The 72,089-nt window shown below is 33.7% G+C and overlaps 4 protein-coding genes and 2 pseudogenes across 7 annotated transcripts; 2 read left to right on the top strand and 4 right to left on the bottom strand.

The window, feature by feature from the left end:
• Positions 1 to 9,260: 9,260 nt before the first annotated feature.
• On the bottom strand, positions 9,261 to 25,229 carry LOC146956942 (uncharacterized). Its single transcript, XM_085732861.1, has 3 exons — positions 23,101 to 25,229; positions 22,599 to 22,962; positions 9,261 to 9,646 (listed from the first exon to the last, which is right to left on the bottom strand). The coding sequence occupies exons 1-3, from the start codon at positions 25,132 to 25,134 to the stop codon at positions 9,450 to 9,452; spliced, it is 2,595 nt and encodes an 864-aa protein (XP_085588987.1). The 5' UTR covers positions 25,135 to 25,229; the 3' UTR covers positions 9,261 to 9,449.
• Positions 25,230 to 25,628: 399 nt separating this feature from the next.
• On the bottom strand, positions 25,629 to 27,625 carry LOC146956943 (uncharacterized; annotated as a pseudogene).
• A 5,368-nt stretch (positions 27,626 to 32,993) lies between these two features.
• Positions 32,994 to 36,454, top strand: LOC146956944 (disease resistance protein RPM1-like; annotated as a pseudogene). The gene is made up of 2 exons (XR_015021552.1): positions 32,994 to 35,757; positions 36,029 to 36,454. The product of XR_015021552.1 is annotated as a disease resistance protein RPM1-like (transcript).
• Positions 36,455 to 37,830: 1,376 nt separating this feature from the next.
• Positions 37,831 to 43,321, bottom strand: RABA5A (RAB GTPase homolog A5A). Of its 2 annotated transcripts, none has more exons than XM_085732885.1 (5): positions 43,171 to 43,321; positions 41,867 to 41,945; positions 39,808 to 39,869; positions 39,244 to 39,682; positions 37,831 to 38,411 (listed from the first exon to the last, which is right to left on the bottom strand). In XM_085732885.1, the coding sequence occupies exons 4-5, from the start codon at positions 39,581 to 39,583 to the stop codon at positions 38,077 to 38,079; spliced, it is 675 nt and encodes a 224-aa protein (XP_085589011.1). In that variant the 5' UTR covers positions 39,584 to 39,682; positions 39,808 to 39,869; positions 41,867 to 41,945; positions 43,171 to 43,321; the 3' UTR covers positions 37,831 to 38,076. The 2 variants fall into 2 exon arrangements, with proteins under 2 accessions (XP_085589011.1, XP_085589003.1); XM_085732877.1 differs by having other exon boundaries at positions 39,808 to 39,900.
• A 2,589-nt stretch (positions 43,322 to 45,910) lies between these two features.
• On the bottom strand, positions 45,911 to 52,746 carry ELF9 (RNA binding (RRM/RBD/RNP motifs) family protein). Its single transcript, XM_085732892.1, has 14 exons — positions 52,639 to 52,746; positions 52,477 to 52,560; positions 52,260 to 52,397; positions 51,660 to 51,880; positions 50,191 to 50,424; positions 49,957 to 50,049; positions 49,841 to 49,879; positions 48,996 to 49,085; positions 48,813 to 48,915; positions 48,584 to 48,670; positions 47,737 to 47,813; positions 47,327 to 47,407; positions 47,037 to 47,128; positions 45,911 to 46,565 (listed from the first exon to the last, which is right to left on the bottom strand). Exons 1-14 carry the CDS (start codon positions 52,685 to 52,687, stop codon positions 46,442 to 46,444), a joined length of 1,512 nt encoding a protein of 503 aa, XP_085589018.1. The 5' UTR covers positions 52,688 to 52,746; the 3' UTR covers positions 45,911 to 46,441.
• Positions 52,747 to 57,268: 4,522 nt separating this feature from the next.
• LOC146956947 (aspartic proteinase 36-like) lies at positions 57,269 to 68,129 on the top strand. Of its 2 annotated transcripts, none has more exons than XM_085732901.1 (10): positions 57,269 to 57,864; positions 59,433 to 59,562; positions 59,692 to 59,939; positions 60,294 to 60,521; positions 62,411 to 62,573; positions 62,646 to 62,719; positions 63,576 to 63,669; positions 64,081 to 64,156; positions 67,301 to 67,372; positions 67,781 to 68,129. In XM_085732901.1, exons 1-10 carry the CDS (start codon positions 57,662 to 57,664, stop codon positions 67,930 to 67,932), a joined length of 1,440 nt encoding a protein of 479 aa, XP_085589027.1. In that variant the 5' UTR covers positions 57,269 to 57,661; the 3' UTR covers positions 67,933 to 68,129. The 2 variants fall into 2 exon arrangements, with proteins under 2 accessions (XP_085589027.1, XP_085589032.1); XM_085732906.1 differs by having other exon boundaries at positions 63,576 to 63,666.
• The last annotated feature ends 3,960 nt before the right edge of the window (positions 68,130 to 72,089 follow it).

Here is a 72,089-nt window from a genome sequence, read left to right on the forward strand (position 1 = left end):
CTTTGATCAACTTGCGTCAAAATATCAAGATGAGCTTCACTAGCAAGTAAGAACAAATTAACACCACTTGGGGGTTCACGGTTTATGTTTCTATTCACCTAAATTTCTCAACCATGCTCGATAATTGCAAAACTTGATAGTGATGTATAGGTTTCGTATAGCCAGGGGCAGAGCCTCTTGCAAGGATGGGTACTTTGGCTATCCAAAATAAGTATTTATCGTGAATGACTTGAGTATATTTTAGTTTACGCTATCTTAATAATTAGTTACTTCAAATAATACATTTACTAAAAAGTAAGAGAAAAAAAAAGTCAGAAAATTATCTCTTGTTTGATAAATTCTCTCTTCTTATTTTTGACACTTTCAATCTCTACAATAGTTATAGATAAAGCTTTTTCAACTATGAAAATTATGAAGACAATACAAAAATAAAATGGATGGCAAGTTTATCTCAAATAACTTACTTATTTACATTGAAAAATACATCGTCAGTTTATTTACTATATAATCAGTTATGAATATATTTGATTTCTTGAAACTTCGTCGAGTCAACTTTGATAAATAGATAATGTTAGTTTTTATATAGCTCATTTATTATTTTGTCTTTATATATTTTTTTTGTGAAACATATTTCGTCTTCACATGGAACACAATAAAAAGGCACGTGTATATGTCTGATTAAACAATTATTTTACACAACGCTTTCAAATTTTTCTGGTAAGTGAACAAGGGAAGAAAACAATGAAGACAATAGTTCCATGACATCTTCATTTAAAATCACTTGTTCACTTGAGTTCCACATTGACAGTTTATTGAGTGTCAAATCAAAATCACTTTTCTTTTCTATTATCCGTAACAAATGGGTGTAAAATCTCAGTTAATGAGGAATAATTATTCTTCATCTTAGTTGAAATGTTTGTTTCTTTTTCCAAGAGTTACTATTGGCGTACACACCAAAAATTATATTTTTATCTAGACAATAAGCAGTACAAAGAGTTGATGATAATCCTAGCATAGTTAAAGTATCATATAGAGATGAACACATTTGTCACAAATCCTTAACAACACCTTGCAAAAACTAATTTACTTCAATTTTTTTAATAATTTCTCTTTTATATTTTAGAGAATATTACTGTTGAACAATGAGACAAGTTCGAATACAAAGAGTCGTTGGAATATCTTGTATGACTTTGTACTTTTTTTATCGTCGTCTCTCTTTTGTTTGATAGTGATATCTTAATATAATGAGTTTTTTTAGAGAATCCCTTCATTGTACTTGAAGATCAATTAGTTGTTGTTCCTTTAGATCTTGATGTGTGATCTTCAGTGCAATATCCAACTGATTGTTTTGATATATTTGTCTATCATTCATCAGGAGAATCGTTTGGTCCGATGAATGAACGTTGACTTTCTTGAAGCTGACGATGCAGAGGTCAGTCATATCCAGATGATGAATTGACACCATTGGCACATAGGAAAAACCCTAATCCTGCTATATAAAAGGAGACCTCTAATAAAACTCTACACTCATTCACTTCTCACCCAAAAAAATACTAAAACATTGACGACCTAGTACATGAGACACAATCTACTAGGTTTGACCTAAAAATCTCAGGCGAGAACAACAGTTATTAGTTGATACCTCCGCTAATTTTAAAGTTCAACAACACCTTACTATATTTTTCTATGGATAATTATATGTTTGTGTGAGTTAAATTTTCAAAGTTTATATTAGTGTTAGAGAAAATCTAGAGACTCAAATATCATATAAAGGTACTTATCTATTACCTACAAATGAGATCCTCATGCGACAATATGATTTTAAATCGGCCTTTTTTAAATATAAATTAAATCTTACCAAGTGGATAAACCTTTGTTTTGTGAACATGTGTAAAGCAACTCTAGGTGAAGAAATGGAAGCCTTATATAGATACAATACATGAGAGCTTGCTGAACTTCCAAAGGATCGAAAAGTCATTACAAACAAACGGGCATGCAAGATCAAACGTGGTGACAACGATCAAGTGTAACAGTATCATGCAAGACTACTGGTAAAAGTATATGCCCATAAAGAAGGTATTGACTTTAATGAGATATTTTATCTGGTTGTTAGACTTACTACTGTCAGAGTAGTATTGACTATGTGTGGTGCATTGTATTTACATCTTGAACAACTAGATGTAAAAACTATTTTTCTCCGCGGAGAACTTGAAGAGGAAATTTATATGCTTTAACTTGAAGGATTCAAAGAAGAAGGAAAAGAAATCTTGGTTTGTAGGTTGACCAATGTGAATATATGCCTTGACAGGAATACTTTGGTTTTGATGATTGACAAAACAAGTTCTAGAAGAATAAAGATGCAAAAAGCGGAAAAGAAGATTCAAACTTCCAAATCTTGGAATTTATTTTTATTTGTTTTAGGACTATTTGTAAGTAGTAGAAAAAGCTCTCATTAAAAATACATCACACACTCACAATGTTTTTCATATAAAGTTATTTTACATAAAAATATTTTTGCATGAAAAGCCATAATTAATTATGTAAATTGCATAATTAATTATTTTCTTAAAAATAGTAATTGGCCATGTTTTTAAAGGCATACTCTTTTATGCATCAAAATTGGTTCAGCATATCATATTTTTATTACCGTTTGCATTACATAAAAGATGATTGTTGACTATTTCATTACATTAATTCAACAGCTTAATGGCAATATTGTTTTTGCATATTTTATTTTAATTGGTCTTAATGGATTCAATATTGCCACTATCTGTTTTCATGATTTCCTTGTAGCCGTGGGACAATTACTAAAGTTTTCATTTGCATGTAACGACTTTCCTATATTTGTCTCAACGACTAATTTTGTTTTAAATGGTCAAACGGCTATTTCTCTCCATGCATCTCATTCTTCATTAAGTATAAAAAGGGTGCATCGGTGTACTTGAAAAACACACCTTGATATAGAAAATATTTGTCATACTCTTTCTTACTCTCATTATTCATACACTTGCTAATATATTTTCTTGAGAGCTCTTTTATACTACATAGTTTATCTTGTAATTCTTGTGCTTCAATTTGTTATATCTACATATTTGGTGTATTATTTTATTGTTGTAATTCTTATTTGTATTGGGTGCGATCCCAAGGTTTCAAGAGAGGTGATATCTCTTGGTTTTAGAGACTCTTCTACAAATGATTGTTTTGTTTTGAGAGTGCTCGTTATTTGTAAAGGTTATCAGCTTATCCTAATTAAAAGCTAGAGCAGTGGAAATCTCAAGGGGCTTTTCCTTGGTGACTAGACTAGGCCTTGTTGTTTTAGGCCGAACTAGTATAAACTTCTTGTGTCTTTTCTCTCATCCCTTTATCTCTTTTACTTTGTTTGTCATTTATTTTATCTCACCATATCTATTTTTATATTTATTTAAACTTTTTATAAGCACTTTATTTTAATTGCTTAAAACATTTTTTTTAAGTGCTTATTTTAAACCGTTTTCTAAAGAACACAATTCACCCCCCTCTTGTGTGTTTGAAGTCACTTGTTCAACAACCAAATCTCTGTACGATCTAAAGTATGCACCCAGATGTTGGTACAAGAGATTTGATTCTTTTGTAATTAGCCTCGATTACAATAGACCAAGTTCAAACCATTCCACATACTACAAAAGGTTTGATGATAATGATGTTATTATTTTGTTATTGTATGTGGACGACAAGTTGGTGGTATGCCCCAACAAATATCAGGTCAAAGAATTGAAGGCACAATTGGTTAGGGAATTCAATATGAAAGACTTAGGACTAGCAAACAAGATCTTAGGGATGCAAATTCACCAAGACAGAAAAGACAGGAAAATTTGTCTTTCTTAAATGATTATCTAAGGAAAGTCTTACGGCGCTTCAACATGCAAGATTGTTATCTAATCTCTACCCTGCTTCCTGTGAATGTTAAGTTATCCTCGAGTATGAGTCCTAGCAATGAAGCAGTGGGGATATAAATGTCTTGAGTACCGTATGCATCGGCGGTGGGAAGCCTTATGTATGTTATTATATGTACAAGAGAAGACATTGAACAAACAGTGGGAGTGGTTAGTCGGTTTATGGAGGATCCTAGCAAAGAGCATCATAATGATGTTAAGAGAATTATGAGGTACGTTAAATGAACCTCAAATGTTGCAATATGTTTCAGAGAATCTGAGTTAACTATCAGGGGATATGAGGTACATTAAAGGAATCTCAGGTATTGCAGATTTAACTGCAATATGATTCGGAGGATCAGATTTAACTGTCATGATTTATGTCGATTCAGATTTTGCAAATGATCATGATAAAAGAAAATCTATGTGTTCACACTTGTAGGAGTAGCAGTAAGTTGGTTATCCAAGGCAGTTACCCAGACTTGCAAGGAAGTTATTTGGATGCAAACGTTAATGGAGGGACTTGGACACAAGGAGCAACAAATTAGTGTGTATTGTGATAGTGAAAGTGCCTTGCACATTTCAAGGAATCCAAATTTCCATTCAAGGACAAATCACATAGGCATTGAATATCATTTGTTTGAGAAGTAGTGGAGGAGGGAAGTGTGGATATGCAGAAGATTCACTCTAATGATAACCTAACAGGTGTGATGACAAAGCCCATCAATATTGATAAGTTTATATGGTATTGATCCTCGATCATATGGCCTATTGAAAGCTTATAAAAGTAAACTTAAGTGGGAGATTGTGAACATGTGTAAAGTCACTCTAGGTGAAAGACAAACATTGTTTCTCTTAATTTTCTTAGTTTTCATTCTAGTTTACTGCACAAAGTTGAAAAGTGAAATAGGTGCAATAAATGGAATAGGTGAAATAGTGAAATTACTCCACTATATATATAGAAGGCATTGTCAATAAAGGGGGCATCCCATCCTAGAACAAAGTAACACAACAACAAGTGTTTTGATTTTGTAGAGTTAAAGATGAAATATATAGAAAATAAATAGTTTTTTTGTTGAAGATCCTCCCGCAAGGTTTTTCCTACTTAGTGTTAGTATTCTCTTATTTACAAAAGTGAGTGTAATTGTATTTTTTGTCTTTAGAATGAGGTCATGTAATTTCTTACATTTAGTGAAGTTCTCTATTATTATCCTTGTGGTTTTTTCTCTCATTTGTTAAGGGGTTTCCATGTAAATATTATATGTTTAATTCCTTTTTTTCGTCTCTTATTTTAATTATATGATAATATTTTGTTACTCTGACCATCAAGTGTAACTATATCTTTATAGTTTCATTAAGTCTCTTTTAGAAAATAAAAATTGTTCACATTAGCTGATTGGATATGACAAGAGTAGGAGGTAATTTATTTCAAAAATATATTACATAATCCGACCCCGCATGGAGGAGTTCATATCCGATATAATTAACACCGGCACTCCATCTAAGCACATGGCTAATCACGTGAATAAAACTTGGTTAGCTCGCCTCAAAATATTAAAGAATGACAAGGTGTGTACTGTTTGATTATACTAATATTGTTTGCTTTTTTTTTGGTGGTGACTAATATTGTTTGATTACCCCTACATATGTGTAGCTCGTTTTGGTACGATAATTAAGAAGTGTGTTATTTAAACAATTATTTATGTGACAACTTATAGGACATTTATGATAGAGAAAAGTGTCACAAAATGGTTGAACAAATATCATATTTTTCTTTAATTTAATATCAATTTGCTGAAAATATTATTTAACTAGGACCGAGGGAAACTCTTTTTTTGTTTTTGTTCCCCATACTAATTTATACTACTTTTTATTTGAAATTTTAAGCGTAAGTTTACCACTAAACTTAAATTGTTCCTCAATATACTTATCTATACATTTACTCAAAGTCTGCAACTTTATGAATCTCTAAAAGAGAAAGATTCACAATAAAACTGATGTGGGTTTAGTGAAACACTTAAAAAGTTTTTGTTTACATGCACATAATCATCATAGAGGTTAGCCTTTATATTTTATTATTTTTATTTTTTATAATAAATAATTGACACAAACACAAATTTGTTGCTACATTGCCTTCTACTTGACACAAAGAAAAGCTCATACAAGGGGAATTGAAAACAAGCCACTTAAAAACAGTAAAGACACTTAAAAACAAGGTAATTTTACCCCTCCTCGATGCTTAGATTAAACATTGTCCTCAATGATTCAAAAACAAAGAAAAAATGGTAGGAACTCACATTATTCAATGTTGCTCATGCAAAGGTGCCTGGAAGATATGAATTATGTTGATTCTGGTACATGTTTGTCATGCGACTCTTCGCTTATTATTCAGCAAAACACAAACAAAAGAAATAACATTAATTTGTGGGTTGCCTCCCACGCATCGTTCCTTTAATGATGTTAATGATGTTATTATTTTGCTATTGTATGTGGACGACATGTTGGTGGTAGGCCCCAACAAATATCGGGTCCACGAATTGAAAGCACAATTGGTTAGGGAATTCAATACGAAAGATTTGAGACTAGCAAACAAGATTTTAGGGATGCAAATTCATAAAAGACAGGAAGATTTGACTTTCTTAAATGAATTATCTAAGGAAAGTCTTGTTGCGCTTCAGCATGCAAGACTGTAATCCAATCTCTACCTTATTTCCCATGATTTTAAATTATCCCCGGGTATGAGTCCTGAAGTGAATAAAATAGTCACAAGGAAGGGGGGGTTTGAATTGTGACCCTTTAAAATTATCCTGCAACTTAAAAAATGATTCTCAAGTGGAAACTTGGAATAGTTAAGTTAATAGCAGACTTCAGAACGTTCTGATGTCTGAGTGCAAAACAGTTTAAAGCAGACTTCAGAATGTTCTGGTGTCTGAGTGCAAAAACAGTTTAACAAAGTAAATGTGTTTGTGTGTGTTTGTGTTTGCAGTAAGTAAAGAGTATAGGGAAGAGAGAATCAACACACAGAAGTTTATAGTGGTTCACCCAATGTGGGTTAGTCCACTCCTCACAATCTTGTGAGAGTTTCCACTATGATGCTTGAGATAACCTCTCAAATCCTGCACCTTACAATTTTGTTCACCTGAACAATTGCATCAACTGTATTCTCTAAGCCTCAGCAGGCTTGCACCTTTTTGCTAAGTTACCCACTTAGACTTTTGCACCTTTTGCTCAAACTAACACTTTAGTACCACTAAAGCTAGATGAGACTTTCTTTTCTTCTTGCTAAGTTACCCACTTAGACTTTTACACCTTCAGCTCAAACTAACACTTTAGTACCCCTAAAGCTAGATGAGAGTTTACAAGATGTTTGGAGTTTGAATGTTTGAGAAACAAACAGAGGAGGGAGAAGAAGAAGTTATCTTTACAAGAGATAACAAAGAGAATTGATTTACACTACAAAGAAGGTATAAAGACCCTTCAGTGATGATCAATTCAGAGAAGAAAGGAGGGAGAACTTATCTGTAACAAGATAAGGAAGAATTGGTGTACACTACAAAGAAGGTAGAAGGAGCCTTCAGTGATGACCAATTCTAATGCTAAAGCTTCAAACATATTTGAGATGTTTTCTTGTATGCTTTGCATTGGTGCAAGTTTTGCTGAGCCTTAGATCTGTATTTATAGAGTCTTTGGGCTCAAATAGCCGTTGTAGGGTGTCCAATGGTGTTATGCCACGTGTCCTGGGCCCCACAAGCTTTTACTTGAAAATCTGGGTGAACATTCTGACCATCAGAATGTTGTTGCGTTCCCAGGATGAACATCAGAATGTTGCTGTGTTCTTTATCAGAATGTTGGAAATTCATGATGTTCTTCATCTGGGTTCATCATGGATTAATGTTGGATGAATTTCTGGGCTTGCCCAGCACGTGATGTGAGATTTGTTTGAGTTTTATCCTCCAAAAAGTAGCTTCTCCATATGCTTCAAAAGTTGCTGGAAAAGTAGGATAAAGTGAACCAAATCTGTCTTGGACTTTGTGCAGAAAAGAGAGGATAGTGGGTCTGCAACTTCAGGCCCATGCTTCCAGGAAATCTGCTTGATTCAGTTTAGAGTACAAGTTATCTCTGATGCAAGATCTCCTTTTGCTACCTTTTTCTTCTTTCTACCAACTACACTGTTCATGGCTGGAAGCATGTGCAGGAATGAACATTCTGATCATCAGAATGTTTCATTTGTGCTCACTTAAGGATGATTTGTAAGACTACGTTTGATGTAATCAATCCTAATAGTAGAGACACGACTGAAGTGCAGTGAATGCAACATCTAGGATGATATTCTCATTGGAATAGTCCTAGTACTTTAATGTTCATAGTCTTGGATGAACATTAAAGATCCTTTTGACATAAATCTTTGTTCATGCCTTTATTGTTGATAGATCCATGCAGATGTACCTTTCTGGACCTCTAATTCATGTCAAGTGTGCTTGCATGTTCTTCACGTTCTTGATGAATCTGGGTTTGCTTATGAACAACCTTCTGGACTATCATCAGAACGTTCTGATCAACTTTCTGATCAACATTCTGAACTAACTTTCTGAACTTCAGAGTTAGTTCATGAATTCAAATGTACTTTGATTTCTTGTATCTTGGTATGATTTAAACTTTGTTTGTGTCTTGGTTAATCACTCAAGAATGCACAAATACCAAGAACTATCAAAGTCCATTAATCTGTTAATCATCATAGATGCCTTTATTGCTTGATCCATGCAGAAGTACTTCTCTTGACATTTATTTATGTCACATGTGCCTTGCATGACCTTGATCTATGTTCTTGAGATTCTGGGCTTGTATAGAAGCAACCTTATGATCTCTTGTGCGAACATTCTGATCTCTGAGCAACATTCTGATCTCAGTGTTAGATCTTGAAATCAAATGTCCTTTGATTACTTGATTCTTGGTATGATTTAAGCCTTGTTCCTGTCTTAGTAAAACACTCAAGAGCACAAGTTAAATACCAAGGAAATAATCAAAGTCCATTAATTCTTTAATCATATTAGTTTATTATCTTTAAAATTAATTAGGGATTTTGCCTCAACAATCTCCCCCTTTTTGAAGATGATAAACCTATGATTTAGGATTAAGGATTTTGATTATATATATGAAGAATAACAGAGCTTGAAAATTTATTTTAATGCTCCCCCTCATTTTTATAATCCATTATGCAGAGTTTTTAAGAACTTTAAAAAGCTCCCACTCAATTTCATAATATATTGCATAAAATAAACATATGCAGGATTGAACCAAAATCAATATTCATTCATTGATATAAAGCATGAAGTACATTACATGATATATATGGTTCAAAACAAAAAAGAATTTCATAGCATGTGATCAAGCAAAAAATGAAGTTTAAAAACTTCAATAACTATTGATCACTAGACCTACTTAGGGCCTAAAACTAAGAAAAACTTAAGACCTTAAATCCTAAAGCTTCTCCCCCTTTAGTCATCTGCAAAAAGGATAGGGAGGATAACACAGACAGATTCAGGGAGTAGAATCCCCAGAATCAGAGGATGGTTCTTCATCAAAGATGGATTGGTCAACAAAGGTTGGTCCAGGAATGGCCAAACCAGGAGCATGGACTTTGACAGTCCAATCAGCCAAAGCACAGACAATTTTGTGAGTCTTGGTAGAGACTCTGAGTGCCCTAGAGGCTAGTTTCTCAGCCCTTGAAGGTTTAGAGGGAGGAGTGTAACACCCCGTTTTCCCAACGTAAAAATTTCATAATTAAAAATCAGAGTAATTCAACTTTAAACGGAATGCTACACTTCTTAAAAATTCATAAACTGAATAAATAACAATTTATTCTTCAAAATCATTTAACATAAGTAATTCAAAACTTTGCAGCGGAATTAATTCATTCAACATAAAAAGTCTTTGCCACGCAGGCCTCATCAGAAAATCTCATAAGTCTTAGTTCAATATTTATTCATAAAAGTTCATAAACAATACGTAAGGAATAGAAGTAAAGACATAATCTCATCCCGTTACGTATCAGAGCACCTAAGACACACTTGTGAGGAGTCCACTCACGACCGCAACTAATCCTGGTTACCTGCAAGTTACCCATACGAAGAGCAACATTTCCAAGCAGAGGGGTGAGATTTCTCAAACAATAATATAAAGCATATAAATCATATAAAGTACATTCAACAACTTAAACATCTTATAATTCATTAATCATATCTAACAACTTAAACTTTCTTAACTAGTGTCACTATTCTTCCTATATTAGTCATATACTTCATCTTATATTATCAATAATATCACATACATCATCACATATCATCATTAGTAAACATGTAGCATCATATCATAAATCACATAGCATCATACCATAAATCACATAGCATCTTATCATAAATCACATAGCATCTTATCATAAACAACTTCATAATCAATCATCATAAACAACTTCGTAATCAATCATCATACACATCATAATCATTCATCATCTTAAGCATCATAATCATTCATAAAGCACTTCATTAATAGCTCATCAACTTGACATCTTAACATCTTAACATCTCGATAACTTGACATCTTAACAACTTGACCTGACAATGCATCTAGACTCGACTATGCAACTCTTAACGTCTTAAACCATCTTTGATCATCATGAAAATGCAAATGCATGTGGTACCATTTTAGGGCATAAGCCCTCATCATCGTGGTTGAGCATAAATATACTCCTAGGACATAAGCCCTCATCGTCGTGGTTGAGCAAAAGCTCCATCGTCGTGGTTGAGCAAAAAGCTCCATCGTCGTGGTTGAGCAAAAGCTCCATCGTCGTGGTTGAGCAAAAGCTCCAGGGCATGAGCCCTCATCTTTAAATGAGTATGCATGGACTCAACATCTTACGTCTTAGAAACTTTATGAACATCTATGACATCCTAACATCTTGATATCTTGACAACATAACATCTTAACAACTTGATGACTTCATAACGACTCGACGACTTAACAACTCTTATCATCTTAACGTCTTAACATCTTAACATCTTGACAACATATGGATCACATAAATAATTCATGTCATATCATAATATAACAATATCAAATGATAATAAACAACATCTTAAAACATCATATTCATCAATCATAAACAACTTCATATAACATCGTATTTAAACATCGACAATAATTCACCATGTATCTTTGTAAAAACATAATAAATTATCCACAACATATTTTCATGTCAAACCAAAGCTACTGGAAAGATATCACAAATATAAACAACTTTCATGTTTAGAACAAAGATCAATTCAAAACAGAAACATATGAACAAAATGCAAAAACATGAAACAGAGAATGCTGTCACCGTACAATTTCGCTAAGACCTCCCTGTAGTATTTTAATCATAACTCAAAGACCAAACATTATTTTCACGTAAAACCAAAGCCACTAGAAAGCTAACAAAATTATCTAAAACTTTCATGTTTACGCCTAAGACCAATTCTGTACCGATCAATACCAGTTTTTATTTTAAATTCGGAAAAGTTGTGCTGAAAGTCCATAAAAATTCACTGTGACCTACATGCAGTAATTTGACCATAACTCAAGCTCTATAAATCCTATTGACGTGAGATCAACGGCATTAGAAAGCTAACATCCATACCTACAACTTTCGTGTTTACAGCTAAACCCAGTTCGGAACTTAAACTTGTCAAACTGAGACAATAAAAACGCGTTTTGCACATTGACAGCAAAATCGCAGTTCAGCTGCGATTTCGCTTTGGGAAAATCTTTTTCACTTCTTATTCGATCCAATACTCTCCAAACTTGATCCTAATCATTACTCTATGATTGCCCTATCATTAGAACACTAATTATTCATCAACTTACTGTATGCAAATTCAAAGGGTTCTCAAATCTATTAACAACCTATTACAATTATTAAACCCTAATTCTTAAACTCACCAACATCTCATGTTATTTCATGGTTTTAACCTCAAAACTACATCCAATAATCATCCTATGGGTTATCTAAGGACTGTATACAATTTCTACATCAATTCAACAAGTTTTCATCATCTAATCATCAAATCTCTCTCAAAACCCTAATTCTCAAATTCTCACAAACTTTCCCCAACTTGTTAGATGCAATCTAATGATTTAACAACTTAATATTAATGCAAGATAGTCTCACCCTCACCTTAGATTAATTCTTGAATCAGCGGCAGCGTTCTTCTTTCCTAAGGTCTTCTCCTCTTCTCTTGACTTTTCTCTCCTCTTCTCTTCTTTCTTGTTCTCCTCTTTTCCAAAAAGCGGTTTCCGGTAAACTCTTTCTAACATAAGCTTCTCTATTTATAATACTAAACTCTCTTCCTAAATCTATTTTGGCCCAACAACTTATTCTTCTTTCTATTCTAACCCCCTTCTTATTTCTCTTACACCTCAAAACTACTCTATTCCTCATAATCTTATTTATTTCTAAATTAAATATATCTCTCACAAATAACAAATATATTTCTACACCAAATAACAAATATATTTCTAACAAATAACAAATATATTATTCTATTAAATAACAACATATAACATAACAAAATATCACTCATCAAAATAAATCGACTAAATCATAAAAAGACATCTAATCTCAAAACTACCTCCAAATCTACTTACTCTAATAATTCTCATATTCTAATAAATAATAGAATAATGCCACATAATAAAATACTAACACCTCATATAAATAAATAAATCACATAAATAGACTCTAACTTAATAAAAATAATTAAATAAAAAGGAGGGCGTTACAACTCTCCCCAACTTAAAAGAATTTCGTCCTCGAAATTCAAAGCACAAGAGAGAAAAAAAATTTAGTTATTGCTTCTTCAAACAAAACACAAAACCACATCAAAGTTAGTCAGTTAAACATGATCACGTAAAAAACATAACTACTAACTAGAAAACATGACGACACGACACAACGACTCATCTACTTGGCCGGACGGACCGACCTGCTCTGATACCAATTGTAACACCCCGTTTTCCCAACGTAAAAATTTCATAATTAAAAATCAGAGTAATTCAACTTTAAACGGAATGCTACACTTCTTAAAAATTCATAAACTGAATAAATAACAATTTATTCTTCAAAATCATTTAACATAAGTAATTCAAAACTTCGCAGCGGAATTAATTCATTCAACATAAAAAGTCTTTGCCACGCAGGCCTCATCAGAAAATCTCATAAGTCTTAGTTCAATATTTATTCATAAAAGTTCATAAACAATACGTAAGGAATAGAAGTAAAGACATAATCCCATCCCGTTACGTATCAGAGCACCTAAGACACACTTGTGAGGAGTCCACTCACGACCGCAACTAATCCTGGTTACCTGCAAGTTACCCATACGAAGAGCAACATTTCCAAGCAGAGGGGTGAGATTTCTCAAACAATAATATAAAGCATATAAATCATATAAAGTACATTCAACAACTTAAACATCTTATAATTCATTAATCATATCTAACAACTTAAACTTTCTTAACTAGTGTCACTATTCTTCCTATATTAGTCATATACTTCATCTTATATTATCAATAATATCACATACATCATCACATATCATCATTAGTAAACATGTAGCATCATATCATAAATCACATAGCATCATACCATAAATCACATAGCATCTTATCATAAATCACATAGCATCTTATCATAAACAACTTCATAATCAATCATCATAAACAACTTCGTAATCAATCATCATACACATCATAATCATTCATCATCTTAAGCATCATAATCATTCATAAAGCACTTCATTAATAGCTCATCAACTTGACATCTTAACATCTTAACATCTCGATAACTTGACATCTTAACAACTTGACCTGACAATGCATCTAGACTCGACTATGCAACTCTTAACGTCTTAAACCATCTTTGATCATCATGAAAATGCAAATGCATGTGGTACCATTTTAGGGCATAAGCCCTCATCATCGTGGTTGAGCATAAATATACTCCTAGGACATAAGCCCTCATCGTCGTGGTTGAGCAAAAGCTCCATCGTCGTGGTTGAGCAAAAAGCTCCATCGTCGTGGTTGAGCAAAAGCTCCATCGTCGTGGTTGAGCAAAAGCTCCAGGGCATGAGCCCTCATCTTTAAATGAGTATGCATGGACTCAACATCTTACGTCTTAGAAACTTTATGAACATCTATGACATCCTAACATCTTGATATCTTGACAACATAACATCTTAACAACTTGATGACTTCATAACGACTCGACGACTTAACAACTCTTATCATCTTAACGTCTTAACATCTTAACATCTTGACAACATATGGATCACATAAATAATTCATGTCATATCATAATATAACAATATCAAATGATAATAAACAACATCTTAAAACATCATATTCATCAATCATAAACAACTTCATATAACATCGTATTTAAACATCGACAATAATTCACCATGTATCTTTGTAAAAACATAATAAATTATCCACAACATATTTTCATGTCAAACCAAAGCTACTGGAAAGATATCACAAATATAAACAACTTTCATGTTTAGAACAAAGATCAATTCAAAACAGAAACATATGAACAAAATGCAAAAACATGAAACAGAGAATGCTGTCACCGTACAATTTCGCTAAGACCTCCCTGTAGTATTTTAATCATAACTCAAAGACCAAACATTATTTTCACGTAAAACCAAAGCCACTAGAAAGCTAACAAAATTATCTAAAACTTTCATGTTTACGCCTAAGACCAATTCTGTACCGATCAATACCAGTTTTTATTTTAAATTCGGAAAAGTTGTGCTGAAAGTCCATAAAAATTCACTGTGACCTACATGCAGTAATTTGACCATAACTCAAGCTCTATAAATCCTATTGACGTGAGATCAACGGCATTAGAAAGCTAACATCCATACCTACAACTTTCGTGTTTACAGCTAAACCCAGTTCGGAACTTAAACTTGTCAAACTGAGACAATAAAAACGCGTTTTGCACATTGACAGCAAAATCGCAGTTCAGCTGCGATTTCGCTTTGGGAAAATCTTTTCCACTTCTTATTCGATCCAATACTCTCCAAACTTGATCCTAATCATTACTCTATGATTGCCCTATCATTAGAACACTAATTATTCATCAACTTACTGTATGCAAATTCAAAGGGTTCTCAAATCTATTAACAACCTATTACAATTATTAAACCCTAATTCTTAAACTCACCAACATCTCATGTTATTTCATGGTTTTAACCTCAAAACTACATCCAATAATCATCCTATGGGTTATCTAAGGACTGTATACAATTTCTACATCAATTCAACAAGTTTTCATCATCTAATCATCAAATCTCTCTCAAAACCCTAATTCTCAAATTCTCACAAACTTTCCCCAACTTGTTAGATGCAATCTAATGATTTAACAACTTAATATTAATGCAAGATAGTCTCACCCTCACCTTAGATTAATTCTTGAATCAGCGGCAGCGTTCTTCTTTCCTAAGGTCTTCTCCTCTTCTCTTGACTTTTCTCTCCTCTTCTCTTCTTTCTTGTTCTCCTCTTTTCCAAAAAGCGGTTTCCGGTAAACTCTTTCTAACCTAAGCTTCTCTATTTATAATACTAAACTCTCTTCCTAAATCTATTTTGGCCCAACAACTTATTCTTCTTTCTATTCTAACCCCCTTCTTATTTCTCTTACACCTCAAAACTACTCTATTCCTCATAATCTTATTTATTTCTAAATTAAATATATCTCTCACAAATAACAAATATATTTCTACACCAAATAACAAATATATTTCTAACAAATAACAAATATATTATTCTATTAAATAACAACATATAACATAACAAAATATCACTCATCAAAATAAATCGACTAAATCATAAAAAGACATCTAATCTCAAAACTACCTCCAAATCTACTTACTCTAATAATTCTCATATTCTAATAAATAATAGAATAATGCCACATAATAAAATACTAACACCTCATATAAATAAATAAATCACATAAATAGACTCTAACTTAATAAAAATAATTAAATAAAAAGGAGGGCGTTACAACTCTCCCCAACTTAAAAGAATTTCGTCCTCGAAATTCAAAGCACAAGAGAGAAAAAAAATTTAGTTATTGCTTCTTCAAACAAAACACAAAACCACATCAAAGTTAGTCAGTTAAACATGATCACGTAAAAAACATAACTACTAACTAGAAAACATGACGACACGACACAACGACTCATCTACTTGGCCGGACGGACCGACCTGCTCTGATACCAATTGTAACACCCCGTTTTCCCAACGTAAAAATTTCATAATTAAAAATCAGAGTAATTCAACTTTAAACGGAATGCTACACTTCTTAAAAATTCATAAACTGAATAAATAACAATTTATTCTTCAAAATCATTTAACATAAGTAATTCAAAACTTCGCAGCGGAATTAATTCATTCAACATAAAAAGTCTTTGCCACGCAGGCCTCATCAGAAAATCTCATAAGTCTTAGTTCAATATTTATTCATAAAAGTTCATAAACAATACGTAAGGAATAGAAGTAAAGACATAATCCCATCCCGTTACGTATCAGAGCACCTAAGACACACTTGTGAGGAGTCCACTCACGACCGCAACTAATCCTGGTTACCTGCAAGTTACCCATACGAAGAGCAACATTTCCAAGCAGAGGGGTGAGATTTCTCAAACAATAATATAAAGCATATAAATCATATAAAGTACATTCAACAACTTAAACATCTTATAATTCATTAATCATATCTAACAACTTAAACTTTCTTAACTAGTGTCACTATTCTTCCTATATTAGTCATATACTTCATCTTATATTATCAATAATATCACATACATCATCACATATCATCATTAGTAAACATGTAGCATCATATCATAAATCACATAGCATCATACCATAAATCACATAGCATCTTATCATAAATCACATAGCATCTTATCATAAACAACTTCATAATCAATCATCATAAACAACTTCGTAATCAATCATCATACACATCATAATCATTCATCATCTTAAGCATCATAATCATTCATAAAGCACTTCATTAATAGCTCATCAACTTGACATCTTAACATCTTAACATCTCGATAACTTGACATCTTAACAACTTGACCTGACAATGCATCTAGACTCGACTATGCAACTCTTAACGTCTTAAACCATCTTTGATCATCATGAAAATGCAAATGCATGTGGTACCATTTTAGGGCATAAGCCCTCATCATCGTGGTTGAGCATAAATATACTCCTAGGACATAAGCCCTCATCGTCGTGGTTGAGCAAAAGCTCCATCGTCGTGGTTGAGCAAAAAGCTCCATCGTCGTGGTTGAGCAAAAGCTCCATCGTCGTGGTTGAGCAAAAGCTCCAGGGCATGAGCCCTCATCTTTAAATGAGTATGCATGGACTCAACATCTTACGTCTTAGAAACTTTATGAACATCTATGACATCCTAACATCTTGATATCTTGACAACATAACATCTTAACAACTTGATGACTTCATAACGACTCGACGACTTAACAACTCTTATCATCTTAACGTCTTAACATCTTAACATCTTGACAACATATGGATCACATAAATAATTCATGTCATATCATAATATAACAATATCAAATGATAATAAACAACATCTTAAAACATCATATTCATCAATCATAAACAACTTCATATAACATCGTATTTAAACATCGACAATAATTCACCATGTATCTTTGTAAAAACATAATAAATTATCCACAACATATTTTCATGTCAAACCAAAGCTACTGGAAAGATATCACAAATATAAACAACTTTCATGTTTAGAACAAAGATCAATTCAAAACAGAAACATATGAACAAAATGCAAAAACATGAAACAGAGAATGCTGTCACCGTACAATTTCGCTAAGACCTCCCTGTAGTATTTTAATCATAACTCAAAGACCAAACATTATTTTCACATAAAACCAAAGCCACTAGAAAGATAACAAAATTATCTAAAACTTTCATGTTTACGCCTAAGACCAATTCTGTACCGATCAATACCAGTTTTTATTTTATATTCGGAAAAGTTGTGCTGAAAGTCCATAAAAATTCACTGTGACCTACATGCAGTAATTTGACCATAACTCAAGCTCTATAAATCCTATTGACGTGAGATCAACGGCATTAGAAAGCTAACATCCATACCTACAACTTTCGTGTTTACAGCTAAACCCAGTTCGGAACTTAAACTTGTCAAACTGAGACAATAAAAACGCGTTTTGCACATTGACAGCAAAATCGCAGTTCAGCTGCGATTTCGCTTTGGGAAAATCTTTTCCACTTCTTATTCGATCCAATACTCTCCAAACTTGATCCTAATCATTACTCTATGATTGCCCTATCATTAGAACACTAATTATTCATCAACTTACTGTATGCAAATTCAAAGGGTTCTCAAATCTATTAACAACCTATTACAATTATTAAACCCTAATTCTTAAACTCACCAACATCTCATGTTATTTCATGGTTTTAACCTCAAAACTACATCCAATAATCATCCTATGGGTTATCTAAGGACTGTATACAATTTCTACATCAATTCAACAAGTTTTCATCATCTAATCATCAAATCTCTCTCAAAACCCTAATTCTCAAATTCTCATAAACTTTCCCCAACTTGTTAGATGCAATCTAATGATTTAACAACTTAATATTAATGCAAGATAGTCTCACCCTCACCTTAGATTAATTCTTGAATCAGCGGCAGCGTTCTTCTTTCCTAAGGTCTTCTCCTCTTCTCTTGACTTTTCTCTCCTCTTCTCTTCTTTCTTGTTCTCCTCTTTTCCAAAAAGCGGTTTCCGGTAAACTCTTTCTAACCTAAGCTTCTCTATTTATAATACTAAACTCTCTTCCTAAATCTATTTTGGCCCAACAACTTATTCTTCTTTCTATTCTAACCCCCTTCTTATTTCTCTTACACCTCAAAACTACTCTATTCCTCATAATCTTATTTATTTCTAAATTAAATATATCTCTCACAAATAACAAATATATTTCTACACCAAATAACAAATATATTTCTAACAAATAACAAATATATTATTCTATTAAATAACAACATATAACATAACAAAATATCACTCATCAAAATAAATCGACTAAATCATAAAAAGACATCTAATCTCAAAACTACCTCCAAATCTACTTACTCTAATAATTCTCATATTCTAATAAATAATAGAATAATGCCACATAATAAAATACTAACACCTCATATAAATAAATAAATCACATAAATAGACTCTAACTTAATAAAAATAATTAAATAAAAAGGAGGGCGTTACAACTCTCCCCAACTTAAAAGAATTTCGTCCTCGAAATTCAAAGCACAAGAGAGAAAAAAAATTTAGTTATTGCTTCTTCAAACAAAACACAAAACCACATCAAAGTTAGTCAGTTAAACATGATCACGTAAAAAACATAACTACTAACTAGAAAACATGACGACACGACACAACGACTCATCTACTTGGCCGGACGGACCGACCTGCTCTGATACCAATTGTAACACCCCGTTTTCCCAACGTAAAAATTTCATAATTAAAAATCAGAGTAATTCAACTTTAAACGGAATGCTACACTTCTTAAAAATTCATAAACTGAATAAATAACAATTTATTCTTCAAAATCATTTAACATAAGTAATTCAAAACTTCGCAGCGGAATTAATTCATTCAACATAAAAAGTCTTTGCCACGCAGGCCTCATCAGAAAATCTCATAAGTCTTAGTTCAATATTTATTCATAAAAGTTCATAAACAATACGTAAGGAATAGAAGTAAAGACATAATCCCATCCCGTTACGTATCAGAGCACCTAAGACACACTTGTGAGGAGTCCACTCACGACCGCAACTAATCCTGGTTACCTGCAAGTTACCCATACGAAGAGCAACATTTCCAAGCAGAGGGGTGAGATTTCTCAAACAATAATATAAAGCATATAAATCATATAAAGTACATTCAACAACTTAAACATCTTATAATTCATTAATCATATCTAACAACTTAAACTTTCTTAACTAGTGTCACTATTCTTCCTATATTAGTCATATACTTCATCTTATATTATCAATAATATCACATACATCATCACATATCATCATTAGTAAACATGTAGCATCATATCATAAATCACATAGCATCATACCATAAATCACATAGCATCTTATCATAAATCACATAGCATCTTATCATAAACAACTTCATAATCAATCATCATAAACAACTTCGTAATCAATCATCATACACATCATAATCATTCATCATCTTAAGCATCATAATCATTCATAAAGCACTTCATTAATAGCTCATCAACTTGACATCTTAACATCTTAACATCTCGATAACTTGACATCTTAACAACTTGACCTGACAATGCATCTAGACTCGACTATGCAACTCTTAACGTCTTAAACCATCTTTGATCATCATGAAAATGCAAATGCATGTGGTACCATTTTAGGGCATAAGCCCTCATCATCGTGGTTGAGCATAAATATACTCCTAGGACATAAGCCCTCATCGTCGTGGTTGAGCAAAAGCTCCATCGTCGTGGTTGAGCAAAAAGCTCCATCGTCGTGGTTGAGCAAAAGCTCCATCGTCGTGGTTGAGCAAAAGCTCCAGGGCATGAGCCCTCATCTTTAAATGAGTATGCATGGACTCAACATCTTACGTCTTAGAAACTTTATGAACATCTATGACATCCTAACATCTTGATATCTTGACAACATAACATCTTAACAACTTGATGACTTCATAACGACTCGACGACTTAACAACTCTTATCATCTTAACGTCTTAACATCTTAACATCTTGACAACATATGGATCACATAAATAATTCATGTCATATCATAATATAACAATATCAAATGATAATAAACAACATCTTAAAACATCATATTCATCAATCATAAACAACTTCATATAACATCGTATTTAAACATCGACAATAATTCACCATGTATCTTTGTAAAAACATAATAAATTATCCACAACATATTTTCATGTCAAACCAAAGCTACTGGAAAGATATCACAAATATAAACAACTTTCATGTTTAGAACAAAGATCAATTCAAAACAGAAACATATGAACAAAATGCAAAAACATGAAACAGAGAATGCTGTCACCGTACAATTTCGCTAAGACCTCCCTGTAGTATTTTAATCATAACTCAAAGACCAAACATTATTTTCACGTAAAACCAAAGCCACTAGAAAGCTAACAAAATTATCTAAAACTTTCATGTTTACGCCTAAGACCAATTCTGTACCGATCAATACCAGTTTTTATTTTAAATTCGGAAAAGTTGTGCTGAAAGTCCATAAAAATTCACTGTGACCTACATGCAGTAATTTGACCATAACTCAAGCTCTATAAATCCTATTGACGTGAGATCAACGGCATTAGAAAGCTAACATCCATACCTACAACTTTCGTGTTTACAGCTAAACCCAGTTCGGAACTTAAACTTGTCAAACTGAGACAATAAAAACGCGTTTTGCACATTGACAGCAAAATCGCAGTTCAGCTGCGATTTCGCTTTGGGAAAATCTTTTCCACTTCTTATTCGATCCAATACTCTCCAAACTTGATCCTAATCATTACTCTATGATTGCCCTATCATTAGAACACTAATTATTCATCAACTTACTGTATGCAAATTCAAAGGGTTCTCAAATCTATTAACAACCTATTACAATTATTAAACCCTAATTCTTAAACTCACCAACATCTCATGTTATTTCATGGTTTTAACCTCAAAACTACATCCAATAATCATCCTATGGGTTATCTAAGGACTGTATACAATTTCTACATCAATTCAACAAGTTTTCATCATCTAATCATCAAATCTCTCTCAAAACCCTAATTCTCAAATTCTCACAAACTTTCCCCAACTTGTTAGATGCAATCTAATGATTTAACAACTTAATATTAATGCAAGATAGTCTCACCCTCACCTTAGATTAATTCTTGAATCAGCGGCAGCGTTCTTCTTTCCTAAGGTCTTCTCCTCTTCTCTTGACTTTTCTCTCCTCTTCTCTTCTTTCTTGTTCTCCTCTTTTCCAAAAAGCGGTTTCCGGTAAACTCTTTCTAACCTAAGCTTCTCTATTTATAATACTAAACTCTCTTCCTAAATCTATTTTGGCCCAACAACTTATTCTTCTTTCTATTCTAACCCCCTTCTTATTTCTCTTACACCTCAAAACTACTCTATTCCTCATAATCTTATTTATTTCTAAATTAAATATATCTCTCACAAATAACAAATATATTTCTACACCAAATAACAAATATATTTCTAACAAATAACAAATATATTATTCTATTAAATAACAACATATAACATAACAAAATATCACTCATCAAAATAAATCGACTAAATCATAAAAAGACATCTAATCTCAAAACTACCTCCAAATCTACTTACTCTAATAATTCTCATATTCTAATAAATAATAGAATAATGCCACATAATAAAATACTAACACCTCATATAAATAAATAAATCACATAAATAGACTCTAACTTAATAAAAATAATTAAATAAAAAGGAGGGCGTTACAAGGAGCAGGTGGAGCAGCACCAGAAGCTTCAGCCTTCTCTTTGTTGGCAGTCACAAAGGTATTGAGGGATTCAAAAAGAGCAGCTATGTTAGGAAGCTTGCTTGTAGTGGTGGTTTTCATTGGTGGTGGTGGTGGAGTGTATGAGGGGATGGTGTTTGGAGTGGGAAGATCAGAGACCAAGAAGTTGCTTGCACCAGCAACAGACCCCATAGTTGAAGAAGAGAGGTTAACATTCTGAGCTGTCTGAGCCATACGTTGAACTTCTTCAGATGGTAAAGATCCAGAGGCCAAAGGCATTGGATCTGCTGACATAGCAGGCTCATTTGAAGCATTTTGATCAATGTGTTGATCAGCAAAGAGTTGATTCAGCTCAGCACCTTGAGCATTCTGATCAACTGTTTGTGTTTCTTCAGCAGTTGGAGCAACTTCCACAAAGGGACAATTTTCATCAACTTGAATGGGTTCAGCAACTTGCACATTCTGAACTCCAGGTTCAGCAGCAGAAACTTCAACCTTCTGAGCTGCAGAAACTTCAACATTCTGAGCTGCAGAGACTTCAACATTCTGAGCTTCAGGAATTACAAATTCCTGAGCCACAGTTGATTCCTGACCATCCTGAAATACTTCATTGTTGAAGTCAGTATTGACATCTTCAATGTTAAGGTCAAACCCAGTTGAGAACTCCATTTGTGCAACTTGAACATCTCCCTCAATTGACATGTTTGAAGCTAAGATCTCAGCTACTTCCTGAGTATCTTCATCTACATTCTGAGTTTCTTTCTCAGTATTTTCTTCAACTCTTTGATTTGGATCAACAGAGTTTTCATCAGCAGCCTGAGGTATACCTTCATGAGCCTCAGTAGCTTGCTTAGTATTCTCAACTTCCCTTTGAAGAGATGCATCATTATCCTTCTGAGCATCCTCTTCAGTTAGTGATTCTTCAAGCAAAGTTTTGAACTGAGAGCTTCCTTCTTCAACAATCTCCCTTGCAAGCTTGGAGACTTCAGAGAACATTTCCAATTCTGGTGGAGAGGAAGGTCTGATTTCTTCATTCTTAGGAGATTCATCTCTGATTTCCTCTACCTTTCTCTTCTTTCTGGTTTTCTGAACATTCTTATTAGAAATCCTCTTAGCAGACCCAGAAGTTCCAGAAGTTGTGAAGGATGGCATGTTAGAGGTGGTGATGCGAAGTTGACCTAAAGTCTTTGATGTGAACTTCATGAAGTCAAGCTTACATTTTTCTCCTTCAAGAGGTACATTTGCTTTCTGAAAGATGGGGGTTAGGTGCATTCCATAGGGTAACCCAGCAACTGTTTGTTTGTAGGCCAAACAGGAATCAATCATATGTTGAATGATGATGAAGCAAAGGTTTAGCTTGGTTTTGTTCATGAGGTGGTAGATGATGCATAGGTCCATATCAGAGACAGCATCAAAAGATCCACACTTGGGTACTAGGGTATGTCTAACCATGTTGTGAAGGATTTTTGGGACATCCTCTAGATTTGTGGAGTTAAAGGTGTGATTTTCTTTGGTGTACTTGACTATGAGTTGATTACGGTTAACTCTAACATCATTGTACCATGAACAAGAAAACAGCTTATTACCTTCATTTGGGATTTTCAAGGCTTCAGAGAGAAAGTCTTGAGTTACAGTGATCTGAATACCCTTGACAGATGAGATGAGAAAGTTCTCATTTTCATTCTTCTTCTGCTTCACAGTCAAGTTGGTGTAGAACTCTCTAACCAGATCTTCATAGGTATGCTCTTGTAGGGATACAAAGTCTGTCCATCCTTGTGGATCAGTGAACTCCTTCAGATTCCACCCCTTTGTTTCCAAGCTTCTAAACTCAAAGTATTTTGTTCTGCTCATTGGTCTGAGAGCAATCTTCTCTGCTCTTTGAGCCCTTATCACTGCAACAACCTTGGCAATATCCTGTCCTTTGCCATGCTGTTTAGAAGAAGCTTCTTCTTCATCAGCCTCTACATCTTCTTCATCTACTTCTGCAGCATTTTCACCATCATGCTGAGATGAAGGTTTTTCCTCTGAAGGAGAAACAACTTTCTTTCCCTTCTTATAGGTCTTTCTTGCAGCCTTAACAATCTCAATGAGAGTTTGTTCAGAGTCCTCTTTTACTTTCTCTTCATCTTCCTTTTCAGGGACTTCCATTCCTTCTTCAGGATCTTCTTTAGAATCTTCTTCCTTTTCATCATCACTTGAATCTGTCTTCTTCTCTTCGTCAGATACTAGATTCATATGAGAGACCTTAGGTTCCTTTGAAGATTTCCTCATCCTAGTTGATCGTCTGGTAGGAATGGGTCTAGGTTTGGTGATGAGTTTCTTAGAGGATTTTGATTTTGAAGATTTGGGTGGATCACAAGTAGGGATAATCACATCTGGAAGAACAGTGTGCAAAGGAGTTTCACTCAAAGGTTGTTGATCAGAGGATTGACCAGCAGCGGTGTTTGGTGGTGGTGATTGAGAACGTTCCACTTGATTTGTTTCATCATCAGAGAACTTTGAAGTGGTTTTGGTTCTGGCCATGTTTCTTCGAAAAAAAATGAAGAACAGAGTGATTTGAAATTTTTGGAAATGAGAAGAAAGAAGTTTGGATTTGAAGTAGATGTGAAATAATCAGAGTTGTTACTGATTATATAGACCAAACGTGAAAAGAAAGAAGGAAAGAAAAAGTAGCAGTTACATTGGGAAGGAGGAAATTGGAACGGACAGGAGAGAGAAGAAAGTAGCCGTTTTGAAAAGTGAAAGGGGATTGGTTGATTTAATAGTTAAGGTTTTACATGGTGGTTAAACCTTAAATGTAACTTCTTATAACCAAGCATTAAATGCTTAAGATTATAGAAATATTTCTGGAGAAAATCAACACAAAATCTCACGCATGAGATTTCTGACCCAGATTTCAGGTTTTGAACATTCTGAACTCAGGAACATTCTGATGAATGTCTAGATTGAGATAGATCTATCTGATTTGCATCAGATGACATCAAGGGGTTTAGTCTAAGGCCCTTAGTGATCTGTAATCATTCTTTATTGGGATTTTTCATGATTAACAATTTTTCTTTAAGAAAATTGAATCTATCCTCAACAATGGATTTTGTGAAAAAGTCAGCTAGTTGATTTTCAGTATCAACAAAGCTTAATGCAATATTCTTTTCCTGATCATGGTCTCTAATGAAATGATGCTTTATTTCAATATGTGTAGACCTAGAATGCTGAATAGGATTCTTAGAAAGATTAATTGCACTTGCATTATCACAAAAAAAATAGGAGTACTTGTGTACCTTAGTGAGTAATTTTGCAACTGATTTCTTACCCATAAAATTTGAGAGCAACAGCTAGCTGCAAATGCATACTCAGCTTCAGCAATGGTGTTTTGCTTTCTGCAAGACCATCCAATCAATTGCTTGTCCTCAGAGTTGACAAGAGCCACTTGTATTCTTCCTCTCAAATCAGCATCACTACAAGATCAAAACAAGAACCTTTTCTATACCAAAGGCCAAGATCAGTAGTACCTACTAGATTTCTAAAAATCCTTTTAACTGGAGTTAAATGAGATTCTTTTGCATATGTTTGAAATCTAGTACATATTGATGCTTACAATTTTATCTTTGTCTTTAATTTGCAATTAAAGTAAGATAATTATTCAACAGTGTTTAAAACAAACTTTTATGCTCAAAGCAGGGTCAATATAGGTTTAAGAGCAAACTATGCAGACCTTAGAGCAGTTTTTGAAGATTATAACAAGATCACACACAATATCAAAATGAGGATCAAGTATATAAAAAATCTTCTAATGATCAATTCAAACATAAGATTCATTTGAGATCATGTTTGAAGAATGGTATTTTCATAAACCATATTGAAATCAAGAGAATGTCTTCACATTTCAGATTATTCTGAAGTTTGACAAATTAAGACATTTTTTTGTTTTAAATCATGATTCAACTTTTATGATTAAACATAAATCTTCCTATCAATTATTTAACACTAATGATTATTTAGTTTGCAACTCATGTTAATAACTCAGATAGAAATGTATCAGAATCATTTATTTCAAATGTGAAAAGATAAGTATTCACAAATTGATGTAACACAGTTAAAGCATAAGACATCAAGTAATGATTTTAAACATCAATTATGACTTGTGTAGTTGTAAATGAGTATCATACCATCATGAAAGGAGTATGAACAAAGTATGAAACAATTATTGCATTTAAGTTTAAACATTTGATATAAGCACATATTAAACATGCATTCAATCATCATATTTATTATAGTGCAAATAAATGTGTACCTTATAGGATGATGTTCCTTACTTTGAGATTCAATGAAGAGAGCATGATTCTCTTTCTTTGAAATACTTTCTCATTTGGATGGAGAACTCCAAGCATCAATAAGCATGACTTTCTGAAGCAGCTTAATCATATGTAGCTTTCTCCTCTTCTTATTCTTTCCATCTTTCTGATATGAGTGTCTTTTAACATATCCATATGTTTCAGGATCTGCAGACATATGATCAACAGATGGAATGCTTTGTTCATGAAGAATGTTTCTTTGAACATTCTGAACTTTAGTTGAAGGAATTGTTCCATCATTTTCCATCTGAGAATCCTCAAAGACACTTGCATTGAAGTCTGAGCTGAATTCCTCCATATTCAGATCAAAACCAGCTTGATTTCCAGCTAGCTCATCCTCATCAGATTCTAGAACAATTTCTTGTTCATCAAACTTCTGAAGTTGTTATGCAGGAACTTCATCAACTTTCTGAGTTCCATCTTTTAGTAGCTGCATCAACTTTTCTGAATTCATGCCTCAGTAGTTGCATCAGCTTCCCAAACCTTATTGGTTGCAATGTCAATATTTGAGGTATTGCTTCAAATTGCTGACTTCCATTCTCAGCAATATCAACTTCCTTTTGAAGTTGTTCAACATTCTGAGCTTCATCAATTTTCTGAACAGCTTTCTTAGCAATATCTGCAACTTCTTGAAAGGTTTCTTCAGGGATGTCTTGATCCATTGTTAGAGAATCCTCATTGTTGTCAAATTCTTTATATTAAAGATTTGATAATCTTTCTTATACACTTCACTTTTTCAGAGACATCTTAACATGGTTGAATGTGAGTGTGAAATCCAATTCATGAGAAGTCTTCTTGTTTTTGCTTGAAACCAGAGGGATGAACTTTGAAGCTTTCAATTTTTTTGAATTGAGTAGCTTCATCATCAGGAGCATTTTCTTGAACATTCTGATCTGCAGACACCTGAACATTCTGATCTTCCATTTCAGATGTTTCTTGAACAGTCTGAACTGTTTTTCCCATCATCTTGAAACACATCAGTGTTGAGGTCTGAGTTTTAGATCATCTGTGTTGTGATCAAAACTAGTTGCAAATTCCATTTGCTTATCTTCTAGTGATTGAACATTTTCTTCACATATAATCTTGGAAGCAAATATTCCTGCATCACAGATTGACAAAGCTTTTGGTACCCATATTACTTTGGGTCCTTGAAGGTTAGTGACTCTCTTTTGGAGAGATTCTTTCTTATGACCACATTCTGATTTAAGATAATCAGATTTGTTGTAATAAGAACATTATGTTTTACCAATCTCAACCTTTTGAGACCAATATTAATTTAGGATAAAATGTCTTTTTGAAATGGTTGAATTCTTTTTCAAAATGATCATTTTTATTTACCTTCTCACTTTTGTTAGTGATAGGTTATGAAACCTAAACCAGCCTTTTTTTTGAAAGGTCTTAACAGACTTTAAAAAGTTGAATATGTCATTTTCAAAATTTTACTTCCCTTTTAGAAATATCATTTTGTTTCAAAAATTCAGACTTTTCTAAATCTTACAAATTTTTGCATATTGAGAATCTTATGTTTCTCAAATATTTTAAAATGCATGAGTCACATTTTCTTTCTTTATACAAGAAAAGTTATTATTTTAAAAGTTCATACTTTTAAGATAAAATGCATGAGTCATATGAGATATTTTTAAACACTTTATATAAAAGATAAGGATTAGAATTTCTTACCTCTTCACTTCTTGTGTTTGTCTTTACTCATGTGTTGACTTCTCCTTTTTCTTCAGAATCATCTCTGGTTGCCATCTTTGCATCTTCTTCTTCAGAGATCATTCAGATGTGACATGCACTTTGATTTGCAGGTTTTGACATCACTTCCTTCTGGATCTTTTCCTCATACACTGTTAAGTGCTCAACCCATAGAGGCGGGCTCTGATGCCAATTGAAGTGAATAAAATAGTCACAAGGAAGGGGGGGTTTGAATTGTGACCCTTTAAAATTATCCTGCAACTTAAAAAATGATTCTCAAGTGGAAACTTGGAATAGTTAAGTTAATAGCAGACTTCAGAACGTTCTGATGTCTGAGTGCAAAACAGTTTAAAGCAGACTTCAGAATGTTCTGGTGTCTGAGTGCAAAAACAGTTTAACAAAGTAAATGTGTTTGTGTGTGTTTGTGTTTGCAGTAAGTAAAGAGTATAGGGAAGAGAGAATCAACACACAGAAGTTTATAGTGGTTCACCCCATGTGGGTTAGTCCACTCCTCACAATCTTATGAGAGTTTCCACTATGATGCTTGAGATAACCTCTCAAATCCTGCACCTTACAATTTTGTTCACCTGAACAATTGCATCAACTGTATTCTCTAAGCCTCAGCAGGCTTGCACCTTTTTGCTAAGTTACCCACTTAGACTTTTGCACCTTTTGCTCAAACTAACACTTTAGTACCCCTAAAGCTAGATGAGACTTTCTTTTCTTCTTGCTAAGTTACCCACTTAGACTTTTACACCTTCAGCTCAAACTAACACTTTAGTACCCCTAAAGCTAGATGAGAGTTTACAAGATGTTTGGAGTTTGAATGTTTGAGAAACAAACAGAGGAGGGAGAAGAAGAAGTTATCTTTACAAGAGATAACAAAGAGAATTGATTTACACTACAAAGAAGGTATAAAGACCCTTCAGTGATGATCAATTCAGAGAAGAAAGGAGGGAGAACTTATCTGTAACAAGATAAGGAAGAATTGGTGTACACTACAAAGAAGGTAGAAGGAGCCTTCAGTGATGACCAATTCGAATGCTAAAGCTTCAAACATATTTGAGATGTTTTCTTGTATGCTTTGCATTGGTGCAAGTTTTGCTGAGCCTTAGATCTGTATTTATAGAGTCTTTGGGCTCAAATAGCCGTTGTAGGGTGTCCAATGGTGTTATGCCACGTGTCCTGGGCCCCACAAGCTTTTACTTGAAAATCCGGGTGAACATTCTGACCATCAGAATGTTGTTGCGTTCCCAGGATGAACATCAGAATGTTGCTGTGTTCTTTATCAGAATGTTGGAAATTCATGATGTTCTTCATCTGGGTTCATCATGGATGAATGTTGGATGAATTTCTGGGCTTGCCCAGCACGTGATGTGAGATTTGTTTGAGTTTTATCCTCCAAAAAGTAGCTTCTCCATATGCTTCAAAAGTTGCTGGAAAAGTAGGATAAAGTGAACCAAATCTGTCTTGGACTTTGTGCAGGAAAGAGAGGATAGTGGGTCTGCAACTTCAAGCCCATGCTTTCAGGAAATCTGCTTGATTCAGTTCAGAGTACAAGTTATCTCTGATGCAAGATCTCCTTTTGCTACCTTTTTCTTCTTTCTACCAACTACACTGTTCATGGCTGGAAGCATGTGCAGGAGTGAACATTCTGATCATCAGAATGTTTCATTTGTGCTCACTTAAGGATGATTTGTAAGACTACGTTTGATGTAATCAATCCTAATAGTAGAGACACGACTGAAGTGCAGTGAATGCAACATCTAGGATGATATTCTCATTGGAATAGTCCTAGTACTTTAATGTTCATAGTCTTGGATGAACATTAAAGATCCTTTTGACATAAATCTTTGTTCATGCCTTTATTGTTGATAGATCCATGCAGATGTACCTTTCTGGACCTCTAATTCATGTCAAGTGTGCTTGCATGTTCTTCACGTTCTTGATGAATCTGGGTTTGCTTATGAACAACCTTCTGGACTATCATCAGAACGTTCTGATCAACTTTCTGATCAACATTCTGAACTAACTTTCTGAACTTCAGAGTTAGTTCATGAATTCAAATGTACTTTGATTTCTTGTATCTTGGTATGATTTAAACTTTGTTTGTGTCTTGGTTAATCACTCAAGAATGCACAAATACCAAGAACTATCAAAGTCCATTAATCTGTTAATCATCATAGATGCCTTTATTGCTTGATCCATGCAGAAGTACTTCTCTTGACATTTATTTATGTCACATGTGCCTTGCATGACCTTGATCTATGTTCTTGAGATTCTGGGCTTGTATAGAAGCAACCTTATGATCTCTTGTGCGAACATTCTGATCTCTGAGCAACATTCTGATCTCAGTGTTAGATCTTGAAATCAAATGTCCTTTGATTACTTGATTCTTGGTATGATTTAAGCCTTGTTCCTGTCTTAGTAAAAAACTCAAGAGCACAAGTTAAATACCAAGGAAATAATCAAAGTCCATTAATTCTTTAATCATATTAGTTTATTATCTTTAAAATTAATTAGGGATTTTGCCTCAACAAGTCCTAGAAATGAAGCGAGAGGATAGAAATGTCTTGAGTATTGTATGCATCAACGGTGGGAAGCCTTATGTATGTCATTATATGTACTAGACAAGACATTTCACAAAGAATGGGAGTGGTTAGTCGGTTTATGGAGGATCATAGTAAATAGCATCAAAATGATGTTAAGAGAATTATGAGGTACGTTAAATGAACCTCAGATGTTGCAATATGTTTCGGAGAATCTGAGTTAACTGTGAGGGTTAAGTCGATTCAGATTTTGCAGTTGATCATGATAAAAGAAAATCTATGTGTTCACACTTGCAGTAGGAGTAGTAAGTTGGTTATCCAAGGCAGTTACCCATACTTGCAAGGAAGTTATTTGGAAGCAAAGGTTAATGGAGGGACTTGGACACAAGCAGCAACACATTACTATGTGTTGTGACAGTTAAAGTGTCTTGCACATTGCAACGAATCCAACTTTTCATTTAAGGACGAAGTATATAAGCGTTTAATATCATTTTACTTCAGAAGTAGTGGAAGAGAGAACTGTGGATATGCTGAAGATTCACACTAATGATAACCTAGTAGATGTGTTGACAAAATCAATACTGACAAGTTTATAAGGTGTTGATCCTCGATCGTATGACCTATTGAAAGATCATAAAAGTAGACTTAAGTGGGAGATTATGAACATGTGTAAAGTTACTCTAGGTGAAAGTCAAACATTGTTTCTCATAATTTTCTTAGTTCTCATTCTAGTTTAATGCACAAAGTTGAAAATTGCAATAGGTGCAATAAATGGAACAGGTCAAATAGTGAAATTACTCCACCACATATATAGAAGGCATTGGCAACCAGGGGAGACATCCCATCTCAGAACAAAGTAATTAAGTAACACAACAAGTGTTTTGATTTTGTCGAGTTAAGAGAGGAAAAATAGAGAGAATAAATAGTTTCTTCTATGAGGTTTCTCCTACTTAGTGTTAGTATTATCCTATTTATAAGTGAGAATGTAATCATGCTTTCTCTGTCTTTAGAGAGAGATCGTGTAATTTCTTTCGGTTAGTGAAAGTTCTCTATTATTGCCCCCGTGGTTTTTCCTCTCATTTGTTAAGGGGTTTCCACGTAAATATTGTGCCTTCAATTCCTCTTTTCCTATCTCTTATTTTAATTGCGTGATAATATTTTGTTACTCCGATATCCAACATGTTTAACTATATCTTTACAATTTCATTAAGTGTTCTTTTATTATGTTACGTATTATGTAAAGAAAATAAAAATTGTTCACATTAGCCGATTGGATATGACGAGAGTAGGAGGTAATTTATTTAAAAAATCCAATTTCTTAGGGAATTAAAAATATTACATAATCTGACACCGTAAGGAGGAGTTCAAACCCTGTAAAATTAACACCGACAAGCATCAAGCACTAGTCATTTTCTTGTTTTGGTACATTACGTAACTAATTAATATTGTTTAGTTACTTTTATCGATAAGCAAAATTCTTACCTAAATCACGTGAATAAAACTTGGTTAGCTCGCCTCAAAATATTAAAAAATGACATGTTTGATTATACTAATACTGTTTGATTACCCCTACAGATGTGTAGCTCGTTTTTTAACAAGTTTTGGTACGATCGTTTATGTGGCAACTTATAGGACATTTATGATAGAGAAAGTTGTCACACAATAGTTGTACAAGCGTCATTTCTCGATAATTACTATCAACTTGCTCAAAATATTATTTAACTAGGACTAAGCGAAACTCCGTCTTCCACTAACTGCATAGATTGCACTAAACAAATCTCAGTTAAGAGTAAGTTTAGTCTTCATCTCACATAATAACAAAAAATCTCACAATGGCAGAAATGGCAGTGTCTTTTGCTATTGATCAACTGCTTCCATTGTTAACAGCAGAAACCAAACTACTGAAAGGTGTTCACAAAGAATTTGCAGACATTAAAGATGAACTGGAAAGCATTCAAGCCTTCCTTAAAGATGCTGATAGAAGAGCTGCAGCTGAAGGAGACAACACTACTGAAGGAGCCAAGATGTGGGTGAAGCAAGTTAGGGAAGTAGCTTTTCGCATAGAAGATGTCATTGATGATTATATGATCCATGTAGGGCTGCAACCTCGTGATCCTGCATGCATATCTCTACTCCATAAGGTTGCTCATTTGCTCAAAACTATGATTCCTCGCCATCAAATAGCTTCTGAGATTCAAGACATCAAGTCAGTTGTTTGTGGGATCAAAGAAAGAAGTGAAAGATATCGTTTCCGAATCCAAGGATCTAGCAGCTTTAGAGGAATCCAAAATGCCAAATGGCACGACCCACGAATGGCTGCTTTATACATCGATGAAGATGAAGTTGTAGGCTTTCAAGAACCCAAAAATAGATTGATTGATTGGCTGGTAAAGGGAAGAGTAGAGCACACTGTCATCTCTGTAGTTGGGATGGGAGGGCAAGGAAAAACCACTCTTGCTAAAAAGGTTTTTGATAGCAAAGAGGTTGTGGGACACTTTGAATGTCGTGTATGGATCACAGTGTCACAATCATACAATATTGAAGTATTGCTGAGACGCATGTTGAAGAAGCTTTATGAACAAAAAGGAGAAGATCCTCCTAAAGAAATCACTGAAATGGATGGAGGTGCTTGATTTCTGAATTGAGAAAGTACTTGCAGAAAAAGAGGTATGTTTTTGTGTTTGATGATGTATGGAACAAATATTTTTGGGATGAGATTGAATATGCTGTGAGTGATCATAAAAATGGTAGTAAGATATTTATTACCACAAGAAATATGGATGTTGCCGTGTATTGTAAGAAATCTTCTTTTATTGAAGTGCATGAGCTACAACCTTTAACCGAAGAAAAATCATTTGATTTGTTCAATAAGAAGGCATTTCAATTTGACTTTGAAGGATGTTGTCCAAAAGAGCTCGTTGATATATCTTTTGAAATTGCTAGGAAGTGCAAGGGCTTACCACTAGCAATTGTGACTATTGGTGGTCTTTTATCTACAAAGGAGAGAAATGCATTTGAATGGCAGAGATTTAGTGAAAATATGACTTTAGAGCTAAGGAATGATTTCCATTTGACCGGGATAAAAAGGATTTTAGGTTTTAGCTACGATGATTTGCCTTTTTATCTTAAATCATGTTTGTTATATTTTGGAATGTATCCAGAAGATTATGAAGTTAAATCAAAGAGAATGATTCTACAGTGGACTGAAGGGTTTGTGAAGGAGGAAAGTAGGAAGACTTTGGAAGAAATTGCAGAAGGATATTTAACAGAGTTGATTCGTCGATGTTTGGTGCAAGTATCCTCAGTTAGAATTGATGGAAAAACTAGAAGTTGTTGTGTTCATGATCTGATACGTATGATGATCCTTGAAAAGTGTGAGGAATTAAGTTTTTGCAGGCATTTCAGTGAAGATGGTCATTCATCTTTAAGTGGAACTATCAGACGCCTATCAATAGCAACCAACTCCAATGATTTCAGAGCATGTATTGAAAACTCACATATTCGGTCACTATTTCTATTCACAAATTATGTAGAGAAATCCATCATGAGTAGAATATTAAAAAAGCAGAGGACAATGAAGGTGTTTGATTTTCAAGATGTCGGATTGTTTGTTGATTTTAAACATATTAGAAGTCTGATCCACTTGAAATATTTAAGCTTCAAGAGTATAACCAGTCGATACCAATATGCACTTCCCAGATGGATCGGTATTCTCCTAAATCTGGAGACCTTGGATCTAAGGTCTACTCCTTTTAGAGTTATACCCAAGGAGATTAGCAAGCTTAGAAAGCTACGCCATCTTAAGGGCTACAATATGTGTTTGTTTCAATTGAAGGATGTTATAGGATGCCTGGAATCTCTACAAACATTGAGTGAAGTGAAAATTGGTAAGGGTGGAATAGAGTTAATTAAAGAGTTTGGAAAGCTTAGGCAGTTAAGGAAGTTTAGCTTGTTTGATGTGAGGCCAGAACATTCAATCGCTTTATCTTCCTCATTGAATGAGATGCGACACTTGGAGAAATTATGCATTGTGTCAAGAAGGGGAGATTATATGTTTCATGATGTCATTGATTTACATTTGGTTTCGCCTCCACCTATGCTTCGAAATCTTCAACTAGGTGGCAAGTTGGAGAAGTTTCCAGAGTGGATTCCTCAACTTAAAAATCTTGTTAAGCTTGATTTAGCAAATTCCTTCTTAACTGATGATCCAATTAAGTATCTAGAAACCATGCCAAATTTGTTGTCCCTCATAATCATTTACAATGCTTATGAAGGCGAAAGTTTACATTTTCATGATGGAGGTTGTCAAAATCTAAAGGAACTGTACATTGGACCCTTGCCCAACTTGAATTCAATTGTTATCGATAAAGGAGCATTGCATTCTCTAAAAAAGTTTGAGTTATTCGAAATCCCCAACCTCAAGATGGTTCCTTCTGGAATCCAACACTTAGAGAAGCTTGAAGTTCTCAATGTGTGGGAAGTTCCCCTTGCAGAATTTAATCTTAGTAAGGAGATAGAAATCACATGCCATCCAAATTACAAAAAAGGTGAACATTTTCTTCCATATAATTGTAAAAATCTTTTGGCAATATTTCTGGTTCGGTCATCAAAGTAAATTTTATTTTATTTTTCCTAATTTTATTTATTTATTTTGCCTCACTTTACATTTCTTCTGGCATATTCTTTGTATTTTTTTTTATTCTACATTAATAATTATAAGGTTTTTATTGTGTTGTGCCCTCGAGGTTTTTGGTTGGAATCCTTTCATTCTGAGCAGTCAAATCTCCACAATAGTAATAATTTGCTGTTAATATGTAGGTCATTGGCTTCATGTTGGAATTTGATTTCTCGAAGTGGACTTTTGCAAAAGTGGCATCCTTAGAGCATCCACAATGGTAGTTCCCTAACAAGGACTCATTAAATGGATCTCACGTGACACATCACTTATTTATAATTTTATAATAAAAGTACCTATTAAGTTGCCCGTTCCTTATATAGTTGCCCGTTCCTTAACGGGGGACTCATTTTTTCTCCCTCCAATGGAGGGTCCTTAACAGGGAGTGGTACTTGTTAAGTAAGGACCCCCCATTGGAGATGCTCTTATGTTCTTCATTTGAGTGAGTTGTTTGTAATGTATTGTTTGCAACATGTTGTGAGTTTTCGTTTCAAGGAATGAAAGATCTTAATTCTCTGTTGATCTCCCTTCTATCTATTTTAAAATAAAAAAAGTGAAGTTTTATGTAATTTATAATTTAATTTGTTGTACTAGTGTATCTACCTTGTGTCTATTGAGTTGATGGTATCATTTTCGTATCAACGCTTTGTACCATGCTACACTTTTAATAAGCTGATATGTTATGTGATTCTTGCATAGATACTAAAAGTACGGTATATGGGGATGTTTGAATGGATTTTTCTGGTGTTATAGACTATTTATGTTTGTTACTCATTCTCAATGTTTGACTATATGGTCTCTCTTCATTTTGCTAGACGGAAAATTGAACTTGAATGAATTTGTACGAAATTCGATTGTATTTCATCGGAAAAAGAAATTTATTGCCAATCATGGTTTTAAAAACCTGGATATGGGTTCTCTATTTTTCTTGTTCATTCATTGATGAATTTTACATATCCAATTATAGATGTTTGCTGTTTTGATTGTGGTATTTGGTCATTTGAGAATGTTATCTGATACTTTGTATGATCTGTTGGAGTAGTTTACCTTGTTGTAGCAATGTTAAGCAAAGCAAAATGAAAGCTTATCATTTTTTTTAAGAACCAATGCATTTCATTTAAGATTAAAAGAGAATCAAAACATACCAAGTTTTTTTTTTTTTTGGACGTGGGCATCAAATCGAATGCTGAAAGAGAAATACAACTAGGAGTTTTCTCAATCCATACACAGTGATAGTGCAATATAAAAAACACAAATCAGAGGTCAGCGAATTGGATCCAAATATGATTTATGATAGAACTGGCGTAATTTGATCCATGTAGCCGACCCCACTTAATGGGATAAGGCTTGGGTGTTGTGTTGATATTGTTGTATAGCTTCTGGCGTCTTATCGTTTGCTAGGAATTTTGTATAGTGGAAGTCCATTTGTTTAATATAAAAAGACATTAGGTTATTTCTTTTTTTATTTGGGCCAGACATTGGGTTATTTCTAAAAAAACATTCTTAATTTATAGTGCCCAATATATCATTAAATTCAAATATGAACCGTTAAAAAGAGTTTTAACTTAAGTTATTTCTTTTTTTATTTGGGCCAGACATTGGGTTATTTCTAAAAAAACATTCTTAATTTATAGTGCCCAATATATCAATAAATTCAAATATGAACCGTAAAAAAGAGTTTTAACTTAAGTTATTCTTCTGTCAATACAAAGCTTAAGTTATTCTAATAATCATTCAAGAAACAAATTTGTTGAAAATATTAGGGAATGAAAATAGAAATTTGTAAAACTATTGTTCACACGTAATATGTTAGGTCTGAATTTTTAAAAATTTAAAATTCTAAATGTAATAGTGCCGATTTTAAAAATAAAAATAAAAAAGGAGTAATTTTATGAGTTTAAGCATGTAAGAAAAAATGATTTTTCAGATATTTTGGCGTCTCTTCTCATGCTGAGCAACTCTTCCATTTTCCTGTCTATTAACTTTTTGCAGGTGTTCAATTAATGAAACTGCGGCGCAACATTTGTGTTTTCAATCCTTTTAATTGTGCTTGAAGTGCGTCCACAATTTCTACTCCAAAATTCCTTTGAGCAAACATTAAGATCAATCCTGAATAACCTAGCGGCATTTTCAGGTTTGGTTGAATAACTTATAATAAGAACATAGTTTTGGAGTCACTATAGTATCAAACCTATTTCGAACAACAACCCCTTTTTGTCTCCCCTTCTGCTGATCGATCCCCTTCTTGTTGTAGAACAACAGTCTTTCCATTTTCAATCCAGGAAGCATCATCTTTCTTGAGCTCTTGAGACATCATAACCTTCCGGCTTAATATGTTGTAGATTTCTTTTACAACTGTTTGAAAAGCAGCAACTACATTTGATGAATCAAGTGCTGATGTCTCCATAAAGAACAAACCTTGTGCCTCAGCTAACGCCTTGCCTTCCGTCGTAGGTACCTCTCTCGCATCCTTAAGATCTGACTTGTTCCCAACAAGTATTGTGACAACGTTCATATCAGAGTGAGCTGTTAAATAATACACCAGTGCACTTAATCATCATTTCATCATATTCACAACCACCAATATATGCGAGTACATGTTTTTGAATCAAAGCAAAAACAAAAGGAAAAAAACAACCATCAATATGTGTGTACATGTATGTCGAAGAATAACAAGACTGGCATAAAGATGCAGAAGTTCAAATTCAAATGAAAAGACACAATAAAACTTTACACTGTTGGTGAAGTAGCTTAAGAACCTAAAATAGTAAACCATTAGCCTTTGAAGTATCACTCTCTTCAATTTAGTCTCTAAAGTATATACAAATAATTAGTCTCTTAACGTATATGACATCCCCTTCTTAAAAAAAAAAAAAAAAAAAAACGTATATGGCATCCCTCATTTTAGTCTAAGTATATGAAAATATGGCGTGTTAGTCCCTAGCATCTTAAAAGCATATACTAAAGTGACGAGTTCCATATACTTCAAAGATTGCTTACTCTTTTTAAAAACTTTAGAAACTAAGTTGGAGAAAGAGAGTGAAACTTTAGAGATTAAATTGAGGGTTTATTCAAATGAAAATTTGCAATTCAGTATTTACAGAATAAAATCGCCTCAAGGAAAAGAATGAAGAGGCATAATTTTGTTTATTTACATATAGGACCATATAAGTACTATAAGGCCATTAAACTTACCCCAAAAAGGGCCATTAATTTTCAGTATCATAAATGTTCTCTATATTGTACCAATGTCAAGTTTAGTGAGAAATTAACAGTTCCTGATCATTTACCTCAAACATAGAAAGAACAAGAAAAATTTCAAGGCAAAGAAAGATTCAAACATAGTTATAATTCTTACTGTGAAGTTCGTTAAGCCATCGACCAATGCTATCAAACGTTTGACGCCTGCTGATGTCATATACCAGAAGTGCTCCAACTGCACCCCTATAATATGCAGAAGTAACAGCTCTGAACCTCTCTTGCCCAGCTGTGTCCCATATCTGCGCTTTAACTTCCTTTCCGTTAATTTCCATTTTTTGAGTTTGGAACTCTACTCCTATAGTTGACTTTGAATTAGGATAAAATTCATCCCTGGCAAATCTTGCGAGTAAATTTGATTTCCCAACAGCTGAATCACCAATTAAGACAATTTTGAAAAGGTAATCCTCTGTCTTCTCTTCTTCATTATTAAATGCCATCTGTGAGTCCCAAGAGTTGCTGACTTTCCGGTGGGTAGAAACAAATCAACAATAAACAACCATCATGGATTCTGGCTTTCTCCAATACTAGAATATCACCTAATATGAGAACAAGGATCAGAAACACGAGCAAAAACTACAAAAGAAAGCTGGAGGACAGAACACATATATGAGTGACAAACTGTATTTCCAAAAAATAAATCTTAAGATTATATGATATATACCTTATGAAGCAACAGTTGGGTGTTTCTAAAGTAGAGTGCATCCACCATCAGCATCCAGACCTTTGTCCAAAAGAATCAAACTTTTCAGAATACCTGAAAGCATCAGTTTTTAGTATACAACCGTAGTAAAATTATACCCAGAAGGGAAGGAGGGGTATAAGTTTTATCTGCAAAGGTTCTGTTTATTCTATTAGTTTTATTAAAGCTAGTGAGAATCAATTTTCCATTCAATTTTACATAATTCTTTCTTGAGAAAAAAAAATACTGCTAGTGAGAATCAAATCAGAAATAATCTTTCCCTGAAATACATTTCCATAAATTTATAACTATCACCAATAAAGTACAGATCTTGCAACATGACCAAAAAGCGGATAAGGGGATATCTAAGTTTACAATATCAAAATCAAAGATAATATCACCCCTTAGTGCCAAAATGTTACTCAAACATGATGACAAATGAAGTTTACCATAGTTTATGATGGATGAATGAAACCAGAAAAATTTAGAGCCTTTTTAATTTTGTGAGGGGAAGATTTAAGAGAGCAAAAAAATACAGCTTTCAATTTTTCAATGATATATCTAAAACATCATGTTCTGGAGGAGAGGGATATGGTGTTAGGCCTACTATTATTAGGCAGTTACTGTTTCATTAGCCTGCAATTATTATATTAATGTGCAACAGTTATCTATTAGGAAGCAGTTACGTTTCTTGGCAGTTACTAGAGAATAAGTTGCTAGAGGAATAGGGAATCTGAAGGACAACGTCAGTAGGCATTTTATTGGGGACTAGTTATTGGTTGGGAGAACCGGAGAACCAAGCTCTCATTCTTGGATGGAGAGACCCAAGACTCTAAAATTATTTGGGAATCTATTAGAATATTAATTAATATTAATTTGTATTTTGGTACCAGTTTCTATCATATGGCTACTTTTAGTGCTGTCATTTTTTTCCCTGGCATACGGATAACACCTCAACGTATTACAGGGTGGCTTAGCACCCATGGGTTCCTTGTGTGCCTTTCCACCTTGAGGTTGCATATGTGAAGAAAAGAAGCATAAAGGATGATGAACAGTAATAAGTTGATAACATTTTCAGGAATGGAAAAGCATTGATCAAACGATCCAGAAGTCTTCCAACGAAGGTTATTGAACTTCCCCAAAAATATTTGTTTCATCATCTTGTTTTTAGCCTTCGTTAAAACACGATAAAAGGTTTTCTATATATTATGTTTTCTTCCTCGCATAAAATAGTTTGAAAAAAAAAAAAAAAAGGCAGATTGTTAAGTCTTCTCCTAGCATAACAAAAATCAAAGTATGGATGCTAAACTTGTTGATGAGATTTATGCGCAAACAGATTTCCAAATTAAGGTTGATAGTTATTTTAGCCTGCAAAAAGTCACTTCCCACAGCCCAGTTATGGTTAGATCAATGAAGCTGCAAGCTTGATGCAGAGGGAGGGAAGTAAAACGAAAAAGATCAGTAGCTTTCTAAACATTAGCACAACTGAACCCACCAGTTTTTTTAGAGTGAACTTATTTGTCCCCTGAAAAACATTTGTTGGCAAATACAACTGTGACTTGCGAGTTTAATAATTCTTGAGTCGAATCTCTAAAAGGTGCTAAATATTAGAAATTGTGGTTGGGCCTAACACAACCCCACAAAACCGGCTTGTGAGGTGAGGATTGCCCCCACTTATAAACAAATTGTCAGGCCAACTCCTAACCGATGTGGGACTCTTAACACACCCCCTCACGCTCAGGATTACACATCTGAAGCGTGAACATAAATGACGGGTGGCCCGATAACGGAAACCTGATAACAGGTGGCCCAAAGAATCGTGAAGAGGCTCTGATACCATATTAGAAATCGTGGTTGGGCCTAACACAACCCCACAAAACCGGCTTGTGAGGTGAGGATTGCCCCCACTTATAAACAAATTGTCAGGCCAACTCCTAACCGATGTGGGACTCTTAACACTTAATCATTTGGGACGAGTTATTTTTATAGATATGTCTAGATATAAACTTCTGCAGAAGGTAAAGTCAACATATGTCAATACCTCAAACAACTTCTCTCCTTGTTTTCCCCTCAGTCCTTTGAACTCCAACTTACACTTCAACTCTTTATAATATCAAACCCTGTTATTATGTCAAAATGTATTAGAACATTCTTGCGAAGAAATCAAAAAAAGGATACAACTTTAAGCATTAAATAAGACAGGTAGACCTGTATATATAACCAAAGGCAAGACAATATCAAGAATCATGATTCAAAGGAGATGATTTCTATGGTATCAGTAATCCATGTAACTAACACTACTAAAGTGTTTGCAAACAACTTGTCAAATTATAGCACCAAAGTTTATGATGCAGGGTGAAATCACCCAAATGGCTTTATATCTGGGACATCTTCAGACATGAGATCCCTTTGGGCATGAAACCGGACAAGGCAGAGGTTTCTGGACCTCTAAATAAATTTAGCTTCACAGACTAAAAAGGATGTATAAACCTTCAACAACAAACAAAAGTCTTTCTCTCATTAAGGTCAGGTAAGCTACAAGGATCAAAAGACGCTGTAATATCCTGCTAAAAATCATATAAAAAATAGGCCATCCAAACCTCTTTTAATGGTTTGATTAAGTTTTTCTTGACAGGTGTGTTATTTAGACACAAGAAAATCACGTCGACATTGTATAAAACACACTCAGCATGAGTGTGGTTAACCTGAGATAGGGAAAAAAAAAAAAAAAAAGCAGCCCAGATATAGATAAATTAATAATATATAAATGAAAAACTGTATGTTTACATGGTGTCTGTGTGGACTTGACATTAATGTTTTATTGATCCCTTCTCTATCTCAAATTATTGGACTGTCCTCTATCTAATCTACACTCCTAACCAATGGTTCTATATGCTCAAGCAACTTACTTTAGAATGCTTTCATTTCTAATTCTACATTGTCCCATATGGGATTTTGAAGTCTATCCCTCGAGGTTACAAAGTCAAGCTCTTACCAGTGAGTTGACACCACATGGACGGACATTGGTCCAGAACGAATGTGATGATGTCGTGTTACATATTATAATCTATGTAACATGAAATCATCCAATCCAACTAATTTTGTACATTTATTATTATTATTACATGTATGTATGTATGTATGTACTCGTAACAAGTTAGGGAACAACTACACAATCTAATAATATAATAATGAATGAAAGATGGAGCAAATAAAAAAGCAAAATCGAGTAAACTGAAATTTGAGCAGGTATATAGAACAATGAATGAATGAAATTTGGGGGCATGAAATATAAACACAATAAAATAACAATAAGATTGAAAATATTAAACAATTATTATATACCGTGATATGAAATGATGATGCTGATATGCGATTGAAGGAGGAAAGGGATTGATTGGGTTTGGAAAATTGGAAAACGAAGCAAATCAAATGAGAGAGAGAAGGGATCTACCACCGTTCTAGTATGTGATTTATTTCAACGTTTCTTTTCTTTGCGTTGCGCCTCGGAGTATTAATTATTTGAGTGCATTTCGTTTCTTTTCCCTTTCTTTTTCAACTATTCATTCACTTAAGTTTGCACATTACCATAATCAGAATCAATCAATAATTATTTAGGTTAATTTTCCTTAAAAAAATTATTGAGGTTAATTTCGTAAAATTGTTAATATTTTTCTTAATTTATTTATGTGAAATCATCAACTATAATAATTATTTTTGTGTGTGAATTAGAGTATAATTTTAGCATTTAATTATTTAATATTAGTAGTTTTCATTTTTTGACAAAAATATAAGTAGATAAAATTTGGTAATATAACCATTGAGTGATGTAGTGAGTTGTGCATCTATTACCAATATCAATATGGTGTTGAAGAGTTGATAATATGACTCTCGCATTGAAAAAGAATTTAAATTTTCCTTCTTATTTAAAAGATAGTCTTGTTCCGGTAAAAAAAATTAATATGTTACGTTGACAACTCAATGATTAATCTCAGTGTGAGTCTGAATAATCTAAATTGTGGGGATATATTATGGGCGCCTAGTATATCCATCTATTAGTTATAAATATTTTGGGCGCATGAAGTAATCACTTAGTCACTTTAACTTATAAATAAAGACATGGATTAGAAAGGGAAAAAAGTGTGGATCTGATCTATTCTATTAGTTGATATTTCCACAATTAAATGGTTGTGTTTATTTTTTTTATCTATACTAAAATGAATAAATAAAAATACTCAAGAACGTTTGAATGAGATGGTAGAAGATCTCTTCTAGTTGTCTTCTAAATGAAGTTCAGTTGGTAGCTCAATGGATATTTATATGCAAAGGCAAAGATTCGAACTCTAGATTCTCTACTTCTCTTGATCAAAGGTCTTGGGTTCAAATTTTGTTCTAAGAACGCAAAAATGTTAAATCTCTAAAGAAAAAACTACGCCACTGATATAGGTCATACAAAGAATATATGGCTCACACACCAAAAAAAAAAGGTATATTATATAAAAAAAAATTGTTTTTCTTTCTTTTCCAGTTCTCCTATTTTTTTTTCTCATCATCGCATTATTTTAAATACTTTGTGTGAATTGTTAAACCAATAGAATTATTATTTTTTTGTTTTATTTGATCTAAAAAAAATAAAACTCTGATGAGGATTTAGAAAAAATGTATTGTATTAATTTTAAAAAGTCAAAGTTTAATGAATATTTTGATATTGATGATGAAAGGAGTTTCTAACAAAAGAATCTATCCCTCTAATGGAAGATTTCAATTACAATAGAGGGGTGATAAGGACACAGTGTCTTGGCTAGCATAAAACAACGAGAAATGTTAACTAGTGCCCCCGGAGTACTAGTTAAGGACTTTAAATGGTAACTTTTTGTGAAAGTTTGCATCATAAAATGCATTGGAAATTGAAAATTTTTACATTTTTATAGAATAATTACTTACTCCCTCTGGTCACTATTTTTTAGGTTCATTGAATAAATGATGTACTCCTCTATTTTAATGACCACATACATCCCTCATTCAATGAACTTAAAAAGTAGTTTTTTGCTTATAATAGTAATCAGAGGGAATAATTTAGAACGCTTAAATAGTGCCTCAGGAACACTCGTTAACAAGACTTGATCATATCAAAAGACACGCTCTAATATCAACTATATTTTGGTGGAAGTAAAAGGATGCGGTGCAATATTGCACTTGACTTCCTTTGGACTAGGAACAATGTCATTCGGTCAGAGTATACTTCTTTTTTATTTTTTGAATGATAAATGTTAGTAATTAGTTTGCTAGATTAATATTTTGTTAGATCAAATATCATGTGAAACAAGGAAAGTGACTAAATGATTACTTTTTGCACTAGTTTTCAATCATTGGTCATGCCTTGAGCATAGGGTATACAACATGAATGGAAGCCTCAATTGTATCATCTCATTTCCATAGCTATAAATTTCTACTCTTCCAAATACTCCATAGATTGTAACAAGCAGGAAGGGTGTCAGCAGCTTTAAACATCAGGCGCAAGAAACTACCAACATCAGAAGTCAAAGGTTGAAAATCATTCCATAATCATATACTCTTTTCCAAACCAATATAGATCTTTAAACCGATGTTCAATTTACATTCCTATTACATTTCAACTAAAATTTGGGTTACTTAAAACTCTGCACCAGTACCACCACTCATAGTTAGAATTGTATCCAATCTTAAAATTTTAAAAATTACCTCTTAAAAAAGAAAGTTTGGAAGGTATAATAACAAACAACAACAATTACGAGGATGTTGACTAGGATTTACGACTATGTTAACTGAACTTCGTAATCTGACTCAATTGTACCAAATCAAATTATAAAAATCCCATGTATGTATGAACATTCACGTTGCTTTCTATTTAACAAACGATTTTAAATAGTGAAGTAAAAGTTTCATCCATTGAATTAGTGAAAAAAGAAAATTGTGAAATTTACTGCAGTCATCAAATTAATGGTCCCAAATTCTCTGCAGTTAGCCTTCTATCCTCAACTGCCCACTAAAGATCATATGGCTCAATAAATTTCAATAAATCAGCTTTAAAACATAACTCATCAGATTATCAAAATTTGCAACTGCAGAAAATCTATTTCTCAAATGAATGCTAATCTCACATCACAGGGTCAATCAACACCAATGGCGTTAATGTTCCATGGCAAGTTGCAGCTTTTTTTCATAATAACAACAAACATCATCAAATGCAATGCAACAATATAATACCATCATCTAATGCAACAGTATAACATCATTATCGAATGCAACTCCCATTCGACTACTAATTAAATTCATCAAACAGTTCAAATCTAACTACATTGTCATGTGTTATAATACTCATGATTTGGATGCTGCACGTACCGAATGTCGCAATTTTCCAAATAAGATATGGTAGTCAAATTAGTAAGTTATTTCCTCCTATAATTTCCTTTTTCTTTTCCAATGATACAAGAGAACTAATATATCATTGTGATCTGCAAAACTGCAAAAAGCAAGGACAATGACGTAGTAATCCATGAGCTTCGGGGTTCTTGCAATATTTCAAGGCCTGGACTTATTAGGAACTGTGAATCTGGTTCAATATTATTCTCCTAACTCATTCACCTTCAAGTTCCTCACCAAACTGCTCCAATCGCTTAGCATCTTCCTCTAGATCCCGGACTGTGGCATGGTTAATTAAACCATCGTCTTCACTGGCATGTATCTGTCTACCACCAAACCTGATAAATAAACCAGAAAAAGTATGACAAAAGTTAATATTCTCGGGATATGTAAAAATGAAAGGTGAAAGCATTTAAAAAATGAAGCTATTCTTCTGCTTTGTCAGTAAATTTAAAATTCCAATTTCATTGTAACACTGTAACAACAGTGAGAAGACGACAGCTCTATCCCTATACTTTACCCACAAGGAAAAATGATTGTTTCACTATATTTCACCTTACTGATATCAATGCCAAACCCTCGAAAAAGCTCAAAGGTTTTGCATATCCAAAACAAGTTACGTTACTATTTTAATAGCACCTAAACTGGTTGAATAATGACTAAAACAAGATCTGGAGAAGGCCAACAAAAGAAAGTCAGCATGCCAAGTAGGCTATGCAGCTTATATGACAAGGTAACTTGTTAAATAAAGCATGAAAATCAAGCCGAAAGTGCAGAAGAAGAAAACGGATAAACAAGGATTTAATTACCATCTTCCATTCATCAATTCTATGCACGCCTGAGCACCTTTTCTGTCCTTGAATTTAACCAAAACAACACCCTGAGGATGATTATCACATACCTGCAGCAAACATGGAAATACAGAGGCAAAATTAAAAGTCAAACACAACAGAAACACAGGTATGAGAACAGAAAGTAGTATCACTGTTATTGGTACAGGTATGGGGCAGAAAAAAAATCCTGAAAATAGGATATGGTTACAGGAGATCTATAAGAGTATCAATTACATTAATCTTTTAAGGCATAAAAGATTGACTACCTTGACTGCATCTATAGGTCCAAGCTTCGTGCATTCCTCTTTAACATCTTCTTCTAGTTCTGAGTGCAAATTTTCATCAGCCTGAACAGATTAAGCAATATTAGAAAGTGTCTAATATGAGAAAATGCACCAACAAATTGCAATACTGAGAGAGCAAACTGAAATTGACTGTAGTATGTTAAGTAGAAAATCCTACTATAATTGTTAAAAGTAAAAGAATCAATGCTGTAATCTTTAATTTCTACAATTACAAGATAACTTTCTAAACAAATTTTTTTTTAATAGAAGTTTGTTTCTGTAATAATCTATATAACCAAATCCAAAATGATGGACAGCTATGGTCACATGTGTAGCGATGCACTGGTGTGATAATTGTATATAAGACACAAGAAAAATTCAGTAATATCAACCCTCATTTCAGCAGGACTGAACATATAGCGAAGGACAACAGTTGTTGGAATTAAAACTTTTGAATCATCACGACCACCTGTGCCATACAATGAAAATCACATTAGTACACAATAAGCAGAGTAAATGAGAAAATCAACTGTGAAAATGAATCCAGAAACTCCAAATCATCCAAAAACTCTAAACTAAACATAAATCTGAGATGGAAAGATTTTTAACATTTGACCACAGCATGCTTTCTTGCTTCACACTCACCAGAAGCAAATTGAAAAACATGGATAGATTCTAGCACGAATCTTTTTAAATAATTTTCAATGTTTACAGTAAATCTACAATTCAAAGACTATATCCAAATTTGAATTAGCTTTGAGCTTATGGAAGTTTCTTAATCGAGATAAATACTTGATTCCTAACTTATGAAATATGAATCTATAGATACTTATGAAAAAGCTAGATGAGGTAGCTTCTTAAAAAGCTGAGATGCAAAAATTGATATAAAGGTATGTGAGAAGCTATTAGTTAGAAGACTTGATGTCATTACAAGAACATGTCAATTTTTCTTTTCCTATTAGTATTTATGGAAATCTTTATCGAAACTGGCTCTAAGACATATAAACTTCAATGAGAAATCAATTAATTAGCTCCAAAATGCACTCAGTGAACTCAAGGATCAACGGACATGGGTTAAAGTATTGATCCATTTACACCATCTGGTAAATTGGAAAAATATCTACAAGAAGGTAAATCTATATTAAATGAAAAAGGGGAATTAGGCTAAAATTAAGATGAATTGGGGATTAATAAATTTCCTGAAAAATCAACTTGAATAAAGTTGGCAACCAAGCATACCCCATCCAAGCATTTTGTCTTCCAACTTTTTCGTTTTCTTTTTCCGTCTATTGTCTTTGTCAGCTTGCTTGGATACAAACTTCTCTCCTGCATATTTAAAGAAAGCTCCATCAGGCACCAGCAGGAGTGATAGTTAACTAAACTATGATTTTGACAGGTGGATTTACTATAGCCAAGTACAATTATAAAAACACTGCTAATGAAGTATAAAAAATTAAGTTAAGCCTACCTTTCTGCTGAAATTTAGCCAGGGAGACAGACATCGGAATCTTATCACCAGGCCGAAAAGGCGCACCATCCAAAAGTTGGATTGCTAGAGCCACTGATGGTTCCTGATATACACAAATATATAATTGGAAACCCTGACAAATTCAAAGCTACGTATCACAGGCAGAACTAGAGAAAGAGTTACCTTGAGATATGTAACCAATGCATCTCCCTTTTTTCTTCCTGTCTCTTTATCAACATAGAGCTTAACACGGGGCTTTTTGGTTTCTGGATCCTGTTTCAAACAGAATCAGTTCAATCATGCAATTCATATGAAGCTGGGATGAGCTACCAAAACCTCCAAAAGCTAGTCTGATGTTTTCAAGAACATTCACAGATTACCACCTAATAATGAACTTTTTTTTTTAAATAACAACCTTTTGCAAGACAGAAGGGTAACCTTGGCGCAACTGGTAAAGTTGTTGTCATGTGACTGAAAGGTCACGGGTTCAAGTCCTGAAAACAGCCTCTTGTGTAAAAAACAGGGTAAGGCTGCGTATAATACACCAAAAATGGTGGGACCCCTTACCGGACCCTGCGTATGCGGGAGCTTTAGTGCACCAGGTTGCCCTTTTAATCTTTGGCAAGACACTTTTGGTGAGAGCTAGTTCTAAAGAGTTGCTTGGCCTTGTGTTATTTATTTTCGGTCAGGGTATTGCTGAGCACATGTGCCCAGAAAAGGGAAGGGGCTCTCCAAATCCTCATAAAAAATATATGGCCATTCATAAAAAATTAAAAAAATCAAAAAAAAAATCACATGAAAGCATTTAAAAGGATAAACATGATAATATGCAATATATTTTGGTCTTCCATGTGTAGAAATGTTAATCCATACTTTTGGCAATATACTTTACAGTGCCGACTGTGTTTTCCTTAATTAAATATAACAGATACTTTTAAGGTAATCCTAAACATGAAAAACCGATATATACCTAAGCATTATAGTTTGATTTTACAATTCAACAAAGGAATATAGGAATAAAAAGGTACCTCTTTTATAATTCCATACTTGGAAAATGTTTCCACAACCTACAATATTGCCCATGTTAGTTTTTCCAATGAATATAAGTAGTTTCAGGTAAAGTGAAACAAAAGTTAATGCTTACTTCATCAATAGTAACATCCTCAGGCAACCCAGTGACATAAACATGTGTATTGACCTTTAATTCAAACCAACTGTCAGGAGGTTTATTAGCTTCCTGGAACAGAATGAGGTCAATAGAGATGTCATTTATTTCCCAAAAGAGGTACTCATTTCTAAGTGAAAGCAACAAAGATGAGAAAAAATAAGTGGGGTGAAGCCATTTATATAAATAAGATGAACAGATAGCGGCGGACACCTTCTTTTCTTCAGGTTTATCTGAATGCTTCCTCTTCCCAACAGCTACCACACTGGTATTTTTTGCTTCAGTTGTTTCTTCCTTTATGGAAGTTGCAGAAACACTCGATTTTGAACTATCTTCAACAATTTTTGAGGCATCAGAATCAGTTACTATCGGAAAAACTTCCTCTTCTTTCAAAAAGGTCATCTCTTCAACCCCATAAGGCAAAGCGCTACCAGACGTGGCCTCCTCCTATCACATAACAATTTCATTAATCTCACCCAAAAGAAAAAATAGAAAAACAGCTTAACTAGAAATACATTCAGAGAATCAACAACCTTGGTTTCAATAAAATAAAACCTAGGGAAATTGAGATTAATACAGATCATATACTAAGCAACAGCAGATCTATTTTCTGAATAAGTAATTGCTTTATCCATCAAAGTTTTGATTATAAAATTGATAGAAAAGGAAATATTCCCATATGGATACATTTCCTTAAGGGTGTGTTTGGATGGAGGGTTTAGGAGGGGAAGGGAGGGGAGGGTTTACTTTTCTTTTTTAAATTACGGACATTATAAAATGATTTTTAGAAAATTGAATTAACAACATGATAAATGATTATATAGTACATCAAAAACACTTAATTTATTTTAAAACAACATTTTACATTGTTCGTAATTTAAAAACTAAAATTGAACCATCCCCTCCCTTCCCCCCCTAAACCCTCAATCCAAACACACCCTAAAAAAATTGTTTCGGACTTCTAATAACCCTTTATAGCAGTGTCTTTTTGGTTTAGATTTTTTGAGAACTAGTTTGGCAGTGTGCACTTGTTTTAATATTCTTAAGCAAAACAAATTGTTATGACACAAATCACTAAAAACAGCAGACAAAAATGAATAACATGAGATAACACAAATCCCATCAACAAGACAGAAGGTTCATTTTTTTCGTTTTGATTCTGCCAAATGTACTGTCTGTGCTTTACAGAGTCTGAAGAACCAATTTGACAAGATGCCAAACATAAAGTATTAATTTTAGATAGACAAATGTTAATAGTTACTAGTTAGTTTGTTACGGAGGGAGGGAAATTTTTAGCAATAGGGGTCGAACACTAGAGTCGGGTCCACCTTAATACACCTTCAGTGTCCCAACCCATACCACTGGGCTACACCTTCAGGGATCCTATGTGACCTATGCAAAATCTAAAACAAGAACCTGTCATTTCAAAACCAATGTATTCAATAAATCAGGTACAAAAGAAAAGTTTAAGATAAAGAACACCAGCCCTATGAACCACATAAGCTTCGAGCATAATAGTTAAAACTCTAAGGTTAACAACTTGATTAAACCTAACCCCAAATCCTAGGCATCAAAATTTAGTTAAGCTTTAAGCCTATCTTATGTTAATCATAATATAACAAAGAACATCACTTATTGCATAGATGAGCATAATAATAATGATGTAAAGCTCGTGTACCAACCTGAGGAACCCGCTTATATGCCCTAAGACTCTTATCCCACTTATATGTCCCATCATCATCAGTAAATTCTTCTTCACCATCAGGCGGTGTTGAAGGTCTCTCAACGTCTTCTCCTACTACACCACCACCACCGAATTCCGAAGCTTCCACTTGCGCCTCAGCCTCCTTAATCTCCTTTTGCCATTTTTCAAACTCGTCCACATCTTCAGCCTCAGCATAAACTACATAACAAGTCACATTGTATCCAAGTCCACAGTAAATAATAATAACAAAAAACCCAAAAGCAAATAAATTTTAAAAAATAGAAGTTAGAAAAAAAAAAAAAAAAGTTAAGCTTTAATTCATGGTGTAAAGAATTTTTACACTGCCAATCAATCATATCTGTTAGATAATTAAAAATGTTTGACTTTTATCATAACTAATTCACACTTGCTGTCCTAGCTCAGTGGTAAGAATTTTGTCATATAACCTCAAGATACAGATTTCAAATCACCTCATGACGGTTGTAAAATGGTCAATGGTGCATGCCTCGTGCGATATGCTGACAGTGTAAAAATTTTAAACTGACAGTGTATGAAAATTAAATTCAAAAAGTTATACCTGCAGTTGAAGACGAATTGGGTCTTTGAGGGTTAATTTGATCCCATAATTCAGAAATTGAAGACAAAGGCTGCCATTCAGTTCTTCCTTCAGACCATAAAAGTGTATTTTCTGATAGGTATCCATTTAAGAAATGCTCTGAAATGTAAATTAGCAAGGTAATTATTATAAGTTTAATTTCAACATAAACACAGGGCTTTGTTTGGTGAGAAGTTACCTTGCACCTCAGAGAAGACATAAGGACCAAGTTGTTGTTGATTCTCTCCAAGAACGTACCATCCAACATCTGCGACATTTTCACCTGCGTAACAAGCTCAGTTAAAACAGAAATTGCTGCGGATTTGAGATGAAAAGGAGAAAGAGAGAAGTTAGCGTGTACCAGTAGGTTGCGGTTGATTGTGGCTTTCGTAGCCATTTTCAGAATTCATCGTTTTCTTGGAGCAATTTCTGGGTTTCTATTCGCTACAGTGGCAGCAAGGCTATGAATGATGCAATGAAAGAGTGCCCGTGGTTTCTAGAGACGACGACGTTCCTCTCGCCCGTGCGTGGATCGGCTACAATTTTATATGTGTCCGGTTATCTAGTCCCACGCACAGATCTTCTGCACGTGGCCACTAAAATTTTCAATGGCCACTAAAACTTTCTTCCTCTCTCACGTGTGTTGGTTCTTTGATTTTGTGTTTTTTTTTTTTTAAAAAAAAACGAAGGTGTGTCACGTGGCACACCTAATTGGTCAATGTTATTTAACATTGGTACATCGAGATCAATGGTGCACAAATCGATCCCATTTTGATATGTATGTATGTGTATGTTTTCCATAAACAAGCACTCGTTCACCAACTTTTTTTCCAAAGCCTCCAAAAACACTTCATTTTTCAACAAAATTTTGATTTCTAAGGAATCATCGTATTCGTTGGACTCTATCCACACTATTTTTGTTTGAATGTAACGATAGTGTGATTTTAAAACTTCCCTCAATCCATTTCTATGTGTTCGTTTCATTAAGATTAAGATATATGTATTGACGTCGTTCGTGTTATATAGTTTGATATTTCAAATACCTAGTTTGGATTATAGAATTTGAACATTATCTTTACAGAAGCGTATCTATTCTCTAAAACTGGATATGGATGCTTCTATTGTTCCCTCCGCTAATTTAACACCTGATATTACACCTTAATTTGTGGATCATCTTGCTAATGTGAACTCAGACGTTGCACCTTCAGTTGTGGATCCTCCCGGCAATCGCAAAGCCAAGTTTCAACCTCTAGTTGAGGATCCTTCTAGTAATGTCAAAGCAGAGGTTCCGTCACTAGTTGAGAATCCTCTCGACAATTCAAAATCGGTGTTCCACCTCTAGTTGAGAATTCTCCCGATAATGCAAAAATCAGTGCCAACAAGCCCTTCCTTTTCAGATGTCTTCTTCATTTGACTCTGAATTCATCAACAACTGAATCCCCAAATTTCATAAACCTTCATTTTGTAAAATTGAAGTTTCATTTCCTTCAATTATGTAGGTTTAAACTCTACATTTTATCCCATTAGTTTCTTTCCTCATTTTTGTTTTACCAATTGTTATTTTTTATTTACTTTGGAAATTTACATATGTAGTTAGTTGAATTATTGGTTTCAAATTAGACATATGATTGCACTTATGTAGACGTGCAACCACCTCTCAATGAAAAATGTTGTCTCTTGTTATTTTTTATTTACTTTTCACATGCATTTCACGACTGAAAGAAAAGTCAATTCACGATACGAGTTGTTGTTGACATGGGTTTGGGGTGAAAGCAGTGGAAGTTAGAGTTTAGTGTTGTTATTTACAAATCAGATTATGAGGGAGTGGAAGAAAACAATTTGTTTTGTTGAGATGCGAAATAGGAGGTTCGTATGAAGAGTACAAAAAGTTGTCGGCACGTAAAATCTCAACATCAGTGAAATGCGAGTATTAGTTTAGATTTAGAGGTTAATTTTTTAGTGATGGTTTATGGAGCGATAGAGTTAGGGATGGAGAGCATAATCAAGAGCTGACTTTATTCTTTCAAGGTCATATGTATGCATAAATATGCAAAACGTTTAAAATTGAAAGAAAAGAGGTTTGTTCATGCGATGACAACTTCATTAATCCTTCAAAGAAATATTCTGATGACTTTGAAGAATAAAAATGATCGTAGTGCAACTACTATCAAACATATTTATAATGCACCGATATAAACAGTCTATGAGGGGTTTAAGATCATAAATACACCCGTGAGCTTAACTCAATTGGCAGGGACATTGCATAATTTATGCAGGGGCTGGGGTTCGAACCCCAGACACCCCACTTCTCCACAATTATTTGTGTGAGTTCTAGCCACTAGGCTACTAGACCAAAAAAAAAAAAAAGATCATAAATACAGTATCTTATGAAATGTTTGGTTGAAGATAAGTATGTTAGGTCATATGATATTTTTATCTATATTTTAGAGTCTTTTTCTATGAATTTAAGGACATTCTAAATATTATAGAGTGAGTTATTTGGGAAATGTTTTGATTTGAAACATTACAAAACATATGAATATAATAAATGAGAGACCTTAAGAATGCTACATTAAAGCATTCCAACATATCAATATAATCCAATTAATATATATTATAATAAATCATACAATTTAAGGTCATACAATTTATCATTTGTCATACAATTTAAAACAAATCCTAAACCAAAAAAATGTTAGATAATTGCAATAAATGTATGGTAGTTGCAAAGAATGTCTCTTTGTTAAAGTCAAACGACACCATATTATTTCCTTCAGTCAACCGGTGGCAAAATCCATTCAAGTTCACCAGAGATAAAGCACTTGTGGTAAGAAACAGACATATAAACCCTATTGAGTTTTCCCTAGAATTACTTTTGAAACTATATATCTCTCATAAAAACTTGATCATAATCTCCTTATCCTCTCAAAATCGGTCATTCATATATAGCTCTCGTACACTAATCTCCCAAAAGGAGTCACCCTTGTTTGGCAAATAAACCTAATCACCTTCAAAGGCTAAGCGATATTGAACTTCATGAATCATTTGATAATCATCTCTAACACAGTCATAACAAAATACACGAGGAGAAAGATTAAACTCAAATGTTTTCATACGGTTGAAAGATAGGATGAATAATCTTAAATTCCGCGGTAGTAGGGTTCCACAATATAGTTTCTAATTGAGTGTCAAAGCCTTCGTAGAGCCAAAGAGTGTCGTTGACAGTAGCAAACGCAGAAATGAGAATACTACGAGAAAAAGGAAGATATTGGTATTGTCATCATCCACTTGAAAAGGAGGTGGTCAGTCTAAACTAACCCTATTCTCAAACCTTTCACCAGAAAGAATGCAAAGTGATTGATGAATAGGAAAGCCCCGTGATTGTTCATTTAGGAGGAGACACGTTTTGTCGTCGTCCTCATCATGTTTGGACATGAAGAAATTGGTGCTAACATGTCCATGAAATTAAGGTTTTGAAACAAAAGAGACCATGGTTGTTGAAAATACGTGACTTGTTTTACAAATTTATTTTGACACTACAAAAGTGTTAATCGGTGTTACCTGGTTTGGTCATCAAAATGAATCATAAAGGAACAAAATTTTCTTAATTGTTGTTACTTGTTTTTGTCTACAAAATGGCCAAATCAAATGGTACTGTCAAAGTTGATTTTGGTCAGAATCCATGAAAATTGCAGTGTGGGGTGCAATTGCAAAAAACACTCAAACGTTCAAGCCAAATTATGCTCGAGGAAGATGATGGGTTTAGAATGTAACATACCTTAATTGGTAGTTATATGAGCCTTATACAACCATTATGAGGTAGTATTGGGTTTGAGCAAGTTCAAAAGACCATACTTGAATCGATGCTAGGGATGTCAATGGGTACCCATGGGTACGGATAGCATGATACCCGTCCCCGCCCCGTTGGATAAATATAATACCTGTGTCCGCCCCATACCTTTGTGGGTACCCACTATAAGGGTACCTGCGGGTATTGGAGTATCCATGGGTACCCATGAATTTTTGAATTTATTTATTTTTTGGTACAAATAATAACTTTTTTAATTACCAAAAAATTTCAACTTTTAAACATTCATACATCATCCATTCAAAATTTCATAAATCATACATAACCCATAAAAAATTCATGATTCTTACGTAATCCATAGGATATGTTTTATGATTTGAATGGAGTGGAAACATGAATTAAAAAAATTCTAAATAAAAATAGGTTATCAATGAAGAATCTTAGGTGAGCGGTAAGATTTGCTTCAATAAGGTAACAACTTTAAGTAATAAGATAAGATGTACAAGGATATTTTAGTAATTTATTTAATTTATTATCGGGTATGGGTACCCGTAGGTATGGGTACAATCAAATCCGTGTCTGTATCCATATAATAATGGGTAGTCAAATACCCGTTTATTATACCCGTGGATACCCGTTTAGCTACCCGCCTGTGCCCGTGATGGATTTTACCCACGGGTACCCGTGGGCATGGGTATTTTTGCCACCCCTAATCGATGCCCCACCAGTCGATTGCTCATGTTAGCATAAAAAGTTGACTTATAAACATAGTCATTGATGGTACATTAACCTCTAAGGTTAGCCGGAACCATCATCATTGACAATTATCAAATAAGATTTAGATTTTTTTGTTGTTGAGTATTTTAGGTTGAAAATCGAGAGAAACAAATTAGACAAATCTTTTATATCGGCATGATTTGAATTCTATAATTTAAAACATGTTTTTAAATTTCATATTATAAAATCCAAACAAGAAAGGAATAAGAAAAACATAGCACTCATGAGATGATCGAGGACGATAGGAAACTCACTAATTATAAAATGTATATATGTTTATCGACCAAATTACAATATTTAAATCTTATTTAAAAAAAAATCACAAGTAGTTTGATAATTATAATAAAATAATTAAACATTTAAAATTTTCAAACACTAAAAGAAAACACAAGATAGGAAATGATAGATCGAAATTTGAGTCCACTGAGTGGGCAAAAGCAGCAAAAAGTTATCGACATTTTAACCAAAACCAGCTTTATCGTGAAGTAATTGACACGAAAGAAACTTGTAACCTAAAAATTTTCCAAACATAGAAAAGATAATCTTTAACGACGTGTTAGACGCGTCGTTTGCCGTTGAAATTAAATTGATCAATAATATATATAACTAATTTCATTCCCACTCATTCATTCACTCTACTGTTTTTCTGTTTTTTTCCTCTCTTAGTCGGTTAAGCTTGTTTCTTTCTTTCTCCTCCATACTCACATTTCACATCATATATTTCAATTTCAATCAATTCAGTTTCATTTTTTTCATTAAGCTGAAGTTGAAAGCAGAAAGCAATCTGAATAATCGATTAATGATGGATCTGAGATATTTATTATTGATTATACTGGCTTTGGAAATTTTGTGTGTTGCGAATGGAGATAATTTGGTGTTTCAGGTGCAGCGTCGGAAAACGAGTTTAAGTGGAATTAAACATCACGATCATCTTCGTCGTGGTAGATTTCTTTCATCCGTTGATTTCAATCTTGGTGGTAATGGTCTTCCTACTAGAACTGGGTGAGTCTCTTTACTCAACTTTATTATTATCAATTTAATTAGAATACTCTCTTGCATCTAATTATATGTGTTGCCACGTCAATTTAATGAATATGACAACTCGTGCATTTGTGTTATCGACCAAAAAGCTGTTATAGAGAGTTGATTCAGTGTTATTAATAGTGGATCGCCAGAAATCCGATGAGTAGATCATGCAGCATGCAAATAAAAGCTACATAAGCAGAAATTAAGAAAAAAAATGATTGACATTAAACTAAAAATCTCAATAGTTCGAACAATTAATAAAGCATGATGCATAGTTACATACATTGCTGCAGAAAGCCAGAAACATGAATTAAAACTGACTTAAAATTCAAAAGATAAATATCTATGTTTGATTCTGATATTCTGATATACCCATTGTGATACCAAACATACACGGAGTGAAGTTTGAAGTGAAGAGGAAGATGGAAAGGCAGTTTAGCCACGAGAGGTTACCTAGGTAGTAGGGTTTAGGGGTTATATAAAACCCCATCTCATTACTGAATCAGCATTATTTTATTTTTAATGTTTTTAAAAATATGTTAGGCGCAGCTCACGTGATACTTTTAATGTTATCATTACGGGATAAAGCATAAAAGACAATAACTTCTGATACGTAAGCAATAACCGATATCACCAATATGCAAAAAGTCACCGCTATTTCAGTGGTATGGATTCACAACAGCATATTGGCTTTTGTCGTGGTTGCTCCAAGTACTGATGTGTAATAGTGGTATAACGGCGCTATACCAGTTATTTAACAACACTGAGTTAACTTTAGAGTTGTTTTATATAAGATGATGATGATGATGATGATGCTATATAGTTTAATTGGTATGCACGGAGTAAAATGATATGTATTCATTTTTTATCTCGCTGTGAAGATATTTTAGGATCTAATTTAACTGTAGTATAATGTAATGGTAGAAATATGAGTTAGTTTTGTTTAATTATTAATTTTACAAATTCTTACCGATTTTATTCTTAATTTTGTTTTATTATTATGAGTTATGAATGTTTTGTTGACAATGTACAATTACTTAATTTTGTTGAAAATTATTGAAGCAATACAATGTGGAACTTGATAAAATCTAGGGGACTAAGACTGTGTTCGGATAAACAACTTATTTTGCAGTTTTCAGCATAAGAACTTATGAATAAGCTATTTTTATAATACAAGATAAAATAAAGTCAAACACTGTTTTCGTATAATATGCTGTTTTCATAAGCTGTCCTGGAGAGATTATGGAAATAAGTTGAAAATAACTTATGGACATGTCATAACTCATAGGCTGTTTTTGTAAGTTCTCCAAACAATCTCACAAGTGCTTATGCCAATAGATAAGCTCAAATAAGCCAATCTAAACATGCTCTAACTATAAACGGGGTTGCATGAGCTAAATCATGGGTTACCCTATTTGTTTGTCTCCTAATAAACCTCACACCAAGATCTAAAAAAGATCGAAAAAATGGAAATTGAGCTAAATTATAACATGAAGTTATTATCTTATCATTATTATATGCTTATATTAGTTTATTTGATTTAGGTTGTATTTCACTAAACTTGGGCTTGGCTCTCCAAAGAAGGACTACTATGTCCAAGTTGATACAGGAAGTGATATTCTGTGGGTGAATTGTGTTGAGTGCTCAAGATGTCCTACGAAAAGCCAAATCGGTGTATGTATGCATTTTCAATTGAAGAATCATCATCATATATAAGATATGATTGTGATACTAAGTCAAAGTTATGTTGACTCGACCCCTTATTTAATTTTTGTATTTTCATTGTTGTTGTTGTTACAACAGATGGACTTGACTCTCTATGACCCAAAGGGATCTCATACTTCAGAGTTAATTTCTTGTGATCATGAGTTTTGCTCTTCCACATATGATGGTCCGATTCCTGGTTGTAAGGCGGAAACACCCTGCCCCTATAGCATAACTTATGGAGATGGAAGTGCAACTACTGGATACTATGTCAGGGACTATCTTACTTTTGACCGGATCAACGGAAATCTCCATACCGCACCGCAAAATAGCAGCATCATTTTTGGGTGAGAATTGTTATTTCTTATACTCCACAATTTACATTGTATTGTATGTTGTTGAGTTTTCGGGCGATCATGTATGTTGTGTTAGTGTCATTGTTGTTGAATTGAATTAGGGGGTTTTGTTATTTTTTCTCATGAGTGGGTTATCTTCGGCTGTAGACAAAATTTCCGTTGCCTTTTTGAATTAACTGTTTTATGGTACTAAAATATTTTCCATTCAAGTGGCGAGTTTAAGTGGGTCAATTTATTTAGAAACATTCATCTTCCTAGATTGATAAAGAATTAAAGAATAAAATCACTGGCTTGACATTTTTATTCCCCTCTTTTGCATCTCTGTGGGTCTTCGCTTGCTGACAGGTGTGGCGCTGTACAATCTGGCACATTGGGTGCATCTTCCGAAGAAGCCCTTGATGGAATAATTGGTTTTGGACAGGAAAATTCTTCTGTGCTTTCACAGCTTGCTGCATCTCGAAAGGTGAAAAAAATATTTTCACACTGCCTTGACAATATTCGTGGTGGTGGAATATTTGCCATAGGGGAATTGGTGGAACCAAAAGTCAGAACAACTCCATTGGTACCAAATATGTATGTTCATTAATCTAGTCTTTTGATCTCATGCCTTGATATTGGTTGTCATGTAAATCCAAGGGCAAAGCTTGTTGACACATAATTTCAAAAGTATCAATAATGAAATTGTTATATAACCTCATTTCACGATCAATTGATCATAATATTGTTTAAGTTGATATGCAATTAAAGTAGGGAGCAGTACTTACTATAAGTTGAAGAAAAGAAATTTTCTAGTTGTGGATTTTATTTTTGGGAAGCCTTGGCGCAACGGTAAAGTTGTTGTCACATGACTGAACGGTCACGGATTCAAATCCTGTAAACAGCCTCTTGTGTAAAAAACAGCATAAGGCTGCATACAATACACCAATTGGTGGGACCCCTCCCAGACCCTGCGTATGCGAGAGCTTTAGTGCACCGGGCTGCCATTTTTTTTATTGGATTTTATTTTTGTTCTTTGATGGGAATCCTCATAGGTATGGCTGCAAGTTAACCTTGGCTAAGATTGCTAGTTAGGTAAAGCCGTCTTCAGAGGCGTAGTTCTAGGGTTCATACCCTTGACATTGCAGGTAAAGCTTGCCGAGATTCATGACCACTATTAAAACCAACCACTGTAGGGCTCTAGGGCTTTAGATTTGCATTTTTCTATCCATTTGGATAAATGTTTTAGTGGTGAGACTCAGAAGCCCACTACATTGATTTTAAGGGTTCATTGATAGTGCAGCATTTAAGCCACGGCCCGAAGCCATGGATGGTATATTTCAGAAAAGGGAGAAGAGGGACACGTGAAAGAGATTTAGTGGGAGAGATGTTTATACTAACTGGAAATCGAGTAGGGCCTAGGAGTAATAAATGAAAGGTGACCAGACTCAGGAGCTCAATACAGTAACTGATGTTAAGGGCCTATTATTGCAGTTAAGCTATGGCCCCAAGGAGTTGGAGGTATATTCCAAAAATGAGGGAAAGAGGAACACATGGAGTAGACTTAGTGGGAGAGACAATGTTAAGTGGAAATTTGAGACGATCCCAGTAGTAATAGATGAAAGGAGGTGGTTATGAAGAGGCCAGAGACATGAATATGGAGGAAGGAAGGCAAATTTTTGTTTATGGGTATATGCGCTGGGTTTGGGCAGGAAGTAGGAATCTACTGTTGTTTCTTGTGATTCTTCTTTTCATTTTCTTGTTCGCAATTCTTCTTGTTTTTATTTGGTACCAATATACTCATATGTTCACAGTTTGAGTTCAATGTAACTCCCTTTCGCATCTTCTTTGGCATTTCTATTATTGTGGTCTGTATCAATAAGATCCGAACATCTACCTCAATACACACACACACACACACACACACACACACACACACACACACACACACACACACACACACACACACACACACATATATATATATAACCATTTAAATGATACATAAAATGAAGTAACAAAAACTTCATCTTAAAGACAAATTTATAAATGGTTGATATGGAGAAACAAAGCATTCATACTAATTATTTTTTATGAATTTTCATTTGTATATTACCATCAAATATCTTGCTTTTAATCAAATATCATTAGAATAGGTGTGATTAGCTAATCAATCTTTTCATGTTTTTTTTGTCACACCCTTGTTGGATCTGGTGCGCTTATTTCAATTTTTAAACTGTAGAGAGTTTTGCGTATGTGAAATTCTATCTCTATCATTCTAGCTAGTTGTTATATGCATGATAGCTCCGTTGGTTTTCTGTAGTTCACTTGAAGGGCAATTAAGTCCCATAGGATATATCCATCTTAGACTGCTTTGAAAACTTTCCATGAATATTCTTTCAGTTGGTCATGATGTATTTGATATTCAGTTTAGCTCTTGGGATTGTAATTATGTTATAACCGCAGTCTGTTGTTGACTATTGTAGGGCACATTACAATGTGGTTTTGAAGAATATTGAAGTTGATGGTGATGTTCTACAGCTTCCCTCGGATATATTTGATTCTGGAAATGGGAAGGGCACAGTGATTGATAGTGGAACAACCTTGGCTTATCTTCCTGTCATAGTCTATGACCAACTAATTCCAAAGGTATTTGTATCTAGAAAATATTAATTCAATTAATATTTCTTCTGGAGTACTTATGGTTGTTCTTTTTGATAGATTTTTGCCCGTCAGCCTGAATTGAAATTAGCTCGCATTGAGGAACAATTTAAATGTTTTCCGTATGCTGGAAAGTACGCCATTTACCATTGTAACATTTTTGTATAAAAATTTCAATTTTCTCTGTTATATCTGAGTTATTATTGTTTGCAAATATTAGGGTGTGATCTATTTGTTTGATTCATCATTGTTTTTTTATTGACTGAAGATATCTCAAATAATTTATCAGAGATACTAGAGATTTATGTCATTATTCATTTTTCCTATTGGGTATGGTGACAACATCATATTTTCATTTAATTATATCTTCCAAAATGTCATATTTTGCTGTTTTGATAATATTAGTAATCCAATATTTTGAAGCCTGCTGGAGGAAAAAGATTAGTATAAAATAAAATAGAGGACATATGACAGTAGCAAGTAGGATTCAGTTAATATATTAGAGACTGTATCATGATTAACTTTTGCACTTGAGCAAGGACATAGCTTTAACAAAAATTGAGTTGTTGACAAAATTACTGATTAGCTTCTTGATGAAGTGACCACATTATGTGCTATAAAAAATTCATTAAACAGAGAAAGAGTGCTAATTCCTTTTTTCGGTCCTTTTCATTTTCTTTTTTGGGCTTTGTTGTCCATTTCCTTAGTTTGTTAAGGGAGTAATTGAGTGGGTTGAATTGTTATCTGCAGATAGTTGTATACATGATTATTTTAAGTAGACTATAGATATATAGACTTTTTGTTGCTACAAAAGAGCCATTTAAGATGGTTCTTTAAAATTTTATTTAACTAGGTATAAACTGTTCAAATGATGCTTGCTTTTTTACATTTTGAAAGCTGAATTTCATCAATTCATGAAAGCCACAAGTGCACTTGATTCTCTGGCATATGGTTGAGCTCTTAAATTTTTTGACCGTTGTAACCTTGCAGTGTTGATGGTGGATTTCCAGTTGTCAAACTACATTTTGAGGGTTCTCTTTCTCTGACAGTTTATCCTCATGACTATCTGTTCCAATATAAGGTGGTATGAACTTGTTTATTTACTGTAGATGTACACTAACTCTAAACTGAGAAGCTTTGTAGATGCTAGAAACCCAAATTTCAATTTTGTACAAGTTTAACATGTCTGAAATGATTTCTCCCTCTCCGAACTGTACCCAGGTCCCAGGTGTTTTGTGTGTTATATCATACATGCTTATTAAGTGCCATATATTATATGTGTAGAGACATCATGTGATTGTAAATTAAATGGTCTGATGATCTATCCTTTGTTAACTCTTGACTTCGATGATGATCTAAATTGCCATATGGAGAATTTTACTGATATATTATGTATGTTTTCAATTTATTTTTTAATAGCTTATTTTGTTACACTTGTTGCTAGTATGTACTATTATGTTTCTTGATATTATTTTTCCTTAATTTTGTCCTCTAGGCTGGTGTCCGATGTATTGGCTGGCAGAAAAGTGTGACCCAAACTAAGGATGGAAAGGACATGACACTTCTTGGAGGTACACTTTAAAATTAAATATCACTATTAAATACTTAAGACTGAAAATATTTTATTCCTCATATTGAACCAAATGGAATGCTCAATAGCTATTGTTGATTATTTTTCGATTTATTGGGATAGATTTAGTTTCCTTATTTGCTTATAAGTTTGCACAATCTCATTGTGAAATAAAAGTTGATCATTCTAAACTATTCAACTTGGTATCTAGAGCAAGGTTCAAAATCCTATTTTTTTTATCTGCGCGTTCAGTCTTCGTTAAGGCTGCCCTAGTTTATTTTTCAGTTCTATCATTCATTAAAAAAAGACTTCTATTTCTTCTGCCGCCATCACCAACTGAGATACCGCCATCACCAACTGTGACCGGACACTGCTGATCTGCCATCGTCTGAAACCCTGCCGTTGAACACCCTTTCATGCGCCTCCACACTCCGAACGTCTTTTTGGCACGTGAATTACATGCAGCCTTCTGAGCGTACATTTGCGACGCTGTTTGTTCCAGCTGGCTCGCCTTCTCCTATTTTTGTTGGGACAACTTCCAGTGTGTGGGTCCCACGTTTGACACGTGTTTTGGAGGTTCTTTTGTTGTTTTATCACTGTGAATGTTGTCCTGAGGCTCATTGCTGCAGTGTTTTTGGTCTTTTGTCACTGGTATCGCATCACAAGGTCTACTGGTTCATAATTTGGATCCTTGATAACTGTGTTATTTGTGTTGTCGTCACACCGTTGTTGGAACGTTTGTGATCTGCACTTGCTTTGTTTTTTTGGTTCGTTGTATGATGGTTGTCCAATACATTTCATCTCCAGCCACTTTGGCTCATTTTGGTAATTCTACGATTTATCTATCTAACTTTGTGGGATCATGGAATTTAGACTGGTGCTTCGGATCATGTCGTTGGTAATCCCTCTCTTTATCTCTAACTTGGCACCTCCTAAAATACATCACAACATCACCCTTGCTAATGGTTCCAAGGCACAAGTTACTGGTATTGGTCAAGTTTCACCTTTGTCATCTTTATCTCTGAATTATGTGTTACTTGTACTTGGTTCTCCTTTTAATTTGATTTCAACCAGTAAACTTACTCGCTCTCTCAATTTAATTTGATTTCAACACTTCCCCTCAAAAAGCTTGTTACAAATGTAAGTTATTTGAGGACCCCACAAAGATTTGGTGACGATATCAGCAAGCTAATCCTTCAAACAAGTATATGATGTTTTGTTGATTCCAAAGAGGATCTTCTCTCTAATTAAGTACCAGTCAACTTCTATATGTTTTGTTCTCTAATGAAAGATTGGACTGGACGAAAGGTACGAAGTTGGCTGGTTATCACATTCTAGTTCCATAGGACCAATTTCACTGAAATGCAACTCTTGCAGTAAATGTCTCGACCACAAAAGCTCACATATGGCGTGAGCCATAACCCGGTATTCAGCCTTTGTACTCGGCCGTGTATTGATAACTTGCTTACTACTCTTCCACTAAATTATACTTCCACCCATGAAAAGACAATAACCTGAAGTCAGCCGTTGCCTGAAAGCTACTGCTCAATTGGCATTTGTATATCCAACAATGTCAATATGATTCCCATCGGTGTAAACGAGCTCCTTTCGAGGCGTGAGCCATAACCCGGTATTCAGCCTTTGTACTCGGCCGTGTATTAACAACCTGCTTACTACTCTTCCACTAAATTATACTTCCACCCATGAAAAGACAATAACCTGAAGTCAGCCGTCTATGCCTGAAAGCTACTGTTCAATTGGCATTTGTATATCCAACAATGTCAATATGATTCCTATCGGTGTAAACGAGCTCCTTTCGAGGTGATCCTTTGTAGAAATTTGGGGCCTAACTCATCCTTACAAAACCGGCTTGTAAGGTGAGGAGTGCCTCCTGTTTATAAACTCTTATCAAGAGTCCTATCTAACCAATGTGGGACTAAATCCACCCCCTCAAAGCCAACACAAGGCAATTAGGGGCAGATCGCAATAAAGGTGGGATTACCAACACACCCCCTCACGCTCGGGGCGGGATTTCCAACATCCTTTTATGCATTTGATAATTTGAATAACCGATGCCAATAACTATCATGAGGTGAGATGAAAAACTACCTTGTCACATCGGCATAATACGACACATCTGGCCTGATCACAGTGAGATAGTTCAATTTACCGAGCAATTTTCGATATCTCCTCTAACTCGCCATGCAAAACAACATTTTTTATGTCCAACTGTGCTTCATCACTAAAAAGAAGCAAACAAATGACATATTCACAATTGGTGATAAGGTCTCACTATAATCTTGACCATAGGCTGTGTATACCCCCTTGCTTTGGCGGGCTTTCAATCGGTCCACATGGCCACCAGTGTCTATCTAAACATTCAACACCCATCTCATCAGTCATGGATTATCTCCACACTGAATGGGATACTTCCTGAGCTATGTTATGAATCGAGACAGACGAAAGAGTATAAACAAAAGCATAATAGGTGGGAGATAATCGACAGCATGGTACCAAATTATAAATGGAATGAAGGTTAAGAGTAGAATGTTTATTTTTGTGAATGGCAATAGTAAAATCAGCAGACGATGATGGAGCCAGATTAGGGGTAGGAGCGCCTAAAACATGAGCTGAAACACATGGTCCACACCGTCATTCATAAGTGACACCAAACCTATTCAAAGGGGAGGAGATTCTGGTGGTGTGATGAAGCACCACAAGAATAACATATGATAAATATTAATTGAATAAGTGCTTAATGAAGTTCTTTACCCATACCCCCCTCAATCATGGTACTGTATAGCATCCTATTAATAATATGTTGGTCTAAGCTTTAAATTGTTTAGCCATTTGTGTTAAACCTTGAGCATTCTCTCTCTGATGTTAAAATTCATTTTGGAAATCCCGTCTCACAAGCGTTTTTTTCCCCCTTTCTTCCTTAATTTTCTCTTATAGGCTTTAAAATGTTGAGCCATTTGGTGTTAATTTAAGAATTGTGTACTTGCATTTAATTTAAAGTGTAAACCTTGATCCTCATTTTCTCTCTCTTTTTCTCTCTAATGCTAGAATTCATTTGGGAAAATCCTTCTCGCAAGTATTGGATGTGTTAATATCATTTATTAACTTTTATTATTTTCAATTTCAGATTTGGTACTTTCAAACAAACTTGTCTTGTACGATCTTGAGAATATGGCTATTGGATGGACTGAATACAATTGTGAGTACCAATTAGCCTTTCATAATTCTGTTTCCTACTTTGTTGTATGGTAAAAATAACCGGTTATACATTAATATGCAAAATTAGTCCAAGGTTGCATCAATTTATAACACCTAAGATTACTTCCTCTTCATTTGAACCAACTTCACCATTCCTCCTCTATACCTACTCCAGTTTGAAATATTTTGCAGCTTCATCTTTTCTGTTTATTGACCATTTTTTTAGTATTAGAAAAATAAGAAAGGTGAATTACAAGCAGATTTTGACCAAACGAAGCCTCATCTGTTATGGCAGCCATCTAATCCACATGAATCTTATGGTTAACTTCTATTGTTTTTTAGGGTTAAGTTTGTTAATAGTATTGTATGCTAGAATAACTTGCTTAACACTGTGTTATTGTTTCTTTAGGCTCTTCCAGCATTAAAGTGAAGGATGCAACGACTGGAATAGTACATACAGTGGGCGCACACAATATTTCTTCAGCTTCTACCTTTTTAATTGGTAGAATATTGTCATTGTTTTTGTTGCTAATTGCCATGTTAAACTATTTTTATAACTAGGTTCTGATGAGTTATGATATTCAATTTGATCTTCTTGTATCATAATTCCTTGAATGATAAGGTGTGCAGTGTGGTTGATATGGTATAATTTAACCAGTTCTCGTATAGATTCTTATAGATGCAAAAGGGGCGATTTTTTTAATTTTTTTTGGAACATTTTGTTATATATTAAATGATGAAGGTTTATGATTATATAATGGATGCATTGTTTTACACTGACTTTTTATTTTTTTTACAAGAATAAACTTAACTCATATCATTAATCAAATGAGTAGCAATTCAATTTGGTATCAAATCAAACACTGTTTAGCCATTTATACAACCTCCGTAGCCAACTCATGAGCTACCATATTAGTTTGTCTTCTAGAAAACTAAACCAACAAGTTATATCATATAATTGATTAAAATGAAGAATACGATCTCTAATAATGAAACAAAAATGAGATAAATCAGACCGCGGCTTGTTGAAATTGTCCACAACCACTTTTGCATTTAACTTAAGAGAAATGATATTTGTACAATCATTTTATGATATTTTTTGTGACAACTTTCTCTTATACTTATGTTATAAATCCTTATACTATTTTCATCCACATCATTCCATGATTTTCTACTTTTCCTAAGACTCCATATGGTGTTGTACACCATATGCTACGTTTCACCTATGACATTATTAAACAAGTTTAAAATAAAGGTCAACAATTCTATCAACGGTCAATACATGCGGTTTCAACCAGTCTCATATCATAACCCAATAGATTTCCAAGTTTCCAAAACAACCTGACATGCAACAAAGAGATGTCATGCATTTTCACCATACGTTCCACAATGAGTACAATTTGGAGAACAAAGTACCCTTTTTTTTTACCAAGCTTCATTTTGGTTGGTCACTCACCCTTTTTTCTTCTTGACTTTTGCCTAATCAAGCATTCTTTAGCCTGAATCTTTTGCGAGAAACTCTCCCCCACTTCAATTTTTCTCTCCCTGTCATCGAACACTCCATCCTCACATGACTTCACGTCTAGCAAGTTAAGATAATTTACTTGGATTACTTGGCCTTCATTCAATATGATTTTGAGATTAACAGAATTGTTGATGTTTTTGTAAAATTTGTTCTATACATTAAAATATTGTTTTTTACACTTGTGTTCATATTGACTTGTGTGAAATCTGTTTTTTTAATAGTGCGTATTTTTTTTTTGGTTTTGTTTGTCTTAGAATAGTATCAATTGTTGTATTCTTTCTATTGCATAAAATTTCATTTACAATAGGTTATCAGATATTCATCTATTGTATTGTTTTTTTTGAAGAAATCTATTGTATTGTTATTGTTTCCAAAATCACAGTTAATTAAAATTTCAATCGAGTTAACTTTCGAGTAAAAGATTCAATATATTGTATTGAATCTTGTATAAATCGTGTAATTTACAATTTGGTGTTTGAACTTTGCGCGTTCCTTTATGTATTTCATCTCAAATATTATATTTGTACTGATAATTTTTGAACTACTTTCTCATACCTACGTTATGTTTTTACTCTTTGTATTGTTTTCGACAAATTAAAAAGAAAAAAATCAGCTCGTCACAAAAATTATTTAAAATAATTATACATACAAATATCATCATTCTTTTAAAAACCCACACTTTTTCAAAAAGTGTCAAACTACCCTCTATTAATTCAGAGCCATAAAGTGTAACACAAATCTTGTCTATCCGATCAATTGGATGCACAAGATCAAGTCAAATGTCAAATTTTATATTATTTTTTTTAAAAAAAACTTCAGTACATGCCTAAAAAAACTTCAGTATACCAGTGCAAAATGCTTTTCATTGCACAAAACTCCCGCCCACGTCCCACCAAGTTGTGCACATTAACTTCTTTATATGGTTCCAAACATCATTAATGGATTACATCTCTTGTATATCAACTAGTATTTATTTCATTTATAGTTTATATGTGAGATTTAACCACTCACGTTTAAATTTCAAGATCATAGATATATGAACCTTGCCAACTCTTCTAGCCCTCACTTTTTTGTAAATATTCCCGATATTCTTAGATCATGTTTGGTTAAATGTCATTTATTTGACGACACATTTATTACAAGTCTTTGCAAAGTCAATATAGTAAATATAGGTAAGAAAAGAGAAGTGTAACATAATACAAAACATGACTACTCTCATTGTCATTGTAAATCAATATTCTTCTCCATATACAAACAAAACTACCAACTAATAAAATGTACAAGGAAGTTGACTTTGCATCACAAGTTCCTAAAATTACTACTACCTCCGTCCCGGTATAATTGACTTACTTTGGTTTTTCACACAGATTAAGAAAAGTGTATAAATAAAGAGGAAAGTGGAATATATTATATTGGGAATGATAAAAGTAGTATTATTTAGTGTTATATTGTATTGGGAATGATGAAAGTTGTATTGAAAATTGAAATGAGTCAGTTATTTTGGGACCATTTTTTTTAGAAAATGGGTCAGTTATTCCGGGACGGAGGGAGTATCAAACTTGACAAGATACCTCTTCTCTCTTCGGATTATCTTCTTTTTGGCTACATCTTCTACGTCATCTTCAATTATTAGCCACACCATAGTCAAATTCATTGTCAACATCTTGTTTCTTCAATAACTCATGGTAAAATTTTCGTAATTTGTGTATAAACTATTGAGCTGATGCATAAACCCGCAATTCTCGACTTCTCACTTTTTAATGTGTAAGTTGTATTGTTAGACTCTTTATAAAAAAAATTGTGTTTATCAATCTCAAATAATTATTTGGAAACTAATAATAAAATAACAGTATGCTCTTTTTGCAAACAAGAGATTAACAATATACTCTTTTTAATAATGCCAATCCCATTAAGTATTTGTGATGCACAACCAACAAAATTATTCAGGTAAAAAAGTTAAGCAAATTACCATTCACTTTAAGGTTCTGAGGTGTCAACACACTTGGATTGATCTGATAGTATTGATTTGGGATCGTGAAGTGTGTTCTTCTCAAGGTTTTAGGTTTGATTCTCTCCGATATGTCAATTTCGGTGGATTAATTTGACTTCTTCAAAAGAAAAAGAAGTACACGAGGTGTATTTAATACCTCTCCCAAATTGAAAATAAACTGTTCATTTAATTTTGTTAGTATTTCTTTTTGTAATTGAATTTATTCATCTTTGCTCTAACTTTTAAAGAGATAATTTATATCAACTGTAATTTTTTTTCTTTCAAATATACATCTAATCAAACCACAACACACTGTCACTTTTCCTTAAGAAAAACATAATGTAACTTTCTTAGGTTAGTTTCTAAATATCTCCACAAATATCCACATAATATGATTCGACTAGATGCACGTGTAAATATATATTTTAGGTGTATACAAATTAAACCTTTTTTTTTATTTTTTTTAAAATAACTCATGTTTTTTTTAAGGATTAAGATAATTCATGTTGTTTTTACTTTATTTACTAATAAAATAAATGTTTCATCACATTATCTATACGGGTAAAAAAAATCAATTCAAAACAGAAGCATAAAAAACATCACATAAACTTGTGGAATAACATAAAATCAACTTACAAAAAGTCATAAAAATTCAAAGACAACAACCCCAAATAGTGGGGTTTAGCATGGGAAATGGAAGTTTATTATATTGTACAAAGGTGACTCTAAATTTAAACCCAAATGTCAGTTGCATAAGTGATAAATGACTTATTCATGACGTAAACTAAATCTAAATCTACTATGACCACGTCATGTCGATCACTCATTCGCTTAGTTTAGAGTGTCTATTTTATAAAACAACTTGTTAAAGTATTCATTTAGTTTTCATATTATTTCATTGTAGTTTTAGGATTTTTTTACATAACTTTAATCAATATATTTTTAGGTTATAAAAATATTACGTAATCTATAATATCTTAAATTATTAGAAATAATTTTTACTATTTTTATGTATTAATAAGAAAATATTTTTTCATGAGGTGATCACTCGATGGTAAGGGTTTGACTTTATAACCTCAATGACAAAGTTTGAATCACTTCAGAAATAATTGTAAAAGAGTTATTAGTGTCACTTCAGTAAATAACTCCATTTTCCCATTTTAAAATAAATATACAACAATTATTTCTTGTAACAATTAGATT

This window comes from Medicago sativa, chromosome 1 (assembly GCF_051527215.1).
Source record: "Medicago sativa cultivar Bolivia chromosome 1, Bolivia_mono, whole genome shotgun sequence".
In the NCBI taxonomy this organism is placed as follows: Eukaryota; Viridiplantae; Streptophyta; class Magnoliopsida; order Fabales; family Fabaceae; genus Medicago; species Medicago sativa.

Coding starts and splice junctions, on each gene's coding strand:
- LOC146956942 (XM_085732861.1), bottom strand. CDS start 25,134: ATGGCCAGAACCAAAACCACTTCAAAGTTCTCTGATGATGAAACAAAT. Junction 22,963..23,100: donor CTGCAGCTCAGAAGGTTGAA/GTTTCTGCTGCT, acceptor CAAGGTGCTGAG/CTGAATCAACTCTTTGCTGA. Junction 9,647..22,598: donor TTCTGGTGCTGCTCCACCTG/CTCCTTGTAACG, acceptor ACACTCCTCCCT/CTAAACCTTCAAGGGCTGAG.
- RABA5A (XM_085732885.1), bottom strand. CDS start 39,583: ATGGCATTTAATAATGAAGAAGAGAAGACAGAGGATTACCTTTTCAAA. Junction 38,412..39,243: donor ATGGCTTAACGAACTTCACA/GTAAGAATTATA, acceptor ATTATTTAACAG/CTCACTCTGATATGAACGTT.
- ELF9 (XM_085732892.1), bottom strand. CDS start 52,687: ATGAATTCTGAAAATGGCTACGAAAGCCACAATCAACCGCAACCTACT. Junction 52,398..52,476: donor TGTCTTCTCTGAGGTGCAAG/GTAACTTCTCAC, acceptor TTTACATTTCAG/AGCATTTCTTAAATGGATAC. Junction 50,050..50,190: donor ATAAACCTGAAGAAAAGAAG/GTGTCCGCCGCT, acceptor ATTCTGTTCCAG/GAAGCTAATAAACCTCCTGA.
- LOC146956947 (XM_085732901.1), top strand. CDS start 57,662: ATGATGGATCTGAGATATTTATTATTGATTATACTGGCTTTGGAAATT. Junction 59,940..60,293: donor AATAGCAGCATCATTTTTGG/GTGAGAATTGTT, acceptor GCTTGCTGACAG/GTGTGGCGCTGTACAATCTG. Junction 63,670..64,080: donor ATCTGTTCCAATATAAGGTG/GTATGAACTTGT, acceptor TTTGTCCTCTAG/GCTGGTGTCCGATGTATTGG.